General features: G+C 41.9%; 1 protein-coding gene and 1 pseudogene across 1 annotated transcript; both read right to left on the bottom strand.

The window, feature by feature from the left end:
• Positions 1–507: 507 nt before the first annotated feature.
• On the bottom strand, positions 508–23,393 carry Efcab3 (EF-hand calcium binding domain 3). The gene is given in 9 exon segments (XM_038329070.1): positions 508–834; positions 3,266–3,388; positions 9,688–9,872; positions 10,191–10,372; positions 12,976–13,096; positions 14,269–14,340; positions 16,637–16,780; positions 19,934–20,004; positions 23,305–23,393. Coding segments are annotated over 9 exon segments (1,305 nt in total). The 5' UTR covers positions 23,385–23,393.
• A 13,014-nt stretch (positions 23,394–36,407) lies between these two features.
• Positions 36,408–36,508, bottom strand: LOC119813804 (annotated as a pseudogene).
• Between the last annotated feature and the right edge of the window lie 35,581 nt (positions 36,509–72,089).

The following is a 72,089-nucleotide window of genomic DNA, read 5'->3' on the forward strand; positions in this document are numbered from 1 at the left end:
TCAGTTATTTGCAGGAGCAATCCAAGTGAATGGTGTGCCTTAGGAATTCCTAAATGTCACGGGGGTTCTTTTGTTGGGGGCAGAGGGTGTGCTGGTTCTATACCCCACAGTTGCGGTCCTCTGAATCTGGAGTCTTTCACAAACATTCAGAAACCCCATCTCCTTTACAGTCAGCCCAAACTCAGATGCTTATTGCATGGAGGGCCCTTAGGAACCCAGGCCACTTTCCCCCTTCCTGATGCTGTCTTGGCTGTTTTGAGCCCAGTGGGAGTAGCCGAGGGCAAACTGGCCCTAATAATAGAGTAATACTTTTAAGTAGCAAAGATTTGGGGCAGAGAAACCATGGGGAGAGAAGCCATCCTATGATTTAAAGGTTTTTACTGGCCGGAATCCAAAAGATGTCAAAATTTCCACCTGCTAAGCATGTAGTCGATAAAAGCAAGAAACCATAATTTTGATAAGTATGGAAAGCAGTTTTCTAAGCGTTGTTTAGAAAATGTAGACATTTCATTGCCGAAACCCTCTGAAACCTTTCCGTTTCCTTTTCCGTCCTGTCTCCAGGTCATACTCGCTGAGGTCTGATGGGGAAGACAACCCAGAACTGCTGGAGGAGTTTCTGTTCAGGTAGCTGTCGTGCAGCCGCAAGTCCTTAGCGGTAAGCAGCTCCTGGCAGACGTTCCAGGACCATGTGTACGTGGAGAAGGTGTTGTAGAAGGACTCATTGTTGGTCTCAATCCCAATCAAATCCCCTCGGATCTTTCTCCAAAGATTCAGCATTTCTTTCCGGTGCTCGAGGGCAATTCCTAAGTTATAGGCATCTGTGGCTCTCTTTACCTGCATCGAGAGGGCGGACATTAACTGAGTGGAGTTACTTTAACTATGTTTGATTTAAAAACCATATTTATTGGTGGCTTGAGAATTACACATGTAAAAATCAGAGACTACAGATGGGGCAGCATGGGACCCAGGAGCTAGGAGTTGGTGGGAATCAAAATGTGTCACTTGAAAGCCAGGAGGTGGTTGCACACACTTTTAATCCCAGCGCTCAGGAGGCAGAGGCAGGAGGATCTCTGAATTTGATGCCAGCCTGGTCTACACAGTGAGTTCTCAGAAGAGAAGCATGGGGTTAACTTAGGTGACATAAGTACCAGATTCAGCCTAAGACAGGGAGAGTCAGCTGGGAGAAGATGCTGAGCTGAGCAAATCCTTAAGGATTTTAAGATTGAGGCATCGAGAGGTGATGGGAAGAAGTCCCAGGATGAAGAGGCCACATCAACAAATGCTTGAAGACAATAAGCACCCTGGACTTGGTAGGAGAGCTGGACATCGTGGTGTTGACAGAGTGTTGGGGTGAATGTCAGAGCAGAGATGGTTAGAGGATGGAGCAGAGCCCTTCATGGGGTGGGGGCCATTTCTGAGGGAAGTGGGATGAGCCCCTCAGTTGTGTAAACAGAAGACTCTGCCATTACTGAAGGAGAGGTCTCAGTAGGCCAGGCTGGCCTGGGACTTCCTATATAGCACAGGCTGCTCTTCCATTGTAATTCTCTTGTTTTCTTCCCCGGGATACTACCCGGAAGAATGTCCTGCATGCATCCTTCCTAGCTCCCAGAATTGGGAGTGAAGCCTAGGGCTTTGTCCGTGCTAGGCAGGGGCTACCACTGAGGTCCACCTTCAGCTCAAGCATTCACCTCTCAGCAGGATGACGGTGTGTTTGCTTCTTCATGTTCGATCGTTAGTAGCTGTGTGGAAAGTGGTTGAGGGCAGGGAAAGCTGCAGAACTGAGGATTCCAGGTTAGCCTGTTGTCCAGGCAAGTCTTACGGAAGGACTCAACTCAGGCTGAGAGAACAGGAAGAGAGAGAGAGAGAGAGAGAGAGAGAGAGAGAGAGAGAGAGAGAGAGAGAGAGAGAGAGAGAGAGAGAGACAGAGAGAGAGAGAGAGAGAGAGAGAGAGAGAGAGAGAGAGAGAGAGGGGAACAGACTTGGAAAGCACCCCAGAGTGAGTTGGACTGTATTTGGTGACTGGTGGAGGTAAGGAGTAAGAAAAAACCAAAGCAAACAAACAAAGCAATGTTAAGGGTGCCCCCTTGGCTTCTGACTTCAATGACTGAGGAAATGGTGGCATCAACAGCTGAGATACAGCATCCTCAGGGGAGAGCCAGGCTGATGAAGGAGATATGAGTGAGCATGGGGCATGTTGAGCGTGTGTTATGAGACCTAGCATATGGGGGCAGGGGAGGGTTGTCAGATGGTGAATGAGGTAAGGTCAGTATACAAGAAAGAAGTCTAGGCTGGGGCAAATTAGTTATTAGTGCATAGGAGGCTACTGCTGAACAAAGAAGGTAGATTGAAACAGCCCACATGGTCACCCTAGCTTCCTTCCTCTGACACAGAGGTCCTTGCTGTTCTCTTATGACTGAATTATAGGGAGGCTAAACTCATCATCTTTTCAAGCTTCTTGGCCTATGGAGCAGCTGGTGTTGGTGCTGGAGGTCTCTGGCCACAGGCAGCCTCCATTTGTTTGTGTGTTGATGTATTAGTGGCGAGACAGGAGTCAGCTGGTCACGGCTTTGTGTTCTGAGGTTCCACACATCCCAGCGCACTGCTATGGAACCCTCCTTCTCTGCGACCTTAACCTCACCCCAGCTTTCTCAGAGTAGGAACTGTGCTTTTTCTCTCTGTGGTGTCTCCGAATCTCAGAACTCACGGATGCACAGGGATGAATGAGTGTACGAGTGGGCGCTGCGAGAAGATACACTGTGTGGGTGGAAACCTGGGTGGAGGGGCACTGGGAGCATGACAATTGTTGTCAAAAGAAGAAGAAAAAGCAAAAGATACCCAAGGAATAGAACAGCTGAGGCTGATCTCCGGCACATGCGTGCTCATACGCTTGCACACACATTAAGGCATAGGCGGAGGCTCCAGAACACACCCTTCCACCTGGTTAGCAGCTAACAACTCCACAGAGAAGAACAGATGTATTTACTCCACACCATCCCTGCTTCTGCACTGGACACTAATCAGCATGCTCTCGATGCTTCCATTCCCTTACAGAAATCACACCTTCAGCCCTTGTATTCTGTGTCTTCTCCTCTCCTCTTTCCTGAAACCCTCAAAGAACAGAACGCTAGCTCCCAGGAGTTCCGGGAGTGGCGCAGCTCGTCTTGTCTCACCACAAAGGGGAGATTTTCGTTTATTTCTAGAGGCCAAGTCTTCCCAGCAGGAAACACCTTTGACAGCACAGTCTGGGAAGGCACCTGATACTCACATGCTGTTTGAGGGCCACTGCATCGGACACGGTCCAGTGCTGCTTCTTCTTGAAGAGGTGGTCGATGGCTAGGATGTCATCTGAGTAGCCTGAGGCGGACCTGACAGGCTTCACAGCTGCGGCCTTTATACGTGCAAGAAAGATCAGTGAAACATTTTAGCTTGAATTCGATAACAAAGACATAAATGTTAAAAATGTCATAGTGAAACCCATTACTTGGTATACTAACTTTAGACATTAATTATAAAAGGACATAATAATTAGGGGGAAAGTATTAGTATGAAGTTGGGCATAATGGTTCATACTTGTAATGCCAGTCCTTGGGAAAGTACAGCAAGAAAGCAAGAAAATTGAAAAGAGTTCCGGGCTAGCCTGGGCTACAGTGTGAGTGTTTCACAAAAACAAAACCAGATTTTTTTTTCTAGTTTCTCAAGACAGAGTTTCTCTGTGTAACCACGCTGGCTGTCCTGGAACTTGCTCTGTAGACCAGACAGGGCTGGAACTCATAGAGATCCGTCTGCCTCTGCCTCTCCAGAGCTGGGATTAAAGGCGTGCGCCACCACCACTGGGTCAGAAATTTGTTACAAGAGGATTTGTGTATGATTTGTAAGGTTGTCGCTCAACTGTTGGCTGCACTGGAGAACCTAGCATGGTGCATGTGTCAACAGGCATTTGGCAAATCCACTGTAATAATAACAAAGAAATCTGCTTATAAAACAAACACTGAGGGGAGGAGTGGATGAGGGGGTGGAGAGAAGCCAACTCCATCCTGACCTAGAATCCCCAAGCTATTCGGGTAAGGTGCCCTCCAAAGAGTGTAACCTTTCTTGTTTCCAGACTTCCTGAAGGAAGCAGCATTTGTTCCTCCGGTTGCTGGGCTGTTGAACAATGCTTGCGGAAGTCTGGTAAACATACTGCTTGCTTGGGCATGCTTATTGCGTGATCTCCAGACCCTCACTGCTACTTGGCATTCTGTCTCTTCGGCTCTTTCTTCACTGTTAACACTCCAAGTGGCACTTTTGTTATTTGCAGATGATATGATAGTTTACATAAGTAACCCCAAAACTCTACTAGGGAACGCCTACAGTGGAAAATACCTTCAGTGATGTGGCAGGATACAAGATCAACTAAAAAAAAAATCAGTAGCCCTCCTATATACAAATGATAAAGAAGTTGAGAAAGAAATCAGAGAAACATCACCCTTTACATTAGCCACAAATAACATAAAATATCTTGGGGTAACACTAACCAAAGAAGTGAAAGACCTATTCAACAAGAACATTAAGCCCTGGAGAAAGAAATTGAAGAAAATACCAGAAAATGGAAAGATCCCCTATGCTCTTGGAGAGGTAGGATCAACATAATAAAAATGGCAATCAATCCTGCCAAAAGAAATCTATAGATTCAATGCAATACCCATCAAAATCCCAACACAATTCTTTATAGACCTTTGAAAGAAGAATAATCAACTTTATATGGAAAAACAAAAAAACCTAGGATAGCCAAAACAATCCAGCACAATAAAGGAACTTCCAGAGGCATCACCATCCCTGACATGAAATTCTATTATAGAGCTGCAGTATATCTTGCTCAGCATAGATGTAGTAGGGAGGGCCTTGGACTTTCCACAGGGCAGGGTCCTTGCCCCCTCTTAGAATTGGAGGGGGTAGGGGGAAGGTATGTGGAGGGAGTGGGAATTTGGATTGGTATTTTTTAAAGTAATAAAATAAAATAAAATAGGGCTGGAGAGATGGCCCAGTGGTTAAGAGCACTGACTGCTCTTCCAGAGGACCAGCGTTCAATTCCCAGCACCCACATGGTAGCTCACAACTGTCTGAAGATCCAGTTGCAGGAGATCTGACACCTTCACACCAATGCACATAAAATAAAGTTAAATAAACCATAAAATATTTAAAAAAATAAAATATAATAACAATAATAATAATAAATAAAACAGTTTGGTATTGGCATAAAAACAGAGAGGTTGACCAATGGAATTGAATCAAAAACTCAAATATTAATCCACGCACCTATAAACACCTGATTTTGACAAAGAAGCTAAAATTATATAACGGACAAAAAGAAAGCATCTTCAACTATCTATCTCCATGCACAAAATTCAAGTCCAAAAGGATTAAAGACTTCAATATAAATCCAACCACACTGAACCTGATAGAAGAGAAAGTGGAAAGTAGCCTTCAATGCACTGGCACAGGAGACCACTTCCTAAATATAACCCCAGTAGCACAGATGCTGAGAGCAATAAATAAATAAATGGGACCTCTTGAAACTGAGAAGCTTCTGTAAAGCAAAGGACATAGTTAATAAGACAAAAAGGCAGCCTACTGAATGGGAAAAGATCTTCACCAACCCCACAATAGAAAAAATATATACCCAAATATATAAAGAACTCAAGAAATTAGACATCAAAATTCCAAATAACCCAATTAAAAATGGAACTAAACAGAGAATTCTCAACAGAAGACTCTCAAATGGCCAAAAGACACTTAAGGTAATGTTCAACATCCTTAGCCATCAGAGAAATGCAAATCAAAACAACTCTGAGACAGCATCTTACACCTGTCAGAATGGCCAAGTTAAAAAACACTGATAACAGCTTATGGTAGAGAGGATGTTGGGTAAAGGGAACACTAATGTATTGCTAGTGGGAATGCAAACTTGTAAAACTATTTTGGAAATCAATATGGCGGTTTCTCAGAAAATTGGGAATCAACCTAGCTCAGGACCCAGCAATACCACTCGGGCATATATCCAAAAGATGCTCAATAATACTACAAGGACATTTGTTCAACTATGTTCATAGCAGCATTAAGCATTGTTTGTAATAGCCAGGGCCTGGAAACAACCTAGATGCTGGTCAACCGAAGAATGGATAAAGAAAATGTGGCACATTTAGACAATGGAGTACTACTCAGTGGTAAAAAACAATGACATCTTGAAATTTGCATGCAAATGGATGGAATCAGAAAAAAAAAAAAACAATCCTGAGTGGGGTAACCCAGACCCAGAAAAATGAACATGGTATATACTCACTCATAAGTGGATACTAGTTGTAAAGTAAAGGATATTGAACCTTATAGATGATCCTAGAGAAGCTAAGTAACAAGGTGAACCCTAAGAAAAACATACATAGATCCAGCTGGAAAGGGGAAATAGACAAGATCACCTGACAAAATTGGGAGCATGGGGGTGGGGGGAGTAGGGAGGGTGGAAGGGGAAGATGAGGGGAGAAGAGGAGGGGGAGGAGAACTTGAAGAAACAGGATAGTTGAGATGGAGGAAAACCAGAGATGAGAACAAGGAAAGAGATATTTCGATTGAGGGAGCCATTATGGGGCTAGCAAGAAACCTGGCACTAGAGAAATTCCCAGGAATCCACAAGGATGACCCCAGTTAAGACCCTAAGCAATAGAGGCCAGGGGGCCTGAACTGGCCTTGCCCTGTAGTCAGACTGATGAATATCTTAAATGTTACCATAGAACCTTCACCCAGCAACTGATGGAAAGAGGCAGAGACCTTCATCGGAGCACTGGACTGAGCTCCCAAAGTCCAGTTGAAGAGTGGAGTAGTGAGAACATGAGCAAAGAGGTCAAGACCATGATGGGTTCACCCACTGAAACAGTTTACCTGAGATAATGGGAGCTGACCAACTCCAGTCGGACAGGGAAGGAAACAGCGTAAGTCCAAGCTAGTTCCTCTGAATGGGTGATAGTTGTGTGGCTGGGGCGGATTGTGAGGCCACTGGCAGTGACACCAGGATTTATCTCTACTGCTTGTACTGGCTTTTTGGGAACCTATTCTCTTTGGATGGATACCATGCTCAGTCTGAATATAGTAGGAAGGGTATTGGACCTTCCCCAAAGCAATGTGTCTTACCCTCTCTATAGAGTGGATGCTGGGGGGGGGGGCATGAGAGGTAGGTAGAGGAAATGGGAGGATGGGAGGGAGTGGGAACTGGGATTGGTGTGTAAAATGAAAAAAGATAGTTTGTTTTCTTTTTAAAAAATAATAAAGTAAAAAAAATTAAAAACACAACAAACAAACAAACAAACAAACAAACCCATTCCAAGTGGTTGCTGAAAAGTCAGACTCCAAACTTTGTCAGCTACTGATCTGGCCTCTCTAAAGCTATCTAGTATGAATTTTCTTAACTCTTTCCCCCCATTTTGAGATTTCTCCATCCCTTATTTCCCCTCCATCTTTCAACCCATCCTTTTTTTTTTTCCTGTGTGAGTCTTTTCTGAATACAGGCCAAAAGTCTCCTTGTATTCTTTATATAGTCTGTTCTGGGATCTCTCTGTATTAATTAATATTAATTGACTGATTGTGTGATGTCTGTATGTTGTGGACTAATCCTTCTGTACACTGTGTGAATATATGTCACTATGATTGGTTTAATAAACAAGTTGAACAGGATAAAGTTAGGAGAAAAAGCTAAATAAGAATGACAGGATGAGGAAGAGCAGAGTCTGAGGAAGAACAAGTCAGACACACAAAATGGGATAGAGGTAAAAGCCACGAGCCTCAGGGCAGTACATAGATGAATAGAAATGGATTAAATTGTAAGAGCCAGTTATTAATAAGCCTGAGCTATAGACTGAGCATTTGTAATTAATATTAAGTCTCTGTATTGGTTACTCAGGAGCTGTGGACAGGACAGAAACTTCCACCAACATTTGTATGTCTGTGTGTCTGTGCATGGCACTCAAGCAGAGGCAGAGGACTCTATATTGTTAGTTCTCTCCATTTTTACATAGGTTCTAGGAACCAAGCTCAGGATGGCAAGCTTGTGCAAGTTTGAGAGGCTGTCTTGCCAGCTCTCAAAAGGGTTTTGTTTTTATGGTGTGAAATGAGTGGCTCAGGATTTGGATATGTTTATATTTGTGTCTTGTAGACTTTTCTAAGCTTGAAACTGATTTTTAGTGTAAGTGCACAGTTTGGAGATTGTATCCAGTATAGGAACTGTGAGTCCCAGCTGTGTATCCAGGTTTTCTCAAATCTCAGGTTTCACATTCCCAAGGGAGAACTTCTTCTCCACTGAGGGCTCCCAGCAGGTGAACTTGGGCCTTGTACCATCAGTACCTGTCCTCTCACAGATTCTGATTTTTTACAGAGGTTTTAAATTTAAAATTAAATCTAAATCTTATTATTTTAGATTTAGTTCTAGGCATCCACATCTCATCCTGAATTGTCAGGCTAAACCCTGTCCCTAGCCGTCAGGTCTAAGTACCTCCATGTGACCTTCCTGTTTCTCTATCATTTTATAAGCTTGGTGTTATGGCAAGTTCTCTCTCTTGCTTTTTTTTTTTTTTTTTAAAAAAAAAAAGAGAGGGTCTCACTAGGTAGACCAGATTGGTCTTGATCTTGTAAAGATCTGTCTGGTTGTCTTGCTTTTTGAAGTATGGGCATTTTGCTTGCTTTTGAGGACATTTTTGAATATCACTGTTTTAAAACAGGCTCTCTCACTAGAGTTTTCAGCTAGATAGGCTGGTTCCAGGGTCTGCTTGTCTCAGCACGTGATTATAGGAATGTGCCCCAGGACAGCTTTCATACGGGTGTCGGGATCTGGACTCAGGTCCTCATGCTTGTGCGGCACTTGGCTCACTGAGCAATCTCCACAGCTATATATACATTATATATTAATATAGATCAACATTAAATATGGTACATTATCATATTTATAAATGTACATATGATGTCATATGTATAAATGATAATGTAATATATCTTTCTTTATATATAATAAATGTAATTATGATACCTGAAGTATAAAAATAGATACCAATATATGTTATGGAAAAATTAGGGAGGGGGACAGAGTATTGGTTGGTATGTTATTAAGATATAGTTTTAAAATTAGTTTAATTGTGTGTGTGTGGTTATGTACACTGAGTGCAGATGTCTGTGGAGTTCAGAGGCAGCAGATTCTCTGGAGCTGGAATTACAGCTATAAGTCACTTGATGTATGTAGGAGCTGGGAACCAAAGTCAGGTCCTTTGTAAGAGTAGTATTAAGAAATGAGTATGACCTTTAATTATAGCACTCAGGAGGCAGAGGCAGGCTTATCTTTGTGAGTTCGAGGCCAGCCTGGTCTACAAGAGCTAGCTCCAGGACAGGCTCTAAAGCTGCAGAGAAACCCTGTCTCGAAAAACCAAAAAAAAAAAAAAAAGTATACATTCAATAGATAATTTACTGTTGGTTTCATAGAAATTTGAGTCAGTCAGGGTACAATGGACCTTGTCTCTAAAAATCCCAACCCAAAACCAAACAAACATTTCAAAACAATAGCTACAACCTTCCAAGGCACTGCACATTATCTGTAAAGAAAACATGCTTTTAGCCTTGAGTTAGGTTCTTAGAGATGGAGTGTTTAAATTAGCTAGTATGACAGATTAAACCCACCTGTGCTTTCCAGTCTCTTTTATGGAAAAAATAGTCCTCGAAGAAACTCAGAGGTTCCTTTTTCCTTAGCATCTCTAGCTTCTGTATGTCTCTGAATGGCTTTCCCATCACCACCCCGTCCACATCAGGGAACAACGGAAAGACAGGTATTTTTGAGTACGGGCTACCTGTAGGGAGATCACACCCTAAAAAGACAAAACCAAAAATGGCATTATACATGATGTAAAAAGTTCCCGGAATGACAAGCATGCAGAGCCCAGTGCACTTCCGTCTGCTCCCCTTGTGGCCCTGGCTCCTCTGCCTGAGTCTCATGTTCCCACCGCACACCCATCCTGCAGACTTCACTCAGGTGTCTGAGGGCTCAGGACTTCTGCTTCCAAGTCTGTGTGACAGAGAGCAGCTACTCCAAGAGCCCCGGGCCCTGTTCTTGGTCTCTGGTGTCCATTTCTGACCAGCTGCCTGGAAGTCGATCTATCACAGTGGAGAGGGAAAATGGCTCTTACGCTTGAGTGCTTCAAGAAACTTATACAAATCCTTTTCTTTCATTATCGAGATCTTGGCAGAATTGGCAAAGGCAGCAGTACTTGAGCGCGGAGGAGTGCATATATCTGGCCTAAAGCCCCTTCTCCCATACGGACTCCATGGCATTTCCGAGTGGCTTTCCTGGAATTTTTTTCGGAAATAGCTTAAAGAGAAAACACAGGTAATTCAGAAATGGAATAAAGAATTGTTAGGACAAAAAAAATCAAACTACAAGTTACAGATGTTGATTAATATTTATTTTAAATCTATTTAAGGCTTATTAGCACATGTTAATCATACATAATAGTAATGGTTTCATTATGGCATTTTTGTACATCATACATACTTCTCTTACACTCATTATCCTCTCCTGCCCCCCAGCTACTCTTTCTGTTTCCACTCCCGTATCTTGTCATGCTTTGTATTCTCATTCTTGCTCTCTCCCCACTCTTTCCCTTCCTCTCCATCTTCCTTTGTATTCTCATTTGTCTCTCTCCTCTCTTCCCTCCCCTCATTCTTACCTTCTTCCTTTCTGGCTTGAAAACTCAACGTGTATTTTGGGGCTGCTTACCAGGTCCTGGGTGGAGGATTATTTACAAGAGCATGGGCTCCTTCCTAGTAGCCACACCACTGAAGAAGGTGCCATATACTGTAGTACTTTGTGTTAGGTTTTATTTTTTAAAGATTTATTTACTTATTATGAATACAGTGTTCTGCCTGTACATATGCCTGCAGGCAAGAAGAGGGCACCAGATCTCATCATAGATAGTTGTGGTTGCTGGGAACTGAACTCAGGACCTCTGGAAGGGCAGCCAGTGCTCTTAACCTCTGAGCCATCTCTCCAGCTCTGTATTGGGTTTTGAAATGCAGTTTTCTTCTTTTTTGAGGCAGGATCTCACTTTGTAGCCCAGGCTGGCATTGAACTCGTGGTGTCCCTTCTGCTTCAGATTCCAGTGTGATGGGATCACAGCATGAGCACTATGCCTGCCTATGGTCTGGGATCAAACCCAGGTCGCTGTGCACGTTAGGTTAGCATTCTACTTCTCAGCTTCACAGCTATCTCTATTCTTATAAGTTTTTTTTAGAATGTTAATGACCAGCTTTCCAATGCGGGGACTGAACTTGTGACCTTCCACATGCCAGCCAAGTACTCTATACGACGAGCTTCAGCCTCAGCTGTTATTTCCTTTGGCTAAACTGACTCCTTCATCATTTCTACAAGGACCATCTTGGTCTCTTTTCATAATTTTTGACATTGCTACATTTGTTAATTTTTTGTTTTTCGAGACAGGGTTTCTCTGTGTAACAGTACTGGCTGTCCTGGAACACTCTATAGATTAGGCTGGCCTCGAACTTAAGAGATCTGCTGGCCTCTACCTTCCAAGTGCTGGGATTAAAGGTGTGTACCACCACTACCCAGCACATTTATTAATTTAATGTGTGTGTGTGCATGCATTTGTATACATGTGTATTCATGTACTCTAGTGTTCTTATGTGTGTAGGTCAGAGGTCAACTTGCAGGAGCTATTTCCTTCTACCATGTGGGTCCCAGGGATTGGACACAGTTGCCAGGCTGGGTGGCAATGCATTTTTGCAGTGTTTGTCTTGGGAAGCCTTTCTTTCTGTTTAATTTCTGAAGGGCAGCTTTGCTAGGTGTAGAATTCCTGATTACTGAGTATTTTCTTTCAACGTTTTGAACAAATCATTCCATTCTCTCTTGGCTTGTAAGATTTCTGGAGAGAAGTCTGCCACTATTATAATAGGACTTTCTTCATAGCTTGATTCTTTTGTTTTTGTTTTTCTTTATAATTTTCCTTTGTCTTATACTTCTTTTTTGATATGTTTATTTATTTATTTTGGAGACAGGGTCTCACTGTGTCGGCCTGGAACTTGCTATATAGACCAGGCTAGTTTTGAACTCTGAGATCTACCTGCCTTTGCCTCCTGTGTGCTGGGCTAAAGACACCTTGCCTAATCATCTTGTATTTTCATGCCCTGGAGATTACCCCCCCCCCCCACTGTATCTAGGAAGGGTCTTAACAGCTTCCTGGATCTTGGGTCTCTATTTCCCAGAATTTGGAAATTTTTCAGCAGGTAAAGAGCAACCTCAAAAGATAACCAAATAAACAAAAACCACAATTCACTTTCAATAACAACAGCAGTGAAGCGAAGGTGTCCTGTCCACTTAGTAGGAGTGAGACACAGTGCAGGAGGCCATGAGTTACACGTCACTGTGCTAACATCAGCACACCACTCTCGGACAAGCATTTGATCTGCTTTCCGGATTTTTTGTTTGCAAAATGCGGGTGATTGTGTGCATCTTTTAGTGAGGACTCTATTAAGTAATATGCATGTCCTCTTTATTCTACTTGTTCTGCAGTGTAAGGAGCAACGCTGTGCTGGATGACGCACTGAGCACTGCGCCTGTGCCACTCTGCGTCCCACAGGTGCCCTTCGGCGGGTGTTGTTAGCCCCCGCACTTTGTAGGCGAGGAGAGGAAGGAGCAGGAAAGACAAAGGCCTGCTTGTGTACCAGCAGCTCTGTCTTGTGTCTTGGGCGGCTGAAGCTGACTTTCGGATGTTTTGTGCCCACGGGGAGCTTCAGGATAGTGTAAGCGCAGTCTTATGATTTTAGAACCAGGAGAGAGTGTTGTGACATTAGCCTTTTGCCCAGACCCTTTCTTCAGTTTCAGATTGAGCTCTGTGGAGTAGGACGCTGGTGACGAATCCTTGGTAAGCTGCCTTCACCTGTCCTGTGGCCACTTACCTTACTAGCTCTATTACATCCTTTCTGTGCAGGGATGAAGTCTCTACAAGTTTTGATAGGATTTCAAATAATAAGATCCCGGGGTTGTTAGCGAAATCTAAACACAGTTTCTTTTCGGGAACTATAGAGGAAACAGAAAAGAGAAATTTCAAAATGTCTTCTGAGAAAACCATCTATTAAAAATTTACTGAGAATTTGTAGCAATATTAAATCAGAGACTAGAAATATGGCAAAACATTAAAAATGTTCTATTTAGAGAAAGGTCATTTTGATTACTGAGTAGACAGAACAATCATAGTTCAATGATGTAAATACGTCTAAGTAAATACGGTAGTACTTTTAACATCTGCATGTGTAATATGTTAAATAGAATTGTCTTGTTCTTCTATGAAAGGGAATTAATAAATATCTCTAGTTTGCAGAGGAACTCTCACTTGTCACATTTTTGAGAGCACCAATTTTTCTTTATCTTAGGGACAGGTTGTGGCTTAAGTTTGGGTATGTTTTCAAAGCTACTTGTGGGGTTTGGAATCTGGAATCCTAAGCATGCGATATGAAGAGTGGCTGGATTTTCCAAGGCAGGCTGTTAGGTTGGGAAACAGAGCACGAGAGACTGAGGGCCGCTTCCAGTTTGAGCAGATGGGGGGCCACAGGTGAGCACACGCTCCCCAACCCCGGCCTCTTGCTGAGAGCAGAGGCTTCATCAGGGTGTAGAGACAGTAAGCAACCCAAGCTCTAAAAAATTACTATTTTTTTTTTAAAAAAGGAATGCTTTTGGAAGTAGTGCATGTGCTTGTGTAAGAACTAAAATACTATAAAGGGAAAATAAGGGGCTGGAGAGATGGCTCAGTGGTTAAGAACACTGACTACTCTTCCAAAGGACCTGGGTTCGATTCCTAGCACCCACCTGGCTGCTAACAACCGTCTGCAATTCTAGTTCCAGGCGATCTGATACAGACAAACAAGGCAAGATACCCACTCACATAAAAATAAAAATAAATTAAAATAAAAGGAAGGCTAAACTTTCTGCACCTGCTGTTTCCTTAGTGTTCTCATTAGAGACAAAAGCAATGTCTCTCCTGCAGGAGACCAGTAGCTGCTTGGTGTATGTAAGTTGCAATTCTAATGGTATTAGTCTGTTTGACATTAATTTGTAGGGAAAAGAAGAATCACATCCTAGACTCTTCCTAGATCCTAGATCCTAGAATGGCATCCTAGATGTCTCCTAACTGGAGGCCTAAGGGGTCGTGTTTTCTGTGCAGTGGGTGGGGCTGCCCAGAGACATCTACTCACCCACAGCCTTGAGGAAGAGTTTCTTATCTGTCAGCACCCCTAAAAAGTCTGAGAAGTTGATCTTACCGTCTCCTGCAACAGGAATCTCAGCTCAGAACATATTGCTAAAAGCTTATATAAACGCACAATTTGTATATAAAGGAGAGAGAAAGAGCGAGAGAGAGAGAGAGCACACACTTGTTTTACCTAGGACTGGCTTCACATTTGCAATCCTTCGGCCTCAGCCTCCAGTTTGCTGAGATTACAGGTGTCTGCTACCACACCCAGCTGGGATGTATTTTAATTATTTATTGAATGTGAAGTATAAAAGCTAAAGTAGTCCGAGCCACTTTACACTTAAAATCGCATATTCAGGGCTGAAAAGAGGCTCAGGTAAACCTTGGTTTCCTTTCCCTCCTCCTTAAAGAGTAGTGCCTCCCTATGTAGCCCATGCTGGTCTTGAACTTAAAACACTTGTATTTACATCAGTCTTTATGACCTGATCTATATTTACAATAGTCTGCTCTAGCCAACAGAAACAATGGCAAGGTGTAAGCATCCAGTTAAAGCTGTTAGCTACTGTTGTCCTTTGCCAGAGAGTGTCATTTCATGAGGAATTTCTCTACATGTCCCTCTCATACCCCATTGTCTCTAAAGTTAAGACAGTTGCCAAGCAGTGACAGAGCATGCCTTTAGTCCCAGCACCCAGGAGGCAGAGGCAGGCGGATCTCTGTTAGTTTAAGGCCAGCCTGGTCTACAGAGTAAGTTCCAGGACAGTCAGGGCTACACAGAGAAACCCTATCTCGAAGAAACAAAAAGCAAAAACGAAAACCAAACCAAACACAAACAAAAAGATGGGAAGTTCGATTAGAGGATGCGCAGGCACGTGAAGGACTAGAACAGCAGGGCAGAGTTAGTGGAAAGAAGGGATCGCTCTAATATCTGGTGACCTTGATTCCTTGGCCCCTGGCTGATGAGGGGCCAGAGAAAACAATACGCTGCAAACATTTTCCACACAATATGTTAGGCTGGACTCCAGGCACAGGCCGTAGCACTTGAGAGGGAGAGACAGAAGTATCAGTGGTTCAAAGCCACCCTCAGCTACATAGCAAGTTAGAGGTCAGCTTGGAATGTATAAAGACCCTGCTTCGAAAAACCAAACCAAATACTAACAATAAAAAGTCCCAAAGAAGAAAACAAGTTCCATGACTTGTATACTTTAAAATACTATCAAAATTTCTCTGGCATTTAAACGTCAGTGAACTCTCAGGATAGAAGAGAGATTCATATCGTTATGGTACAGATAGAAATGGTGGGCTTGGATTTTATGACTTCGCATCTCTCAGTTACTTCAAGACATTCCCTAAAGTGAGCATCATGACAAAGACTTCAATTTGGGAAAGAGAAGGCTAAGGGACAGTCACTCTTAGATTCCACACAGGCATTTTTCAATTTTTTTTTTAGCTCATACATGTGCCCCACTGATATCCTTAAAGAGAAACACATACAAATATAGTAGTAGTTCCTTGTCCATGGGGGATAGAAGTTACATTTCAAAGCCTCCAAGTCTTAAAACCTTGGTTAGACCTGAGTGTGGCGGCTCATGCCTACAATCCTAACCTTTGGCAGGACAATAGGCAGTAAGTTTGTGTTTCTCTTTAAATATATCAATGGGGTGTATGTACGAGCTAGGAAAAACCCTAATTTTTAAAGAAAATTCCTGTGTGGAAACTGAGTGACCATCCCATCTCAATACCAAGTCCAAGTCCTTGTTATGAGACTCACTTTAGAGGGTGTCTTGATGTAACAGAGAGAGCTTTTTGGTTTTGTTTTGGTTGATTTGTGGACCATTCTGATCCCTGCATATCCTATGCTTTATCACATATACATATTTGCAATAAACTTTATCAGATAGATTAGAAATTAGCAATAATAAAATAATTAAAACAATATACTCTGTGTGTGTGTGTGTGCATGCGTGTTTGAGACGGTCTCTTTATGTAGTCCTGGCTGTCCTGGGACTCACTATGTAGAACAGGCTGGCCTGGAACTCACAGGGATCATCCTGTCTCTGCCTTCTGAGTGCTAGGGTTAAAAGTGTGCGCCACCATGTCTAGGCTCCACAGTATACTATTGTAAAAAGTTACATTACTATCATTTTTTCTCTTGAAAGCGTTTAGACAAATACTAATATTTTTGGACTACAGTTGACCCAGTTAATTGAAACCACGGGAAGTGAGTCGCAGGTCATGGAAGATAACCTTACCTTTGTTTAAAGGTATACTTTCGGTAGATAAGGAAGAGGTATTCCTTGCACTTATAGGATAAATGATAACACAGATATACACAAAAAGTATATTATGGGAAAATAATAGGTCAAAATACTCACTGTCAAGATCAGCACATTTTAATTCATTGTAGATATCATATGTGTTTAGACTCATCCCGAGCTTAGCTAAGGTGCTCATCAATCCATGTGAATCAATACAGCCAGTCTTATCCTTGGTGAAGAAGTTGTAAGCATTTCGGAAGGCTGAGGAAATGGGTATATGTTAGGACAATTATTTAAGAAGAGACACAGTCAGGTATGGTAACTTCTGTCTCTAATCCCAGCACTTGGAAGCTGTGGTGGGAAGTTGATGATTCAAGGCCCGCTTAGGCTACACAGTGACGTTCCAGGTCAACCCGGGCTATAGGAGTTGGGAAGGGGAGGGAGAAATGTGTGTGCTAACAGGAAAGGAGATGTTGTATAGCCAGGTGAAGATTGTGTTCTGTAACATGTGGAGAAAGAAAGGAAGATGAATAATAGATTTTTAAAGAGACAGAATGCTGTCTTTTCTTGGGATTTGAGTGAGCATCAAGCAGAAATGGTAGAACCAAGTGGAATGAGTAGTAATTGGTAGAAAAAACAAATGTAGAGTGCCTAGTGGTGCCTGCCTATAACCCAAGCACTCAAGGGCAGAGCCAGGCATAGTGGTGCCTGCCTATAACCCAAGCACTCAAGGGCAGAGCCAGGCATAGTGGTGCCTGCCTATAACCCAAACACTCAAGGGCAGGGGCAGGAAGATTAGGTGTTCAAGGCTAGTCTTGACTGCACAGTGAGTTTGAGACTAGACTGTGCTATGTCAGACCCTGTACATCAAGAAAACAAAGCAAGACAAATATATACTTATATTTATATATAAAAATATATTTATATATAAACATATAATCTATTTTCCCTTTTATTGCCATTTCTTGGTCATTTGTCTCTACCTTGTGTTAAATAATTGTTTTTAAATTTCCACTCTTTCTATCATACTGGGGGTTGAACCTAGGCCCTCTCACATGCCAGGCAACTGCTCTACCACTGACCTAGATTCCTACTTTCATTATTTATTTCTATCAGTATAGACTCATAGATGTTTATTTTAGATTTTGGGTAAACATATCACGATATGTTTACTTTTGTTTCTCAAATTGCTCAAAGAAGTAGTGGAAGAGAGGGAGAATGTGTGCATGCATGTGTGTGTATGTATGTATGTGACATTGCATGCACACGGAGGCCCCGGGGACAACTTGCAGGAGTCAGTTCTTTCCTTCTACTGTGTGAGACCTGGAGATGGAACTCAGGTCTTCCGTAGGCAAAGGTGCTTCTCCTCTCCTCTTCTCTCCTCTCCTCTCCTCTCCTCTCCTCTCCTCTCCTCTCCTCTCCTCTCTTCTCTTCTCTCCGTTTCCTCTTCCTCCTCCTTGTGTGTGTGTGTGAGTGTGTGTGGTGTATGCACACGTGTATGTGGGTACGCTCACCTCTGAGCGTGGAGCCCAGGCGTCCTGCCTATCACATTCCACCTTATCCTTTGAAACAGGCTATAGCAGGCTTTCCTGGACCTCCAGCCTCCAAATCATGACCTGGGGACTTATTAATTATGAATGCTCAGCCTTAGCTTGGCTTGTTTCTAACTATTTTTCCTTTAACTTAGTTAGCCGTTTCTAGTGATGTGTGTTGCCGTGTTTGTTGTCCACCCTACTTTCCTGCTCCTCCGTGGCTGGCGCCCCCTGGGGGGCTGGCCGGCTCCTTACACTCTCACCTTCTGATCCTTTCCTAACTTATTCGTCATTCCGAGCTCTCTAGGCTCCCTTCTTCACCTCAGAAGACCAAATCTGGATGCAATGTTACGCTCCCGTAGCACTCTGTACTTCTCTCACGCCTTGAGTCACGGGGCAGGGACATGTCTAATGTTCTTAGCCTGGAACACTGCTGGCTTAAATATCTGTCTGCTGTTTGGACCAATGGCCTATAGACAGTATATCAAACTTCATCATTATTTTTTCTGCCTCAAAGAAATCCTGGTATTTTACTTTCATTTTAATTTAATTTGGTCCTTTGAGAACAAATCTGGCTTGTACACTATGTAGACCAGGCTGTCCTTAAACTTGTGGTCCTCTTGCCTCTAGAGGCCTCCCTAATGCTGGGATCACAGACACTTGTCACCACACTGGCCAGTCTGGGCACGTATTTATACTCTTCAAGTAACTGACTAATATGTGACCTTGAATTTGCTGTTTACCATACTTCCAAGTTATCTGGATAAGAATATTTGACATAGCTGAATGGTGGTGGCCCATGCCTTTGATCCCAGCATTCAGGAGACAGAGGCAGGTGGATCTCTGTGAGTGCAAGGCCAGCCTGGTCTATAGAGTGAGTTCCAGGCTGGCCAGAACAATACACAGAGAAACCCTGTCTTGAAAAACCAAAAAATAAAAAAATTAAAGAATATTTGACCAAGCCTGTTTCTGATGGAGGACTCTCATTGGTTAATAAAGAAACTGCCTTGGCTTTTTGATAGGGCAGGATTTAGGTGGGTGGAGTAGACAGAACAGGATGCTGGGAGTGAGGCAGGCGCCTAGGGCAATCCTCATGCCTCTCCTCTCTGGGTCAGATGCCATGAAGCCAGCCACCAGGTCAGACATGCTGAATCTTTCCCGGTAAGACACCACTCGTGGTGTTACACAGATTATTAGATATGGGTTAGTCAAGATGTGAGTAAGAGGCTGAAACTAATGGGCCAGGCAGTGTTTAAATGAATACTATTTGTGTTGTTATTTTGGGGCATAAGCTAGCCAGGTAGCCGGGAGCAGGGAGGCGGGAACGTGGCCCACAGCTCCCCACTACATGTTTCAATTCTTGAAAGATGTCAATTTGAAAGTTATCCTTCAATCTAGCAAATAGTTTATTTTTTTATTTTTAGATAGGGCCTTGGTAGGTAGAGTAGGCTGACTTTGAACTAAGTACCAGCTTCCTAAGTTATAGGTGTGCATCATCATGCCTGGCTAAAATTTTGTTTCTCCCCTCTACTTCCCCTTTCTTGAATGATAGGGATACAGATTCTCCTTGAAATCTCACATGTGCATTAGAGAAAGATCACTATGGGAGCTAGCTGGATGCAATGGCACTTCCCTTCTATCCTAGCACTTGGGAGGCTGAGGCAGGACTGCTATGAGTTCTAGACCAGCCATGGCTACACATTGAGCAGGCTAGTCTTAGCTATTAGAGTAAGATCCTCTGTCCTGGAACTCACTCTGTAGACCAGGCTAGCCTTACGCTCACAGAAATCCTCCTGTCTCTGACTCTTGAGTGCTGGGATTAAAGGCGCCTCCACTGCCCTGGCTGTTGTTAGGTGTTAACATTTAGGATGACTTTCATTACCTTCCAGTTGTGAAGAGTTCAGCCTCACATCTTTATGTTGTAAATGACAGGGAAGAGATGCTCGTAAATCTCTGAAAAGAAACATGAAAAACAGCAGGTTTAACACAGGTGTGAAGCCTTTGAGTTTTGCTGATGCTAATGGTGACAAGCATTACAGTTTGCCCAGCCTCAAAGTGCTGAAGCAGACTGTCAATGGCTAATCTGTCAGAAAGGCCGGAAAGCTGGGGACACCTGCAGCCCACCTGAGCTTCCCAGTTGCCCTTACCTCTCTTAAAAACAAAACAAAGCTACTTGATTTCCCTCATTGTACAAAACAGGCATCTGGCTGATTAAATGGCTTGTCCAAAGTCACACAGGTAAGAGAGATGAGATTCTGATGGCAAAGTCCAAGGCTGTAACCTTAAGCTATCACCATTGCTAGAAACTTGTTTCAAAGGTTAATTTGGAAAATAATGTGCTGACCACCTTTGTAGAGAAGGTTCTATATCTACCATTATAACTTTTTAAAAAGATTTATTTATTTATTATGTATACAACATTCCTTCCTTCCATGTATGCTTGCATGCCAAAAGAGGGCACCAGATCTCATTATAGATGGTTGTGAGCCACCATGTGGTCGCTGGGAATTGAACTCAGGACCTCTGGAAGAGCAGTCGGTGCTCTTAACCTCTGAGCCATCTCTCCAGCCCCTACCATTATAACTTTAATTGCCAACATGTATGTTTAGTATTTATGAGAGACATTAAGGAATGATAAAGCAGAGACAGGACGCTTCTGGAAAGTTTGGAACTCTGGGTAACATTTTACATTCTCAGGAAAGTAGAATCTGAAAAGGAGGGAAAATACTAATATTCCAAATGCTTTGTGTAAATCAGCAATCATTTATGAATACACACACAGCTTTGCTTATACTATGACAAGTGAAATGTAATTATTTTTAATTAAGTATAATTTAATAGCAAATTAAATAATCATAGACTTTTTGAGACAGGATCCCATGTACCCTAGGAGGATCTCAAACTCACTATGTAGCCAAGGATGCCTTTGAACTCCCGACTCTCCTGCCTCCATCTTTTGCCAATGCTGGAATTATAGGCTTGTGCCGTTACACCTAGCTCCTATAAATTTACTTTAGAATAATTTTAGAATTATTTTAGAATTCACCTGCCTCTGCCTCCTGAGTGCTAGGATTAAAGGCATGCGCCACCACCGCCCAGCTAACAAAGGTTTTAAGAATATGGAATCTCTTACTTTTGTGGTTTTATTTTTTTTAAACCATTGACAAAGATTTATTCTACAAATCTTTTATGGATGAGTGTCTTGCTTGCTTGCAGGTATGTATTGCACCATATGCATGCCTGAAACCCAAAGAGGTCAGAAGGGGCATCAAGCCTCCACATGGTTGCTGGGAATTGAACCCAGGTCCTCAGGAAGAGCAGCCGGTCCCAGTTTTTGTGGTTTACTTTTCTCCCTTCCAGGGCACTAGATCCCACTTATGTCAGAGCAGCCTGGGATAGAAGGATGTGATGGGGTCTTAAGATGTCCTGTTCTCAACCTTTAGGCATGAAATTGTATCTAACTTGTTTCATTTTCCCAGCTTTTACTAACATGATTTCTTCCTTTTGTGTTCCCTGTTTATCAACTAGCGACCTTCTGCAGACTAAGGTCTTCTCCCACTCTGGTTACTATGTATGTGTTGCATTCCCAAATAAAAATAGCTTATTTTTGTATGAAGTAAAAGTTGTAAGCAGACACAGAAGTATGATGTCCTCAAAACCCCAAGTAAAGCAGAAGGCAAGGTAGACAAAGGCTTTTGTTAGTTACAAGTAAAAATTACCCATGGACCCAGGTGGTAGTGTCACATGGCTTTAATCCCAGCACTCAGGAGGCAGATGCAGGCAGATCTCTGTGAGTTCAAGACCAGCCTGGTCTACAGAGAAACCTTGTCTCAAAAACCAGGAAGAAAAATGGGGAAAAAAAAAAAAAGAAAAAGCAAAAAACCACAAAGAAACCATTTCAAATAGTCTATTTTATAATGTTTCAAAGGATCATGGTAACTTCATATTTGAAAAAACCCACCCCTGGGTTTGTGGGGATTCCCATGGTCTTAGTGAAGATAGGTGTTTGACTGCTATGAGGTTGCTTTCCTACTTCTTTCTTTAAAAATGTCAGAAGTAGGCCGGGCGATGGTGGCGCACGCCTTTAATCCCAGCACTCGGGAGGCAGAGGCAGGCGGATCTCTGTGAGTTCGAGACCAGCCTGGTCTACAAGAGCTAGTTCCAGGACAGGCTCTAAAGCCACAGAGAAACCCTGTCTCGAAAAAACCAAAAAAAAAAAAAAAAAAATGTCAGAAGTATATTGCTTTAGCAGTGGTAAAGCTGAGAACACCCTCACACTGGTCGAGAGTCAGAGAGGGGTGTTTCTGCTTCTACTGTGTGACTGGCTCTCACCTTCAGCCATCAGAGGTTGTTGGCTAGAATCTGGTGGCAGCTGACTGAGAAAAAACATTGCTACTGGCAGGAGAACCTCCCTCGTATCCTAGTGGGGCTGTGCATGGCTAATTCACTGGACTTCCTTTGGGAGAACGGGAAGGAGAATTCTGCTTTTCTAGACAAAAGGAATGTTCATTTTTTTTCTTTTTATTAAAAAAAATCTTCCCATAAACCGACAGAATGGTTCAGCGGGAAGGTGCTTGCTGCCAAGTCCGAGGATCTGAGTTCGATTCCTGGGACCCATGGAATGGACAGGGAGAACAGGCTCCTGCAAGCTGCCTTCTGACTTCTGTATGCATGCTGTGGTGTGTGCATGTTAGCACACACAATGGAGGAGGGTCATCTGTCTATGTGTTACTTTCATTGGTTAATAAAGAAATTGCCTTGGCCCTTCAATAGGACAGAAAATTAGGCAGGCGGAGTAGACAGAACAGAATTGTGGGAGAAAGAAAGCAGAGTCAGGCAGACGCCTCAGGCAGACGCCTCAGGCAAACGCCATAGCTCTCCTCTCCAGAGATGGACGCAGGTTAAGAATCTTCCCGGTAAGACACCACCTCGTGGTGCTACACAGATTACTAAATATGGGTTAAAATAAGATGTAAGAGTTAGCCAATAAGAGGCTAGAGCTAATGGGCCAAGCAGTGTTTAAAAGAATACAGTTTCCGTGTAATTATTTTGGGTAAAGCTATCTGGGTGGCGGGACGCAGCCTGCTGCTCCTTCTACACACACATACAAATAAATACAATAGAAACATCTCCTTAATTTAGATGTTTTAAGGAACTTCACCACAGAATAGAATATTCTCATTTTTCTCAGAGTAGTCTCTGTATGTGATCTGTATAGTCATTACCTGAAGACTTGGCGTAATCTCCTCATACTTTATTACCTACCTTTTGTGAAAGATGGGTGCTTTGAGGGGCTTCAGCTTCAATGTTGATTTAATTCCTGAAACTGCCATGGGGCCAGAGACTCTTTCTGGAATTCAGAAGATACAGAAAAGGATCAATCACAGAATCATCCATCCACCCATCCATCCATCCATCCATCCATCCACTCACCCATCCATCCATCCATCCACATCCATCCATCCATCCATCCATCCATCCATCCATCCATTCATTTATTCATTTTCCCCCTTCCTGCCTGAACCTTCCCAGCACTAGAACTGCAGGCAGGCTCCACCATCTCTATTAATACAATTGTTTCTTTGTATTCTTTCCCAGCTTTCCTGAGCAAAGCCTGGGGTTAAAAAGTCTAGGATTTCAAAGCATGGCATCGTATGCAAATCCAAGCTAGCACTGCATGTGAAATTGGAGGGCTGTGTGGGGAGCTATAAGCAAAATTTGTCACAGTTCTTCTTTTCAAATAATGTCTCTTTGATCTTATATAAAAATAAACGCTGGGGCTGGAGAGATGTCTCAGTGGTTAAGAGCTTTTACTGCTCTTGCCAGAGGACCCAGATTCCCTGCACCCACAGGGCTGCTCACAACCCTCACAACCATCTGTATAGTCCAGTCCCAAAGGCTTCAGCACCCTCTTCTGGCCTGCACGGACATCTGTATGTATGTATACACAAAAGTAAAAATTGTAAGTCTTAAAAAAAACCTAAATAAATGCTAAACAAAATAAGCCAGGCACACAAAGAGAAATATTTTCTCACATACACGTAGAATCCAAAATAGTCAAACCCACAGAAGCAGAGAATGATGGGAAGGGGCGTGTAGGAAGAGGCTGGGTAAGGAGCACAAATCCTTAGTGGTGTCAGATGAGTAGTTTGCAAAGACCTAATGGCTAACTGCTGGGCGGTATTATTTTCAGGTGTGTAACTTTTTTTTTGAGACAAGGTTTCTCTATAGTTTTGGTACCTGTCCCGGAACTAGCTCTTGTAGACCAGGCTGGCCTTGAACTCCCAGAGATCCGCCTGCCTCTGCCTCCTAAGTGCTGGGATTAAAGGTGTGCACCACCACTGCCTGGCATGACTTTTGTTAACACTGCATTTGCTTAACTCTGTGAAGCTGTGATTTGTTTTTTGCCCGTCTAAAACACTTGATGGTCTAATAAAAATATGAATGGCCAATAGTGAGGCAGGAGCAAGGATAGGCAGGACTGGCAGGCAGAGTATAAATAGAAGGAGAACTGAGAACGAGAATGAGGAGCAATGAGAGAATAAGGAGAGGAGGACATTAGAGGTCAGTCCCCCAGCCCCCCAGGCAGTCGGCCACCCAGACAGTCACGGAATAAGAAGTAAAGAATTAAAGTACACAGAAATAAAGATAAAAGCCCAGAGGCAAAGGTAGTAAGGACAATTAGATAAGAAAAGCTGGCTAGAAACGAGCCACGCTAAGGCAGAGCATTCAAAAGTAAGAATATGCCTCCATGTGTGATTTATTTGGGAGCTGGGTGGCGGGCTCTCCAAAAAGCCCAAAAAGCAAAAACAACCCCAACAGATAACACCGTGACTAGGTAGAACCAGTTTACAGAGTTTCGAAATTTGCCTGGGTGCTTCTGCTCCATAATAACAATGGTGACGCGTATGTTCATTTGATTGTAGAAATTATTTTACATTGTATACACATAACAAATCATCAAATTATATATCTTAACTAATTAAAAAATAGTATATGATACAAAGCACGTAGAAATATATAGGAAAAATTAAGGACAAAATTTATTCTGAAATATTTCCTGCCACAACTGGCAAAGAAGAAAGTGTTAAAGTCTTCCTGCTTATTTCAGTCTTAGAATACCTACCATGTAGTAAATACATTTTCTGAGGCTTTCCTTCTGAGACCCACATCCCTGTCCACTGCTTTCTTATAAAAGCAGAGCGGATAGCCTCTTGCACAGACTCTTTGGATACTACGGCTCTCCTAGTCCTCCCTTTCTTCTGCATCGCCGGAGAAACGGCCTGCAGACCAGGGGCCGGGAGGTAGTCTTCCCCTGTGGGTTTTTATCACTCCAGTTAGCTTTCCCAACTCTAGTGAATATCAGGAAGCTCGCTGACAAGCAGACAGGGCTGCTTGCTAGCTTGGGAATGATGAATCAGCAAGTACTGTTAAATCAGGAAAAAAAGTTTCAGAATGTTTGGTTAGAATTCATTCCTCCCAGGTCACTGCCTCAGAACCCAGAGGCAGCTGTTTCTAAACAACACCATTCCACGGTGTTCAGGATCTAGAACCTACCAGGAAGCTGGGAGCCTCAGAGACGCTCAACAATTTAGGCTCTTGAAAGGTGCTGGGAAATTGTCCCCACGGCGCAAAATAATAATTACTTAAAAATACTTCCAATCTCTTATATAGTTGATAGATATATATTTTAAAGAACTCAGCCTAGAATCAGACAAAATTCCGACATTTACCTACTTTTGAGCTGTGCTACTAACCAACCATTAGCAACCAACCATCTGAGCCTTCAAATCAAGAATCCAATAAAGGGTTTGTTCCCTCATACAGCTGTGACCTCATTCACTGCTCAGGCTGGCTCAGGGAGAAGATGGCCTGGGGCTCCTCCCAGGGTTAGAGCAAATGTGTATTCAGTGGGGTTCACTTGGTACCCCAGTGGCTCATGAGGAAACAAATTACAGAATTATAGCAATTTAAGCCTGTTGAGACTTTAGAGAAGAGATTTTTTTTGGCCTCAAATTATATGGTATATTTTCTTTAGTGTGTTGAAATTATTTAAGAAAAGTATTTTACCCATGTCCCTTGATTGAAGAGTAATTAAAAATAATTTCATTAATTTTTTAAGTCTAGAAAGGGAGAAAAAATTCTCGTGCTTATAATTTTAAAATTAATTATTTAGATCTATGTGTATATGTATGTGTCTATGCATACGAGTCCTGGTACCCACAGAGGCCAGAGGCATGGGGTCATCTGGAGCTGGAGTTACAGGCAGTTGAGAACCATCTGATATGGATGTTGGGACTTGAACTTGGGTTCTCTGGAAGAGCACTGAGTGCTCTAAACTTCTAAACCATCTCTCCAGCCCACTTGCATTCTTTAACAGTGGGAAAAGCGAACTAAATAGAACAATTACCATGGCCAGGTATGGTGATGTATGCCTAAAATGTTAGTACTTGGAAGGCTGAAGCAGTAGGACTGTAAGTTTCAGATTCTGTCTCAAAAGCAAAAAGGAAAACCACTGACAATTAGGCAGAAATCATAACATTCATGCTCTGACTTTTCTCCAGCTTTTAAACCCTCAGAGTCAGTGGTGGTGCACGCCTTTAATTCCAGCACTTGGGAGGCGGAGTCAGGAAGATCTCTTTGAGTTCAAAGCCTGTCTGGTTTACCTAGAAAGTTTGAGGCCAGCTAGGGCTACAAAGTAAGACCTCCTCTCCAAAAACCAAAACCAAACCAAACAAACCAAACCAAAAACTCCCCCTAAACAAGCCAACAACAACAACCGCTCCAGCACAGGGCCAGGAGGACCTGTGATCCACGGTGGATAAACACAGGCTCTGACTGCTCCAAAGGTTTTAGGTTTACTCAGTGGTAGTGTTTCTAATTCCCTGTTCTAGGTCTGAATGCTTCAGTATGAGGATAACAGCTTCATCAAGTTTCTCAAACTTGTCTCCTATTCTGGTCAGGAACACAGAGAAAGAGGAGGAAGGTTTAATTTCTAAATTAATTCAAATATATATTGAGGGCTTCCTACTTTAAAATGGGGGTTAATGTCAGTTCCTATTGGGTGGAGCTGGCGAGAAGTAAAACTTTGGTATTTATTTATTTATTTATTTATTTATTTATTTATTTCGAGACAGGGTTTTTCTGTAGTTTTGGAGCCTGTCCTGGAACTCGCTCTATAGACCAGGTTGGCTTTGAACTCACAGAGATCCGCCTGCCTCTGCCTCCCGAGTGCTGGGATTAAAAGCATATGCCACCATCACCTGGCCTGGTTTATTTTATTAACTTTTTAGATTTTTTTTATTACTTTATGTGAATGAGTGTTTTGTCTGCATGTATATCTGTGTACTACATATAATGTGGGTTTTCCTCTCTGCATTCTATGGATATGTTTTATTACCATTGGCTAATAAAGAAGCTGCTTCAGCCTATGCCATGGCAGAATATAGCCAGGCTGGAAGAGATATATATAGAGAGTAGATGGAGTCAAGGAGATGCCATGTAGCTGCCGAAGGAGAAGGACACACTGGATCCTTACCAGTAGGCCACAGCCTCGTGGTAATACACAGATTAATAGAAATGGGTTAATTTAAGATGTAAAAGTTAGTTAATAACAAGCCTGAGCTAATAGGCTGAGCAGTGTTGTAATTAATAAAGTTTCTGTGTGATTATTCAGGTCTGGATGGCTGGGATATGCGTGAGCAGTCTCCAGTTACACACATACTTGGTATCTAAGGAGGTGGTGGGCCTCCATGTAGGTGCTGGGAATCGAACCTGGGTCCTTTGCAACAAATGAGTGCTCCTAATGGAGTCAACTCTCCATCCCCTATTTTATTAATTTAAAAATAACTTAAGAAATTATTTTATGTGTCTAGGTGTTTTGCCTGCCTGTGTGTCTGTACACATGTGTGTGTGCTTAGTGCTCAGAGAGGCCAGAAGGGGGCATCGGACTCCCTGGAACTGGATTTATAGATGGCTGTGGGCCACCATGTGGGTTCTGGGAATCAAACAGTACCTTCCAGAAGAACAGCATGAGCTTTTACCCGCTGAGCCATCACTCCAGCCCTAAACTGTGGTTTCTTTAGAGAGACAACGCCATTATGTTTTCCTAGGCTGGCTTCAAATTCCTGAGCTCAAATTTCTCCTGCCCCAGCCTCACAAGCGTGTAGGACTGCAGGGGTGGGCCAGGTGCCTAATAGAAGTAAAAGCTCCCCATTGTTATTTATTAATAGTGGTAAGATCTGTATTATATAGAAGCAACTCCCTCACTTCTACTTTTGTGTGTGCTGGGGACCAACACCAGGGTCTCATGCAGGCTGGTAAGTGCTCTGTCTACCACAGAGCCACACCCCTGCTCCAGATCAACAGTTCTTAAGTGTATGGTTCAGTGCTGTTAACTATACCAGCTACTGAATGTTTTCATCTTACACAGCCAATACTCTGTGTTTATTACATAACATCTCTCTCTCCCTTCCTTCCAACTCCTCATGACCGCCCTACATTCTACATCTGTGAACCTGACCACTCTAGACATCTCCTATATGTAGAATAATATAGTAGTTTGTGTGTGTGTGTGTGTGTGTGTGTGTGTGTGTGTGTGTATGTGAGTGATTGGCTTATTTCATTCATAATATTCTGTTTTTAAAAAGATTTATTTATTATGTATACAAAATTCTGTCTTGATGTATGCCCACATGCCAGAGGAGGGCGTCAGATCTCAGTACAGATGGTTGTGAGCCACCATGTGGTTGCTGGGAACTGAACTCAGGACCTCTGGAAGAGCAGCCAGTGCTCTTAACCTCTGAGCCATCTCTCCAGCCCCATTCATAATATTTTTGAGGTTCATCTGTGTCGTAGTGTGGCTTACAATTTCCTTCTTCTAAAGAGCTGAATGGTAACCCCTGCGAGCATCACGGTTCATTTCCCCATTCACCCACTGATGGACATGTGCACTGCCTTCCCTTCTGACTGCTATGGATGCATTGATCACCACTCACTCCTCACACATCAACTTTTACTCACTGATTTTTAATAGGGTCCTATCTAAATTTAACCCTGGCTGCCCTGGAACTCACTCTGTAGACCAGGCTGATCTCAAAGAGGGCTTTGCCTGTCTCTGCCTCTCAAGTGCTTGATTTATTCTTGAAAAATGATCAAAAAAAATGCCAGGGGGCTGGAGAGATGGCTCAGTGGTTAAGAGCGCTGGCTGCTCTCCCAGATGATCCAGGTTTGATTCCCAGCACCCACATGTTGGCTTACAATCGTCTTTAACTCCAGTCCTATGGGAGCTCCAACACCCTCTTCTGGCCTCTGGGAGCATTGCACACTCACGGTGCACACGCAGGAAAACATCTTTACACACGAAATAATTCTTTTAAACAAAGAAAATGTTTCTAGCATCAATTTTATAGCAAATTATAATATTAAATAATCTAGCCTATGTTCTACAACCTACTAAATATTGTGATTTTTGGTAATTTTTTTTATTTTTGAGAGTATAATATAATCACACCATTTCCCCCTCCTTGTTCTCTTTTAAATTCATGGCCTCCTTTTCCATCCATTACTGTTATATGAATATATGCATGTTATTTTAATATTTTTCTTTTGGTAATATTTGAGCATGTATACTTCGTTTAGTTCAGCAAAGGTAACAATCCAGCTGCCCAGTTTCTCAGTTACCTCACCAGTTTAGCGAGGGCCTCATTCTCTTTAGTCTGCATCTTCACCATTTGTTATCATTTAAAAAGCTTTAAAATTTTGTTACATTTGTTGTGTGTGTATATGTGCTTGCATGAGCCACAGCAGGTGTGTGGAAGGTAGAGGACAAACTTCATTTGTTTGTTTAATTTAAAGTAGATGGGTGTTTTGAGTGCGTGTATGTCTGCGCACCACATGCATGCCCTCGGAGGCCAGAAGAGGCTTCAGAGCCCCTTCACTGGAGTTACAGACAGTTGTGCCACGAGGGTGCTGGGAGTGAACCCGGCCCTGCGGAAGAGCAGCCAGTGCTCCAGCCCACATTGCTCCAGCTCGTGGGTCCTAGGGATAAACACAGGCTTGGTGGCCAGTGCCTTTACCCACGGAACCATCTTGCTGCTCATGTCTTTCTTTCTTTCTCTTTTTTTCTCTCATGATAGGGTTTCTCTGTGTAGCCCTGGCCATACTGGACCTCATTTTGTAGACCAGGTTAGCCTCTAACTTAGAGCTCCTCCTGCTGCTGTCCCCTGAGTGCTGGGGTTAAAGGTGTGTGCTTCCCTGACCAGCTTTCTTCTTTTTATTAAATGCATCTACATTAGAGGGTGTAAAGTTATAATTCATTGTTGTTTTGTGTTTCCTCAGTGAATAAGAATGTTTAACATCTTTCCACCTGTTTCTTTGTCATTTTAATATAATCTTTGAAGCATGGTCTAGTCATATACTTTGGCCATTCAAAAACACTGGGTACAGCAGTCTCATCTTCAGGATATATATTTAAAGATCCACAGCAGATGCCTAAAACCATGAAGGATACTGAACTTCATACAGTATCTTTTTTTTCTACGCATACATGGCAATGGCAAAATACTACTTTGTAAAGTAAGCACAGTAAAAGGTTAAAATGAGGAGCTAATGTTTCCTTGCTCTGAGATGAATGAAGTCTTTTATCTTCTCATTTGCCGGAAGTACTTTCTGGTTTCTCTTGGCAAAACCGGATGGTTCCCATCACTATTCTTGTGTTTTGGAGTCATTATTAAGAAAATTGAAGACTACACAAGAAGAACAATGCAGTAGTTATAACTGCGATGGTTTATTAGCAATGGGGTGACGTGTATAAAGTCCATATTCTGGACAAAGGATTGGTTCTTGTCCTTAGCACGGTGGGGGCAGGGGTGGCGCTAAATGTTATCACATTACTAAGAATAGCATACAGTTTAAACTGTATGAACTGTTTGTTTCTGGGACTTTCCATTGAATGTATTTGGCCAGCAGGTGACTGTAAGCAGAACGAGAGAAACTGTCTACCAGAGAGAATGACTGTATCTGCTTTTCCTGCCTGCAAACTGAGAAGTGAACCTAGGGTCTCACCTGCCAGACAAGAGCTCTACCACTAAGCTACAGTCCAAGCTCTATATTTTCACATTTCACTATTGAATTATAAGGTTTCTTTATATATTTTAGATATTCAACCCTTATTAGTATGTAATTTACAAATATTTTCTCTTATTCTGGACCCTTCTTTTCCACCTTAATAGTGTCCTCTTGCTCTTACCAGTTAAAACTAGAATTTGGAAGCCAAAAGAGAACAAAAAGATCATTATCTAAATTCACCTCTTTAGCTCTACTGGTACGGACACAAAAGCCCAACAAACAACTGAATTGCTTCCCTTAAGACTAGAGTCAGAACCAGCTACATTATAAATTATATGGTGATACCGAAGATGTCATAATATAATTAAAATATCACTGAATACATGAGAAAACAATTTGAGATGTCTGACACGCAGTGTGATTCAGTGTAATATGGACTACCATGGCCAAATGAACTTAGAGAAATAGTTGGAGGGATAATGCAGAGGCATCTTACTGACTAGCGGATGGAAAGAAATTAACAAGACAGGAACAGAAAATCTGGCAGAGCTGAAGCTGTAACCTACCGTTGATGCTGCCGGCAGTTCTTAACAGCTTGTGCAAACTCATCATCCCTTTGGCTGGAAGACAAGGTTAAGAGTCAAAGCTGTGTATAGCCCTGAAGGTGACTAGGAGAGGGGAACTTTTACAACCAAGAAAACAATACAAATTAATATATGCCATCAAATTATCAATTTTAAACTGTGCTTAAGTAAGTTTTCACTCACGTTTAAACTTCTTCAGGCCCTCCATTATGGATCGGACAGTAACCTTCCCGCTCCCTGTAAAACATTTGATTCAGACACAGAGACAGCCACATAAAAACTTAGTAAGGTTAATCAAAATTTGTGAAATTATTTAAAACAACCTATTACATGATTTCCTGTCACCTCAAGCACCCCCGGCCTCCCACAGAAAGTACTAGGCTGAACTTGTATGCATTTGCTTTGGAATCTGGGTTAGCCTTTCTCTCAGCTGAGGCTGGTGAGACGGATAATGACTTCTGCAGGAGACGCTTAGTTCTCCATCCCCTTGTGGCTCCTCTTTCACAGTCAAAGGAATGGGGTTCAAAATTACAGGTCATAAGTGGGGAAGTGGCACTGCCCACAGAGTCTGGCCTCAAATCTACAAGTATCTTTTCCCAACAGATGATAGTAGATATATATTTAATTTTTATAAGATTAGTGTGTGTGCGTGCATGCACGTGTGCACATGCACGCATTCATGCACGCCCGTACACATGCACGAGTACCATAGCATGCATGTGGATATCAGAGGACTACTTGTAGGAGTTGGTTCTCTCCTTCTACCATGTGTGTTTTGGGGATCAAACTCAGGTTGTCAGGCTTGGCAGCAAGCACCCTTATGACTGAGCCATCTCACTGGAATGCATAGATATAATATGTATAATATATATATTATATATGTTACCTATGAGATAGGTAAAATTTAAGATATAAAGAAAAATATGTTGGCATATGCTCAAATGTTAGAATAGGGAGGGAAGGACCTGCTCTTTGTTCTGACAAGTCTTTTTAAAAAGACCAGGCTGGTCTCGAACTCAGAGAGATCCACCTGCCTCTGCTTCCTGAGGGCTGGGATTAAAGATGTGCGCCACCCCCACCCAACTTACTAGCATATATTAGTTACATATATTAGAACCTGACAGTGGGTTCCATCATATCATCGTCTTCCATGTATGGCTCTGTTTGATCATATTCACCCTTATAATCTTTTCTCCCCTTCTGACTCCTTCTAATCCTTTCCTTTTCCCAACTAGCTCTCCTACCTCCACATCTTATTCAGTTTTGGTGACCTGGACGTCTTTTTTGAGAACCATCACAAATGTGCTTTGCAATACTGAGGACACAGTCTGTCTCTGACTGGAAAGGTGCCCTGCAACTTGGTAAGCCAGTCTTTCCCCCAGAAAACTTCAATCTTGGCCATATGTTCCTCTGCATATATTTATCACATTATATATCACATTATTTTATGTGCTTCCTCCTCTACTGGACCCAAAGCTCTTTGAGGACAAGTCTGTGATTCATTCCTTTTTGTGTTCTGAGCATTCAACATTGGACTTTTTCTTTTAAGAACTTTAAAATCTGTTGGGAGACGCCAGAAGTGTATAAAAAGTATAAAAAGGGATATATTCTGTCTCTAACAAAATCCTATCAGAATTTAGAGAAGAAACAGTGCTGTTTGGTTGAGGGTTGAATGGTGAACTAGGAATCAGAGAACACAAAAGGGAGCATGGGTCAGTCAAGCAGGATTTCGTGAGTGCATCGTGGGTGGGGATGGAGTAGGGGGAACATTCCAGACAAAGTGGTGGCTAAAGGACAAAAGCAGGAACAAAGCGGCTTTAAGGAATCATGGTTCAGTGGTTTTCAGCATAACAGGACGGAAGCCGTGGAGGAGAAGGCTGAGGAGTACACGTTGGCTTTGCTGTAGCTTTATATAAATATAAATATATATAGTCATTTTGTTTTTCTGAGACAGGGTTTTCTGTGTAGCCCTGGGTGTCCTGGAGCTCATTCTCTAGTCAGGCTAGCCTTGAACTCACAGAAATCCACCTGCCTCTGCTTCCTGAGTACTAGGATTAAAGATGCCCACCACCACACCTGGCTTTTATTTGTTTATTTTGATGGTGCTAGAATTCAAACCCAGGGCCTTACGCATGATGCTAGGCGAGTGCCCCATCACTGACCTGCATCTCAGAAAGTAAATCATCAATCAGCCCAAACCCTGCTTCTCCTGAGCCTCTGCCTCCTGCTCACTTTTATTTCCTAATTTCAATTACTCATATTTTTGTACTTCCCTGCTTCCCTTTTGGGTTAGAATTGTCCCCCTGCCCCCCGGACTTATTGGTTTTTCTTGGGGATTTCAAAAGGAAAGCACAGGCATAGTCTCTTCTCTTTCCTTTTTAGATCTTCGTCAGTCAAGATGTGGCCCATGGACCAGGAACACTGGTGCCACATTGGAGCTTGTTAGATATGCAAGGCTTCACCCTAGACCTGAAACCAAGCCTGCATTTCAACAAGATGTGCTGGCTGGTCTCATGTCAACTTGACACACAAGCTAGAGTTATCTGAAAAGAGGGAATCTTAACTGAGAAAATGCCTCCATAAGATCTGGCTGTAGAGCATTTTCTTAATTTGTGATGATGAGGGAGGGCCCAGACCACTGGGTGATGCCATCCCTGGGCTCCTGGTCCTGCTAACAGAAAGCAGACTGAGAAATCACAGGAGCAAGCCAGGAAGCAGCACGCCTCCATGGCTGCTGTATCAGTTCCTGCCTCCAGGTTCCCACCCTGTTTGAGCTCCTGTCCTGACTTCCTTCACCGATGCACAGGGCTGTGGGAGTGTGAGCTGAATAAACCCTTTCCTCCCAACTTGCCTTTTGGTCACGGTGTTTTGTTACAGCAATAGAATCCTAACTAAGACAGAAGGTCATTCACAGACACACTCAAGTGCTTTAGGTGATACAGAAAAGATCACTTCTGAGGATTATCTATACTGGCCGTGAACATGCACCTTCAGGGAGACACCACCTCCCAGGCAGAAACCTCACCATTAAATTCCAGGTAAGGCATCAGGTCTTTCATCTCGTCCTCGGTGAGCTCGATCCCCTCGTTTGCCAGGAACTTTTCCAAGTTCTGGATGTCAATTGTTTCTCCTTAGGAAGGATGAGAGATGGGGTGCAGTTATAGAAACAATTCTTACAGAGGACGGTAAGTGCTCTCCGTGTGTACGTAGACCGTCGCCCTGCACACTTGGAGTGACAAGGAGCACTGGGGAACCCTGCATCTATAGTTCTGCTTTGTAGGAGGAGACGAAGGATGGACTCCAGGATTTGAAACCCTGAGGACTGTGCAGAACCTGCACCAGACCAGCCATAAGCAAGGTTTTAGTAACATTTCCTTTCTCTTCTGCCTCACTCGAATATGGTTTTCTCTATACACCAGCCTCCCTTCTTCTTGACAAGGCCTCCCTTGTTGCTCATGCTGCCTATGTTGTCCAGGCTGGCGTCAAACATGCAGTTTTCCTGCCTCAGTTAACTAAGTAGATTGAGACTAGAGGTATATATCATTGTACCTGGGAATACCCACCAGTGGAAGCTTTAATTTTTATTTAGTAATTATATTTGCCTGTTGTTTACTTCTTTGGTTGCTATGCGTTCCAAAAACTCATCTCATTTCAGCAGAAAGAATAAAGCCTTTCTTATTAACTGTAAGAGATTTCACCACACTAAAGGCTATTATAAAGGGGTGAGAGGGGCAAAAATCCCATTACCCTACCAGAAAACATTTCTCAGTTTTTCTTTCTAGTCTTTGATAATGACTATTTATTTGATGTGAAAATCTAATGTGAATATAATTTTGTACTTTATCTTACTATGAAGACCAGGCTGATCTCAAATTTGTGATTTTCCTGCTTCAGTTTCCTGAGTGCTGAAATTATAGATGTGTGTCTCCATGCTTGGCTTGTGTTTGCTTTTTCAACCTAAAATAATTTCCTTATAAATATTTTTTAATATACTGTTGTAATCTGCTGGCCTGGTCTTTCACCTTGGTATCCTGTCCCTTTAAGAGACAAGCCCCACTCCCAACTCCCCCTTCCACAGCCCTACCTCCTTTTAGGTCCTTTCTCTCTCTCTCTCTCTCTCTCTCTCTCTCTCTCTCTCTCTCTCTCTCTCTCTCTCTCTCTCTCTCTCTCCCCCTCCTGTGTACCCTGTCCCTTTAAAAGACAAGCCTCACTCCCAATTCACCCTTCCACCGTTCCACCTCCTCTCCAGTCCCCCCTTTCTCTCTCTCCCCTTCTTTTGGAGAGGAAGCTTCTGCCCCTCTCTCTTCTCCCTCCCTCCTCTTCCCCCCTTCTCCCCCTCCTTTCCTTCTCCATAACCCACTAAATAAACTTTATACCCAAACTCTCTGCATAGCTATCCTAGTTAAGGATGCTGAGGACCTTTTAAAGCATGTATTGGCTATTTGCATTTCCTTTTTGAGAACTGTTTATTCAATGTATTATTTATTAACTGGGTAAATTATATTTTAGGTGTTTATTTACTGTTTTGGTTTTTTGAGCGGGGTTTCTCTGTGTGGCTCTGGTTGTCCTGGAACTCGCTCTGTAGACCAGGCTGGCCTTGAACTCAGAGATCCACCTGTTTTGGCCTCCCCTGTGCTGGGGCCCAAAGGCATGCATCACCATATCTAGCTTATGTGGGTTTTTTGCAGTTCTTTATATATCTTGAAAAGTATGGACTACTTCATGAATCTGTGTATCATCATTGTGTAGGGGCCACACTAACCTGTGTAGTCTTCCAGTTTTAGTATAAATACAGTAAAGAGAATACTCTATATAATCTTTATAGTTAGTGTTTTAATTCATGCTATCCCACTTAACTAATGTTGTATTTTTTTAGACAAAGTCTTGATGAAGCTCAGGCTGATCTCAAGTTTGTGGTTCTCTTACTACATAATGGTTTGTATAGTGGTTCTCTTATATACACTTAGATATTTCTAACTTATTATAGTTTCCTTATTACTTAGTATGAGAACAGAAATCTTGAAATAGGATTTTAAATTTTATCCAGTAAAGTACTCCTATAGGATACTCTTCTAGGAGGGGCTCTCTGGGGTAAAGGGTGTGGCTGGTTCTTTGGGTTTTGATATCTGAGTTGCCTAGTCTTATGTCAACATGACACACAACTAGAGTTATCTGAAGAAAGGGAATATAAATTGAGAAAATACATCCATAAGGTCCAGCTGCAAGGCATTTTTTACATTAGTGATTGATAGGGGGAGGGGCCAGCCCATTGTGGGTGGTGCCATCCCTGGGGTGGTGGTCTTGGGTTCTATAAGGAAACAGGCTGAGCAAGTCATGAGGAGCAAGCCAGTAAGCAGCACCCCTCCATGGCATCTGCATCAGTTCCTGCCTCCAGGTTCCTGATCTGACTTCCTTTGATGATGAACATCTGATTCTACATTGGGGATTTTCCGTGAAAATTTCACACAATACTGTAAGTATCAGTATAAATACATGTTATGGTCTACCTGAGTTCAGTGAATCCACAGAAATGAAAAGATGCCATATAAAAGACTGTAAACTTGCCAGGCGATGGTGCAGCAACCTTTGCAAATGGGAAAGATACTTGCCCAGCATTAATTGCTAAGTATTTAACATGTTATTTATAAGTGTTTCCTATCATAGCTTGAAACTTACCCTTGATGTAACTGACGACATCTATCAGTTCATTTAGATCCACTGTTCTGTTACCTGTAAATTAAGGGAAGATGATTCCATGTTTCTAATATTCATCAAAGTTACACTCCATTACCTTCTGAAATTATGAAGAACCTAAGAATTCAGTGACTTTTTTTTTCTAGTTTTCCTTAGAATTTTATGGATCTATCCAAGATAATGCTATCTTGGAAACACAGTTTATACTGTGAAATGAATAATTATAGTATCTTATTTTTTCCTTTACTTTAGAGACCACCAGAAAAATCTCAGCTAAGAAATGACTTAGCATAGTTATGTATAGGGAGAATATGACCTTAACAGATTTTCATTTTGTCAGTCAATCAGCAAATACAGAGTACCTTCCTTGTGCTGGGTACTTTGTGAGGACTTGTGGGTGCTAAAGGAAGCATCCTCTAGGAAGAGGATGAGTTCCGAGTGTACAATCTAGTGAGGAAGACAAACAGTGAACATACAAACAAAAGGGATAATTTTCACTATCAACAATGAAACAGGACCCTGCAATAAAAATTTATGGAAGCTAGGAATGCTTCAGGCAAGGAGGGCAGGAGAGTCTGTTGGGTTTGGACTGCAGGATGATTTTTCCTAATTAACTGTCACTCTCCAGCTCAGAGCTCTGTTTTCATCTACATCATTTCAGGGAAGCAGGCAGATTTTTATCTCATTGCATATGGGCCTGCATGTGTATACAGGTTTTGATTGTGTGTGCTGTGTCTCTGTGTGGATATGTGCACGTGAGCAGGTGTCCACAGACATCAGAGGTGTTTGGTGTCCTTGGAGTTGGGATTATGGACAGTCGTGAGCTGCCCTACATGGGTGCTGGGAAACAAACTCGGATCCTCTGCAAGAGCAGCAGGCATCAACAGCTGACCCACCTCTCCAGCCACTGAGCTATTTCTCTGTTTAACTTGCTCCACACAGTCTCCGTTGTTGCTCTGTTAGAGCTCTGCTTACAGAGAAGTCAGGGAACAGGAGGGCAGGATGGCTCTCAGGGGTTCTTGGCTTGGTGTTCATGTACTGATAGAATTCAGGGATTTCTTGAACGTGAATGAGAAAAAATATATACGTATTTCCACTACCTACTAACTGAAACAGCATTTGATTGTTACCTTGCGCAACAAACCACAGAGCACAGAATCTGTAACTTTGTCACTAATGTAAGTTACCCAGGCCTCACGTCAGTGTTACTGTTGCAAATATGTTGAAATGTTGTTTATGCTCAACTCTATCCTAAAGTGACAATAATTTGACCTGCTAGAAGAACTTATGTGCTTTAAAAAGTATTAACCATTTGTAATTTGAATGTTTTGATAGACTGTATTTTAGTATGACTTGTTTCTTTGTAATCCCCTGCTTCAAAAAGTTTACTTAGAAGGGTACTGTTATAGCAGATGTAGAAACAGGTCCATGGCACAGTAAGGTTAAAACCCCTGATCTATATGAAGACACTGAAATGGCCAAGAGGAGGAGCAGGAGCAGAGGATCAGTGTTCACCGAAGGGCTGTATTTCTCTGACGAACAGGGTGACGTCTGCAATACTCACCAACAGATGTTAGCTGGGCCATTAGTTCTTCAAGTTCCTCATCTTTGATCTTAATTCCCAGGTTTTCCAAGAAAGATTCCACTTTTTTTATTTTGACCCGTGTCTCTTAGGAAAGAAGGGTATGGGATGAGATAGTGGGAATTGATTCTTATGGGTGAAAAAGAACTGATCGTGCTCATGCATCAAAAACTCCTACGGGGAAGTTAAACACTAGAGCCCAAGGAAACTGTTACTGCATACATGTCCAAGAGTCAGATACACCTGTTAACAGTAGAAAAAGCAGGGAAACAAGCATTCACATGTACACAGATTTGTCTTTAATAGAAGGCTCCATTTGTGGAAGATAAGGAGACTTTTGCCTTTTTTTTTTAGTGTGAGTGCTGGGAATCAAACAGGCACTGCCTGACATTTTACAAACTTTAAGAATATTAAAAAATTAAAATATAGTTATATAAATTCCTCTATCCTCTTTCTCCTTACAACCTCTTCCATGTTCCCCTCTCAAATTCATGGTCACGTATTCTTTAACCATCTTCTACATATATATGAATAAATATATAAATACAAACTACTGAGTTCATTTAGTATCACACACACACACATACACACACACACACACAGTTTTGAGGGGCTGACCACTTGGTATTGGGTAACTAGTTAGGGGACTCATTCCTCGGAAAGACAAAGTCTCTTCCAGTAGTCATTAATTGTATGTAGCTTTTCACCTCAGGTTAGGACCCCATTGGATTTCCCTCAACCACACTGGCATGTCAACTAGATTGATTTATTTTAGGTATATGAGAACTTTTCCTGCTTGTATTTACGTACACCATGTGCATGCATAGTGCCCACAGAGGTCAGAAGAGGACATCAGATCCCCTGGAACTGGAGGTAAGGATGGTTGTGACCACCATGTGGGTGCTGGGAACTGAACATAGGTCCTCTGCAAGGGCAGTAAGTGCTCTTTAGTCACTGATCCGTGTCTCCAGCCCCTGTCCTTATTTCCCAAGTAGTTATTTTTTCTTGAGAAGTGGTCACTTCTAAAGTTGGAGAATTTTCTAGTAGTTTTTCTTTTTCTTTCAGAATTGAATCTGAGACTTGTATATGCTAGGCAAGCACTCTACCACTAAATTACATCCCCATCATGTCCTTAAAACCTTTTTTTTTTCAGATAGAGTATGGCTAAGTTGTACAGGATGGCTTCAAACTTGAAATCCTCCTACTTCAGCCTCTGGCAGTACTTTAAATATAGTCTCCTAATTAAAAGAAAAAGAGCACTGGGTGTGGTGGGATATACTTGTACCCCATTACTTAACTGTCTGACATAAGAGGATTGCTGCAAATGGAGGCCAGCCTGGACTACAAAATGAATTTCAGGCCAGCCCCGGCTACAGAATAAGGTCCTATCCCCCAAAAACAAAAAGAAAAAACAAACAACACCACACACAAAATTAAAAGGACAGTGGTTTACATAGTGTATATAAAATAGAAACAGGATATTCCCTTTCAACCGATACAGGGGTCTCCAGTCTCCCTGAGTAATCAACAGAGGAGAAGGCCAGTCTAATGTCTTATGGTTGAAACTGCCAGCCTACACAAACCTAACGAGAAAACTGGTAGGATTTTCTACAGTAGTAGGATACTTAACCCACATCTCTCAAAGTTCAAGCATTTGAACATGAGCAACAAGTTACAAGTCATATTGATGGATCAATAAATTGGCAGGAAGCACAGCTGGGTCATTTGAAGAGCTAATACTACCCATGAACTTTCCTCCCCTTGACATAGGGACTTGCTACATAGTACTCTCAGGATTTGAATCACAATTCTTCTGCCTTAGCTTCCCATGGAGGATTAGGAGGATTATAGGCATGCACCACTACCCCCCTGCCAAGGACTTATTACTTGCTTTTCCACCCTGCGTCTCACTAACCTTTGAGACTCTTTACATACTTGAGCAGTCGTCTCTTATATATATTCCCACCATCTGGAAGGTAAGATAGCATTCAGAATATAACAGGATATAATTATAGGATAACTATATAATAGAGTTAATTGCTGGGAAGACTGACAAAGACAGCACAAACACAGACGACATCCTATATTCTAGGAAACCTCCCCAACTAACCTTCCGATCTGTTTGGAGGTTTACTCATACCATAATGTAAGAATGAACCCAGATATGAAAACGTGAGTTATAAGTATATACGCTGGTTGAGGAAGTCTTAACTTCTTCTTTCTCCCCTTTCCTTTCTCTTATTTTCCTCTTTGTTTTGGAAACTGTGTGAATGTTTTGTGCACTACATGTGTGCAGAGCCTGCAGAGTCCGGAAGAGGGCATCGGATCCACTGGAATTGGAATTACAGATGGGTTTGAACTGTTTTGTGGGTGCTGAGAACCAAACCCTGGTCCTCTGCAAGAGCAACAAGTGCTCAGAATCACTGAGCCATCTCTCCATTCCTCTTCTTGGTCATCATTTAGAGTTGGCAGTGTGCCCAGGGCAGCAGGAACATTTAAGTTTGGTGGTAGAGGCTTGTGAGAGATATCATCAGCCTTCAAGAACAGGCAACAAGATTTCCCCTGCCATCAGCATTGTGTTTTGTTAAAGGGTTTTCCTGGAGAGCAATGTATAATTCCAGCTGAGCTCACCCTCTACGCCCCTAAGCCAAGTCTGCAGGAGTGACTTCAGTACGTACCATAAACTGCCAGGAATCTCTGCAGATCCTTGTGTGCTTTGTCAGTGAGCATCAGCCCCGCTTTCTTCAGCACATGCTTTAGATTACCGACTCCAACCTTCTTCCCTTTAAGAAAGATGCAGACTGTTAACAGGTTAAGAATTTTAGCAATGAATGAACGATTTTACTTACTTACTGTGCGTATGGCTATGCAAGCACTTCTGCGCACATGTGCGTGTGGAGGCCAGAGGTCAGCCTTTGACCCTCAGGAGGTGTCCCTCCCTTTTTTTTTTTTGAGCCAGGGTTTCTCACTGGGAGGTGGGGCTTGCTTAGTAGGCAATGCTGACTGTCAGTGAACTCTAGGGATTTGCCTGGCTCTGCATTCTTAGCACTTGTATTACAAATTGATGCCACCATGTCTGTGGGTTCTGGGATTAACTCTCAGGTCCTCCTGTAAGTTCTCTCTGGACTAAGCTATGCCCCAAGCTTGGATGGTTTTAGATCATGGAAAAATTATTTAAATTACTTATGTGGCAAATCGTGTTATAGGAATGAAATTACAAGAGAAGTTGTTAAGCTACATAAATTCAAGGGTCATGTGAATGTGTCGTTTATTAAGAAGAAGAACTTATCCTTTAATTCAAGAGAAGGGAAAGCTCACATTCTAGATATAAATCAAGCCCCACCTTGAGACTGAATAGTACTCATTTATGTTTTGGCTGTTTAGACAGCAGGTCTAATTTCCCAGTAATTTTTCCCAAATCACTACAACCCTTCAGAGAGAGAGAGAGAGAGAGAGAGAGAGAGAGAGAGAGAGAGAGAGAGAGAGAGAGAGACAGAGAGACTCACATCTTATACAAACAAAGCCCAAATCAAATATAAATATTCAACTCTTAATTTTGTAGGAGAGTTAATTTAACATGTCAGTAGTAGCCTCAAAAGAAAACTAATGTTTGAAGACAGCATTTTTCTATAAAATATTAAGGCCTTAGTTAATAACGAATGCCTTTTAACTAGAACTACTTACCAGTAAAAGTTTTTGCTTCATCTATTAACACATTTAAATAAACCATTTCATTTTCTGTAAGAAAAGACAATCTGGTTTGAAAAATTACAATGCATATTTGTTGTAAAGAGTTGGATTCAGCCATCTTTCATGATTTCCATTATTAACTATTTTAGCTCAAGAAGAATCAAAAAGGAGAAGCTGGGCATTTAAGACATCAGCCATCACTGTACACCATTCTGAGCTAGGCTGCCATTCTGTCCCTCTAGCCACTGGTTCTGGGTCTGAATTACAGAACAGTCCCATGAAGACCCTGGGCTCATCTCTCATTTCCTTCCTAATGGATTACACTGGTTTTGCCTCTTTGACATTCCTGTCTAGCAGAATTGATCTTATAAAATCATTAATGAACTATTTCATTAGAAGTAAGTCTATAAGTTTAGGCCTGTAATCCCAGCATTCAGGAGGACTGCCATGCATTTAAAGCATGTGGGCTACAGCATAAGACAAAACAAACAGAAATAGGTAAACATGAAAAGGAGAGAGGTGAAAGTGGGGTGAAGTGTGTTTGTTAACTGTCTGCATGACTACGTGAACACTGTGAATTTTCGGTAAACTTTCTAAAGAGACTGCCTTGTTTTCTCGAGAGATCAAAAAAATCCTAACAAGCACTCCCACCTACTCGCACACCTCAGAAATCATACTCCTCACTCACCTCCTACCTCCCTCCTTTCTTTCTTTCTTTCTTTCTTTCTTTCTTTCTTTCTTTCTTTCTTTCTTTCTTTCTTTCTTTCTTCCTTTTTAAAAATGCTTATAAGGCCTTACACAGAAGCCCTGGTGACAGTGGTGGTGTGGGAGGTCCTTCTGTCTGTGTGTTGCTTTTATTGGTTAATGAATAAAGAACTGCTTTGAGCCTATGGCAGGGAAGAATGGAACTAGGCGGGGAAAGCTAGGCTGTATGCTGGGAGAAAGAAGGGTGGTTAGAGAGAAGCCATGGAGCTGCCGCCAGAGTCAGACATGCCAGAACTTTGCCAGTAAGCCACTGCCATGTGGCGATACATAGATTAATAGAAATGGGTTAAATTAATATAAGTGTTAACCAATAAGAAGCTAGAGCTCATGGGCCAAGCAGTGATCTAATCAATACAGTTTCTGCGTGATTATTTCGGGTCTAAGCTAGCTGGGCGGCCGGGACCAACAAGCAACATTTCCTCCAACACAGTGGTATGTGAAATACTCACCATTGAAAGGCAGATGATTCATCAGGTCTGCATAGTCTTCCTTCTCAAGTTTAAATTCTGCAGCCTTCAAAATGAGTGGTACCTTAGAGTAGTGGACTTTTTTCCCTTAAGAAACAAGGAGAGGGAAGTTAATGCAAGGGATTCCGAGTGGAAGGTGACAGCTTTAAGGCTGTTGAGAGTGGAGCTCCGTGGTTAGTAGCACATTTTGCTCTCCCAGAAGACTGCAGTTTGGTTCCCAGCACACACATCATGCAGCTCACAGTCACTTGTAACTCCAATTCCAGGGGAGGTGACTCTCTTCTGGACTCGATGGGCTCCTGCATACATGTGCATATACCCACCTACACGTCACATAATTTAAAAAATTAAATCCTTAAAAAAGGCTATGGATCGTAAAGACCATGGATTCAATCCCGGGGGACAGTGAGATGCTGGCTATTTTACAACCCAGATTGGTCACCTCTGGAGCTGGGGAGAGAAAAGGATCCTCACTAAGGTCCAACTCTCAGTTGGAGTGATCACAGCTGAAGATAAACTGTAATAGAGAGAACCTTGTAATCGAAAGATCCTCAGGGCTGCTACAGTGACACAGGACTAACAACGCCTTCCTCAGCTACGGCAAACCAGAAGAGGGATGCCCTGCTGTAAGCCAAAGGAGAAGTGTCGTGCTGTAAGCCGTAGGTGAGTTCTGAGGCTGGAGTCAGAGTCAGCAAACTCGCAGGATCATGGAACAGCAAGACTCCAATCAGTGAGACCTTTAAACAAAGTAAATGCGAAGAGCAGGAGCTGCAGATCTGGTTCTCGGGACTCATACCTTTGATGGGCACCACACTGCTCAGTAATCTTTTCTTATAGATGGTTCCATCCTCTGTAAGACACGGTGAGACACAAGGAAAGGGATGAGTAACTGTAATATTCTCTCTCTGCCTTGTACAAGTGAGGAGAGCAGTTTACCTCTAAGCTACATCTCTAGCCATGAACATATTACTTACCTAGAAATCTGTTTCGCCCTCAAATAACAGCAGAAGGACTGCTCTCAACGTGCTAATTCTGAAACTTTACTTGGCACACAAGGCAACTGTAAGGCGTGTTATACACACATTTTTCTCTTTGGCTTTCTTCTTGTTTTCTTTTATTATTGCACTATAGCCTCCCCCTTTCTCTGCCCATGAGGTAGACCTATATGTTTAACCAAATGGCAGGCCATATAAAAGGATAATATTAAAAATAGTTACCAGCCAGGCATGTTACCACATGCCTCCTCTTGGCATTTGAGAAGCTGAGACAGGAGAATTACATTTGAGACAAGCTTGGGCTATATAGTGAGTTCAAGGCCAGTCTGAGCAATGTAATAAGTCTCTCTCAAAAAAAGTTGTCAATTTGAGCAGTAATAAAAACAAATATTTTAAATTACTTGCTAGATTAACTCCATAAGCGAAGGTGAAGGAAAACTGGGACAGACAGTATCTATTGGTACAACATATCCTCATGGGCTCTATCTGTCCCCAGAGAGCTCCAGACTGTGGACCCTCCACGTCTGACACGTGTCTGATGTGCTTTCCAGTAGAGCACTCTGAAGATCACCAGCAGATACCAAAGGGAAGGAGGGAGGCAGGGAAGGCAAGAAGGCAGGGCTTAAAGGGAGGGAAGGAGAAGGCAATTTTCAGATTGTTCCTTAAAAGAACAATAAGAAGGCGAGTGGGGGAGGCGGCCGACACAGGGAACGGGCAGCCTTAGGTGCTTGAAGCGAGAATTCAGAGGGGGGAAATGGCAGACAGCAAATAGGCAGTCTTAGGTGCATGCGGAATCCAGATGAGGGAGGTGGCAAACCCAGGGAACGGGCAGTCTAATGTGCCTGTGGCGAGAATTCAGATGGGCACTGAGCCTTGGCTGCTCAGGACGCTGCTGCTCCCTCCAGGGGGCACTAGTACCCAGCCAATGTGCAAGCTTGCCCTCCTTTGTGGGACAACTGGAATAGAAACAACGGGGGCAGGGAAGAATGGCTCTGTTGGGGTTCTTGGAAATGGGCGGGATGCAGAGGTAAAAGGTTAGCCTCTAGGTCTCCTCACTACCCACCCCATGAGCCTTGCAGGTGATCCAGAGGCAGAACTTTTGAGAGACTTGTGGGGTATCCACTGACAGAGGGGTGCTGTCTGCACAGGCGAGTGATGCTGAAGGGACCCTGCTCACAGGAATTTATCTTTTAGCTGGATTGTGGGGAGAGGGGAGTTTTCCCAGGGGACAGACAGACGTGAGGTACATGTGGGAGTTGAGGGTGGGGCTACAGAATTTACCCAGGGGTCACTGGCTGAATATAAGGGAGAAGTTTCTCACTGTCAAATTAAAACACAAACAAGACAAGGGCTTCTTATTCATGGTCATTCTCACCCAGGACGCCCACAGTACCCCATTCATCCCTCTGAACCCCAGTGGCATGCTAAAGACTCACTAGCGATGGGCAGAGATTTCAACAGCTTCAGCTCTTCTCTCTCAGTGAGTGTAATTCCCATGCTTCCAAGAAAGTTTCTTATGTCTTTGGCGTTAACTTTTTCTCCTTTAAGTAAATGGGAATTATTTCAGGTTAAGAGATAATAATTTAAAGTTAAGAACAATATAATGAAAGCCAGCATTCCCTTTAACAGCAAGGCAAGCCAGCACAAGGATGTGAGCCGACGTCACTAATTTGGAGTTATTTGAAAGCATTTTTTAAGTCGGGTAAGAGGATAGCACTTGTCTCCTGTGCTGGGGTCAGTACAGCATGGAGCAGCGCTGTGTAACAGCCGGTGACAGCGGCAGCACTACCGTTTGAATTCTCTCCAAAATTCCCATTAGAACTTCATCTTCAACAAGAGGCAGGAGGCCATGGCGCTCTTCCTGCATGGGATTATGGCGCTGTGAAGGGGCCTCAGGAGCAGGGGGCCCTTTGTTTTCCCTTTCCATCCTCCACAGTGTGAGGACACAGTGTCCAAGGCACCGCCTAAAGCAGCAAATGGCCCCAATCTCAGCAGACGCTAGGTAGGCATGCGTGTTGGTGTTGGATTTTCCAGTCCCCACAGTGATGAAAAACAAACATAAATTTATAAACTATAATTACTCAGACCATGGTGTTTTATTATATAAGCATGAGAACATTAAGATTAAGAACAGATGGCATAGGACTTACATAATTCTACTTGTATGCAAAATCTCTCATTTCTACTTAATGGCCCAAATTACGGTACTGACTGTTCATACTGATCATATTCCTGATGCAAAAATTTTGCATTCAAATTCATTATGGTAATCTATATTTTGTTTCTTCTAACACTAGTGAAATGAAAACTGTACTGGCACACATGTTGAAGTTAATATCTCTCTCTGGGGGGGTTCTATGTTTCTAAATTTCTAATGCTCAAAATTGTTGTCGAAGAGACAAAATTAATTATCTCTGCCTAGGTAAGAAGCTGAGTGATGTCAGTGAGCACTGGAGGGTAGACCCTCTAGAGAAAGGCAGTTCCTACCCAGACCAGGGTCTCAGGCTTCCAGGGACCACATCTCACATGAGTTCTCACCTGTGAAAGATTTTGCTGCATCCATCAACACATCCAAATCTACCTTTTCATGTTCTGCAAGAAAATTCAAAATTTAGATTCGAAGATGAAGCCAGATTTTTAAAAAATTATATAAAGTTCTTGCTTTTATTCAGAATTTTTATTTTATTGGCTTTTTGAGACAGGGTTTTTCTGTGTAACAGCTCTGGCTGTCCTAGAACTCTCTTTGCCAACCAGGCTGGCCTTGAACTCACAAAGATCTGCCTGCCTCTGCTGAGTGCTGGAATTAAAGGTGTGCGCCACCATACTGGCTCAGAATTTTTATCTTTTAAACCAATGAAAACATATAATAGGAAAGGACTCAGGCTGTGCGCATGTCCACTCAGTGACTACTCTTTCTCTTTTCTGCCTCACTGCATTCTGGGAGGGGGGTTTTGCTGGTGTCAGCAGAACTAGTCCTCTCATGCTGTGTGGATGACAAGGAGAACAGCACTTCTCAAAGAGTGGCCCACCCGCCTCCCGAGTCTCCTGCACCCTGGACCTTTCCCACAGCATCTCCGTTTGCACTGGCGACTGGGAAAACTACTTCCATCTTTGAAATAAGGACATCTGAAGGCACTAGCCGTCATTCTGTCCTGCACTATGTGTGCTTGTAGTAAGATGTCAGTTTCACTTAAGAATAGCCTTAACAAGGTTTTTGTATTTTTTGTGTGTGCATGCATGCGTGTGTGTGTAGGCCAGAGTTCAACCTTGGGTATCATTCCTCAGGAATCCTCTACCATATTTTTTGAGACAAGGTCTCTCACTGAGACCTGGGACCAAATATGTCAGGATTGCTGGCCAGCAATTCCCTTCCCCACTTCCTCCATGCTTACAAGTGTGTGTGCGATGTCCAGCTTTTTATGTGGGTCCTGGGATTGAATTCTGATCCTCACACTTGTGCAGAAAGTGCTTTACAGACTGAGCCATCCCCTGAGCCATAAATCTGATTTGAAAAAATACTGAATGTTATGAAGCCATGCATGGGTAAAAATGAAAGGCTCAGGCAGACTACTACACTTTGCTGTAACCAAGTACATAGAAGGTAGCTACATTTTAAGAAGCTGCTTGCTCAGTTTTGAGAGAATAGCCAGGAAGAAAGTATGGAAAGGCTACCAGATGCTTCTCCTGTCAAGGATTTGCATGTGTATGAAGTCAGGTTATCTTTATATATTTTTACCAAAACTAAATTAGTCCAACAAGGGCCGGGGCTGCAACTCAGTGGCTGAGTGCATACCTACCATGTGTGAGGCCCTCTGTTCAATCCCCAGTATTACTTCAAACCAGAATAAAATAAAACAACCAAAATATTCCAGCAGTTTGCATGAGAAAGTATATATGGGCATCTAGTTATGCATTAAAATGATTAATAAAAATGTTAAGACAATTATTCTCTGGGAAAATATTTCCATAAGATATATTTTATCAAGTAATAAATTTATTGTTTTTTTCAAAAAATGTAATGAGTCAGGCTTTGTGGCACACACTTGTAACCTCCCAGCACTGAGGACTGAGGTGGGAGAATCAGGAGTTTGAGGCCAGCCTGGGGCTTCATAGAAATTTCCTCATCAGGCTGTGCAATGAGACCCTGTCTCAAAAATAGGCAACAATAAGTTTAAAGAATCAATAGATAAACATTATTAAAACGTGTTTAAGTTTCTAACATAATAAATATTGATAACTAATAATTTACAAAACAGCATAAAGGAGTTCTGAGTCAAAAAAGAGCCCCTAGTGAGGCACTGACGTCTTTGCTGGTTGGTTTAATAGTTTTTAGATACATTTCTTGAAGGTTTAATAGCATTAATAATCAGGAAATGCATTTTCAATTTTTTTTAAAATTAGGGTCTCATCACGTAGTCCTTGCTAACCCAGATCTCATTATGGAGGCCATTATAAAACACATAGAGGCCCTCCCGAGTGCTGTGTCACTATGGCCCACACATTTCCGACTGCTGAACAGTATTTTTCCCCTTTGTTTTGTATCACTGCCCCCACTTCCCTCTGAAGTCTCCTCATTCTGCAGTTCCAATTAACCGGTCTCCTGCATTTGCTACCCGCATGGTTCTGCAGAAAAAGCCTGAAATCCAATCTGTCCTCAGTTTTTCTTTTCATCTTGTTTCTTTCCTTGCTGCTCTCAGGCTTGACAGGACAGGGTCTCTGGGCCAGCGATGTCGAGAGCGCTCACCAGTCACTGGCAAGTGGGCCTGCAGGTCCTTCAGTTCTTTCGCTTCCAGCTTGAAACCAGTGTTGTGAAGAACACTTTTCACATCATGGACATTAACCCTCCCTCCTTGAAGAAAACAAGAAACAGTAAAGTTGTTACAAAATGAAAAACTTGAACTGTTAACTCCTACCCAGAAGTGAAAGCACAAAGGTGCTAGTCATAGCAAGTCACATTGCAGGCAGGCAAGTCACATGGCAGGTAGGAACGCGCTTCCATAATTACACGTGAGGAAGAGCAGTGCACTTTGGCAATTCTGGTGAGCTAGGCGAAGAGAATAGTAGAATTCTGGGTAAAGAACAAGGTTTGAGACTTACTACGGTAACAAAAAATAGCCTCCCAAAGATACTTTTTCATAAAAGGAAAGCTACAGTTAATGAGAAATAATTATTTAAAACTACGGGCATGGTTTTTATTGATGTAATCTGAAAACTGATGTATTTATAAAGTGTCAATATGTATATTTTATAATATGTGATATATATTATATGTGTAATATATGTATAATAACATAATATCTTGTATTTTAGATGAGTTAAAAATTAAATGTTAAAAAACTGGAACCACAGGAAAATAAGGGGAAGCCAGAAAAGAAGTGGTTGAGTACACAAAATGAAAAATACCCATATATCAAAGTTGATCATAGTTCCCTAGGGCTGAAGGACTATGGGTATGTGAGTCACTGCTAATGGGTGGGCAGAGCTGCATTTCGGGGTGATAAAGTGTTGTCTAACTGATTGCGGTGATACTGTACAACTCTATTAGTCTACTAAAGTTGTAAACTTTAAGAGGATGAACTAGAGAGCATGTGAGCTGTCTTCCCCTTTCATTTCAATACAGTATATGAAAATAAAATGCAGGGCCGGGCGGTGGTGGCGCACGCCTTTAATCCCAGCACTCGGGAGGCAGAGGCAGGCGGATCTCTGAGTTCGAGGCCAGCCTGGTCTACAAGAGCTAGCTCCAGGACAGGCTCTAGAAACTACAGGGAAACCCTGTCTCGAAAAACCAAAAAAAAAAAAAAAAAAAAAAAAAAAAAGAAAATAAAATGCAAATAACCAACCAGGAAAATATTCACTATGTATATGACAATGTGCTTATAGTTGATATATATAGGGGTCATTTTAATTATGAGCAACACATGTTTATACTACAGTAGGATAATGGACAAATGGCCCTGATAAGAAACTCAAAATTTGGAAGCAATAATGATATATGTCTATTTTAGGGGTTCTATTGCTACGATGAAACACCATGACCAAAAGCAAGTTGGGGAGGACAGGGTTCATTTGGTTCATACTTCCCCATCACTGTGCATCCCTGAAGGAAGCAGGGCAGGAGCTGATGGAGAAGGCATGGATCAGTACTGCTCAATGGCTTGCTCCCCACGGCTTGCTCAACCTGTTTTCTTAGAGAACTCGGGACCACCAGCCCAGGGATGGCTCCTCCCACAATGGGCTGGGTTCTCCTCATCAATCATTAATTGAGAAAATGCCCCACAGGCTTGCCTCCAGTGATCTTATGGAGGCATTTTCTTAATTGAGGTCCCTTCTTTCAGATGATTTCAGTTTGTGTCAAGCTGACACAAAACTAGTCAGCACAATATAATAACCTTTCATTTTTCAGGATAAGAAAAAATAAAAATTACATTTTTATTTTTAATATGAATGAAAATATTCATTTTCATTGAATCAAATTAGCAAGAATCTAAAACTCTGAAAAGGATATCTGAGTACTAAATGTAAAATGAACAAAATACCAAGTAAGAGCTGAATTAAAAATAGACCTGTACAAGAAAAAAGTAGTGTAACAATGTATGTAAGTGTAGTAACCATGCATGAGTCCATTTTCCTATATATTATTTTATATTCCAGATGATTCTTGAATACCTAGTAGACAGCAAACAATTACTGAATGAAACTCATACTTTTGTTATTTTATGCTTTTAGGAAAGTTCTGAAATTTCATTGTTCTTGTCTTTTTCGCACTCACCTTTGAATGACTTCACCCCAGACACCAAGTCTTTCTTAAACAGAGTTTTGTCGGCTGTAGGATAAAACACAATGGTGCTTCTGAAGGGTGATGAAGTCTATGCTCAGACGGACAGACTTAGACACATCACATTTCATCCCCAATGAGATGAGAGCTCAGACCCCAGCTCTGCGAGAAGCCTCAGCACAGGGGACTCAATCCATGGGGGCTGAGTACAAAAGCAGTTAGCTGTACCCAGGTGCACTTGAAGCACAAAACGTCTTTTCTTTTTTAATTTGGCTTCATCTTTTTCTTTTATCTATCATTCGGTTCTTTCATTTTCTTTCTGATTCATAAGTCTTTTACGTCTCCCAGAGGAACAACAACAAGAACAGGTCTTAAGATAGGACTTCTGCCTTAGGGGACCTTTTCCTAAACCTAATCAAAATGAGCACAGGAGCTTTGGAAGTGTTAGCTGGAAGCTTGGCTAGGGTCCTGCCTGTAATCTCAACAGTCAGAGGAATTCAGAGTTCCAGATCGATTCTGGATACATAGTGAAAGACTTTTTTTTTAAAAAGGCTGTTTTCTCTCACATGTAGAATCTATTTTAAAATACATGTGTGCACACACATATTTACATATCATACATACATGAGGCATGAAAGCAGAGGGAATTACTGGGGAGAAAGAAGGGGGTCAGTGGGAAGGGGAAAATGGGATGAGGAGGCAAATATGAGCATGATAGCAAGATATATATATATATATATACATGAAAATGTCATAATGAAATTCAGCATCATATATTCCAACCAAAATAAGTAGTAAGTTATTAAAAAATAGGAGAAAAGCTTAGGTAGGGTTGGGTCTTTTTTGCCAGGAACTCACGTGTAGACCAGGATGGCTTTGAACTTGCAGTGATCATCCTACCTCTACCTCTGAAGAGTTGGCTCAGCAGGTCAATGAACTTGCCCCCACCCAGGACAAACACCGTGGAAGAGAACCCATCCCACACTAGCTTCCCTTTGACTTCCACATGTGTATGTGAGCACATGCTTGCCCACATATGCACACAGACACAACTAAATGTAAAACGAGCAAAGAAGTTCAGGAATTACATGTCTAGTACAGAATTGGGTCTTTTTCCAAAAAAATAATATTTAAACTAAAGTGGAATATTTCAAATATTAGAATTAATATGAAACCTTCAAAAATACCAAATTTAAACACAACCTTTCTTTTTGACAGCAGGAACCTGGGGCAACGGAAACAGTCCTCATTTCTTCTGTGTTTTGGGATAGAGTGTGCAGATATTGGTCAATGCTTGTTGAAGGAGCACATTTTTACATGTCATTATTAGATATGGGTAAAGCTTACTAGAGATGGGCAGAATTTTGAGCAGCTTTCTGTTTTCTTTATTTGTCATTTCTATCCCCATGTTCTCCAGAATACTTTTGACGTGTTTTGCATGAATCTTTTCTCCTTTAGGAAAAAGAAAACAGCTATAGGTGAGACTATAGAATTATGTATTTTCTAACATTATATAAATAAAATGTATACATGTAACAGACATGAAAGACGCATCCTTGTTGACTTTACAGGAAAGAACAAGTGACCCAGGGAGGGTGTGTCAGCCCTTCAGGGTCAAGGAGGAGAGGAAGGATGGGGTGGTGGTGGTGGTCGTGGCGGCACGTGCGGATCTCTGTGAGTTCGAGGCCAGCCTGCTCTACAAAGTGAGTTCCAGGACAGCCAGGGCTACACAGAGAAACCATGCCTCAAAAAACAAAACAAAACAAAAAGATGGGGATGAAGAGTTTTTCATTTAGCTGGGTGTGGTAGCACACGCCAGAAATTCCAGCACTTGGGAGGCTTCGGCAGGAGGATGGGAAGTCTGGTCAGTCTGGGATATATGTGTGTGTGTGTGTGTGTGTGTGTGTATGAAGATCTTTTTTTAATTTTTATTATTTTTATTATTTTTATTTATTTTTATTTTTTTAATTTTTTTTGTGTATGAAGATCTTGTCTCCAAATAAACATATATACATACAATAATAAAAAAACACAAGAAATTTTAATAAGTAAAAGGGACTCTCTTGACGACTACACTGTTATATAACAAGTACAACAGGGACCATATAACTTCTCAGTAATTTAGTAATGTTTGTCATGATTAATATAAGATGGGAGGCCTCGCCCTCCCTGAGGAATGGATTTGGTGGGGGGAAAGGAAGGAGGGGAGGGAAAGGGAACTGGGATTGGCATGTAAAATAAGATTGTTTTAAAAAATAAAATACAAGTAAAAAGAAAAAAAGAAATTCAGCCATTAAAATAACAATTCTATTCTTTTTTTAAAAAGATTTTATTTTTAATAAGATTTAAGAAGATGTAATTTTTAGCAGGGCGGTGGTGGCGCACACCTTTAATTCCAGCACTCAGGAGGCAGAGGCAGGTGGATCTCTGAGTTCGAGGCCAGCCTGGTCTACAAGAGCTAGTTCCAGGACAGGCTCTAGAAACTACAGGGAAACCCTGTCTCAAAAAAACCAAAAAAAAAAAAAAAAAAAAAGAAGATGTAATTTTAAAATTATGTGTGTGGTTTGTCCACCCGAATCCAAAGACGAAGGAGCCTACTGTTATGGTTTTGGTCCCTGTCCCTTTAAGAGACAAGCCACGCCCGCTCCCTCCCCCATCCGCTGAGGCAGGCTGATCTTCAGCTTCCGGCCTCTTCCTCGGCCTCTTCCTCTCGGAGAGGCAGCTTCGCTTCTGCCTCTCTCCTCACTTCTCAGCTGCTCCCCCACCTCTCCCTCTCTCCCTTTCCCCTTCATAACCCCCTTGAATAAATCTTCAACCTCACTCTGTAAGTCATGTCTACCCATGTCTCTGTCTTCTGCCCGCCCGCCATGTGTCTCCCTGCCTGGGACTGGCTGCTCCCAGAGCCCACTGCCTGCCACCACTGCTCAGGCCACTGCTCGGGGACGGCAGCCATCTCTGCCTGGGACTGGCTGCTCGCAGGGCCCGCTGTCTGCCGCCACATGGCCTGCTACCACCATTTGGGACTTTATAGCATTTGCTGCTTGCCTACAGCTGCCGCCTGGGCCTCCGTAGCATTTTTTAAAGAACAACGCTGAGGCCACCTGATCCCCGGAGCTGGAGTTGCTGTGGCTGTGAGCAGCCTTGCTGGGTGTTGGGAGCCAAACTTGGGTCATCTGCAACAGCACAGGCAGTGTTAGCTGCCGCGCCATCTCTGGGCTGTGACAGTTCTCTTCCTAGCTTCCTCTTGCTTGCTTGTTTTACACTCTTCTCCTCTAGCCTCTCTCCCGCCTTCACTCTTCTTCTGTCTCTGCTATGTCATGGTTGTAAAATGACAACATAAAAGAGTTTATACAGTTACGTTAAGTGTGAATGGACAAGAGTAGTAGGCTCCCCCAAATACAAATTTCAAATTTTTATGTTAGCATACAAAGCAATGGGTATCATTTCCTCCTTTCCCCCTTTCTCCTCCTCCATTTCCCCTTCCCTTATCTTCCTTTCTTTCTAAGTAGCCAAGCTGGCTTTAAACTTGCTGCATAGTGGAGGATGACCTTGAACTCCGCATCTTCCTGCTTCTACAGCCAAGTGCTGGGGTTTCAGGCCTGTGTCTCCTTCAGTCCCCTAAAGTCTTCAATGTGGAGGACTTTCGCCTCCTTGGTTAGGTTTGTCCCGTTTAAAAGCTGTTATGAATGAGCTCCCTCCACACCCCGGTTTCTTTCTTGGCAAGTTTGTTATTAGTATATGGAAAGGCTACTTATTTTGTCTGCTGATTTTGTATCATACTACCTTACTGAAAATGTCTTATCAGCTCTAAGGGCTTCTGGAGAGACTTTAATGTCCTTTAAGTATAGGATCAAGTGATCTGGGATGTTTTGAATTCTTGCTTTCTTATCACATTCATTTTCTCTCATCTTAATTACCAGACTCAAGCTCTATTTTGATTAAGAAATGTGAGCGTGGATGCCTTGTCTTGCTCCTGATTTTAGAGGAGTAGCTCTCAGTACTTGTTCTGTTTGGTGTAATGTCGAGTCCAGGTTTGCCATGCACAGCCTTCATTGTCTGAAGCATGCTCTGGCCATTCCTACTTTATTCAGGGCTTTTATCCTGAAGAACGAAAAGCTTCCTGTTAAAGGCTTTTATCTGCAGGTATTGAGCTGATCGCATGATTTCTGCTCTTCTGTGTAAAGTGGTGTAGTACACCTACTGATTTGCATATGCAGGACAAGTCTTGTATCTCTGAGCTTAGACCAAGTTGATAATGACTTATGATCTTAGTATGTTCAGTTTAAGTCTGAAATTTCTTTGATTTTTATGTTATGTTAAAACCCTCTTTAATAAAAATCTAAAGACCACACAATATAGTACTCATGTTAATAGCTCACTCACCTGTAGTCCTTTTAATTTCATTCATCAACACACAAAAATCAGCCTTCCCTTTACCTTTAGGACAAAAAAGCATAAAATAGATTTATATATATTTATAGGAAAATTATGTGAAATCATCAAATTGTGAATAATAAAACAGAAGCCTATATTCACTCACTTGAAAACATTTTATGAAATTTATATCTTTCATGTCTGGTCCTCATCAATTTAATTAATATAACTACTCCTATTTCCACTCCAAGCATCCACATAGCACAACGCAAGACAAAACACTCCCTTCAATTTAGCCTCAGACCTGTCGATAGTCTTTTCTGCTAACTGAGAGCATTGGTCTACACTGCCTGCTCTTGGAACTCCACCATAACTGCCGTACTGACATGTTCAGTATTGCTCACTTACAAGGACAGGTCTCTGTTTCACAATGATCATTCTCAGACACCATAGAGTTACTTGACTTAGTATTTCTCAAATTAAAGTGGAAAGCCACTGGATACATTTAAAGTGTTTGTAAAATTGCAAGTTTGAAAGTACTGGATGGGAGGTGTAGCTTCTGAGACAGCCAAGACAAGGCTGCCACGGACAGTCTTCCACTGGGTCAAGGGGACATAATTTGTTTGTACTGTTGTGTTACTTGTAATACTCCAACGCTGTATGTGACTCTGAGGGCTGAAGTCTATAGTCTTACTATTTATGGATAATCATTAGTGTAGTGGTTTGCATGACCAATGCTGCACAAATGTTTACTAAACAACAGTTATACCAAAATGCAAACACACTGCAGCTAATGAATTGACTTTAAAACCAATACATATATACCTTAGATGCAAAATCTATTTATTCTTGTTTTTAAAGATACTTTTTCAGTATGACAATTTTTTGTTAGCGTCTTATTAATGTGATCAGTGTAAGAATCTTTCTTAACTGTATGCCCCCCCCCCCGAGGCCCACTGGGCCCAGAATTATCATCCTTCTTAGATGATTAAACAGATGTATAAGTTATTACATGAATATCATATTTTAAATCACTGTGATGACCGTGTTCCTCAATACCAAGAAAACAGGGCAATGGTCAGGGTCTGTAGGACATTTATTGCAATGGTAGATTAAACAAGCTATCAAAGTGGTTTAAAAAATAAAATAGTTGCCGGGCGGTGGTGGCGCACGCCTTTAATCCCAGCACTCGGGAGGCAGAGGCAGGCGGATCTCTGTGAGTTCGAGACCAGCCTGGTCTACAAGAGCTAGCTCCAGGACAGGCTCTAAAGCCGCAGAGAAACCCTGTCTCGAAAAAACAAAAAAAAAAATAGTTTTTGGAAAAACAGCTTACCTCTTATTAAAAGGCCAGCTGCCTAATCCATTAGAAACGTTACAGCCAAATGAATGAAGGGCTGATATTTTTCACTGATTTATAAAAACACATTATCAGTGGACTTGAGTGAATCTTACTTTTTTTTACTATATCCTTTGGGTCTGGCATCCTCCTAGATTTACTGAATTTTCCTCAAGTCTATTAACATGAGACTACCGAATGTATGCCACAGCTAACTAATCCTATTTCCTTCTTTTTAAAAGTTATTTCTAATTGTCACGTGTCTGACGTGTGCATGTGTGGGGTGTATGTGTGACACAGCATGTGTGTGGAGGTGACATGACAACTCTGTGGAGTCCGTTACCTCTTCCCACCTCATGTGGGCTCTGGAGGTTGATTTAGGTCATCAGGCTTGAGTGACAAATGATTTCACCAGCTGAGACACCTTGTTGTCCCCTCTTTTCTTTTTTGAGATAAACCCTCATTATGTAGCTCAGATTGGTTTTGAACTTTCTGTCCTCTTGCCTCAGCCTCCCCAGTTCTGGGACAGCAGGCCTGTCACCACACCCAGCTCTGATTAATTTGGTTCTCACTGCTGCTCTATTATGTCAGCACTTTTTCTTTGGAAATTCTAACATCTCTCGGCAGCACAGCATAATGGTTAATTTCTAGAGGCCACGTGTGGTGGCTTACACCTATAATCTTTGCATGTGCGAAACCAAGGCAGGAGGATCATAAGTTTGAGGCGAGCCTGGGCTACATAAAGTTTAGATCTTGTCTCAAAAATCCAAAAAGAAAGAAAAAATTCTGGGATCAAGACAACCTGAGTTTTCTTGGCTCCACCACTTTTCCAGCTCCCTAATTTTTGACAAGCAACTAGTATTCTCTGCATCTTCGTCTCGCTGGAAAACAGAGGGACAGCTAGAACCTAACCTGTAGAATTGTAACTTGGAAGACACAATAAGCATCATCTACACAGCACTTAGCACAATTCCTCCCACCTGTCAGAATTAATTAGTGCTACTCAATGCTATTTCCTATTGGATTAGCACTATAAACCAAAAACATTCTCAGTACTTTTGTTTGAGCTTGGCATTGCCTATGATGTTAAGTAGAGACGAGATGCTTGTTGTCTGTGTTGGTGCTCTTGGTGTCTCTTCCCGAGTAGTGGCCACTGGGCTCACTTTCGAAGCTATGTGTGAAGACTACATTCTATCTCCCTTCTTTTCATATACATCCTCTCCTCATCCCAGATCCACCTCTAGGCTCATGTTGCAAGTTATATTAGGAGGCAAACTCACCATCAACTGGCAGACGATCCATCAGTTTCTGGATGTCTTCATCATCGAGATTAATTTCTGCATTTTTAATGAAATCTTTCACCTTATTTGAAAGTATCTTTATCCCTTAGAAAAGAAGGATTTGAGAAATACAATGAGGCCTCAGTGGGTTGTTCGAGGTCATGCCTACGTACCGGACAATGGGGACAAAGGGCATTTAAACTACTCCAGTAACAATGTGTTTGATGTTGTAATTGTGAACTCTTCACACTTGTTCTTGAGATTCTACTAGAGCTGTGTGTGAGTGTGTTGCATGTGCTGATGACTGAATTCAGGGCGTGTGCATGCTACTCAAACATTCCCCTTGAGTAATACCTCGATCCTAGCTTTTAGAAGAAATTTTAAGAGAAGGAAGTGAGGAGTTTGGAATTCCTATTAAAGACCCAAATCAGTGTTTGTCAATGTACCTGTATAATAGGATCCAAAACTTGAAATTAATGGAGAAAAATAAAGTCTATGGATTTATTACATCACAATTCCCTAGGAAATTTGTTTAAAAGTTAAATTTATTTATTTTAAATTAATTAGTGTGTGTGTGTGTGTGTGTGTGTGTGTGTGTGTGTGTGTGTGTAGAATGCCCCTGTGTTTCAGTGTGTATGTGGAGGCCAGAGGATGACTCCCAGGAGTCGGTTCTCTCCTTCCACTAGACTCCAGGAATCAAACACATACCCTCGGTCTAGGTGGCAAGCACCTTTATCCGATGAACCATTCTGCTGGCCCAAAGTAATACATGAAAACAAACAAAAATATCCATGTGGATGTGCTATTCCAACACATGCATACATATTCAAATCAGGTCGAAACTATTTTTCCAAACATTTGTCATTTCTTCATGGCTAAAACCTTCCAAATTCTTTTCTTTTTTCTAACTTTCTGAAATGGTGTATTGTCTGTAGCCACCTACTGTCCAGTAGCTAGCAGGGCTTCTTGATCTCAACTAAATGTCCCCTTCTGTTCTCTACTTTCTCTGAACCACCATTCTACTCTAAACTCCTATGAGATCATTGCTTTTAGATGACGTATGTGAGATCATCTGGTGTCTGTTTTGTGTGCGGGGTGTGCCAGGCTTATTTCACTTCATACAGTTGTCTCCACTTCCATTCATGTTGTTGCCACTGATGAGATTTTATTTAGTTTTTAAATGACTAATCATTATTCTGTTGTAGATAGGCAATAATTTTTCTTTATTCACTGTTTACATTTCTTATCTATTATAATATCATGGGAAACTTTTTAATAACTTTTTCCCCTAAACATTATCATCTGGAAATTCAAGATCAATATTGTTGGAAAAGTGCCTAGTGCTCTATGTGTTATTACTTCCTGATGTTTCTAATATTTGAGTTTATAGAGAAGCCACTGTTTCTAGGTCGACTACAGAGTAACTATTTTGGTGACCATCATCTGTCTAAAGAATCCAACAGTAGGGATGGCAAGATGAATAATCCGAAAAGTGCAAACAACAGCATGGTTCAAGGACCTCAGTGTCACCTTCAGAGGACTAAACCACCACACGTCTTACCTTCAATAGACTCCAATTCTTTCATCAACCTTTTCTTGTACAGTTTCCCACCAGCTGCAAGAGAGAAATTTCAAGTCTCAGGCAACAATGCAGTTATTCAGAAGTGGAATAAATGTCTATACCTGAAGAAACAGAAACTTTGAAAATGCTTTATTCTAGTAATTCATATTTTCACTCTAATAATAAAAGTCAGGAATGGGAACTAATCTGTTCAGTGATATGCTGGTGATGGGCAGCGCGGCATCTTTGCTCGTCGCACAGGTTCCTGTGCTCACTACTTCTCCAAGGCTACTGTGGTGTCTTGGCACACGCTCACCGTCAGCTGGCAGTTTGTCCAGCAGTATCATCATCTTGTCTTCTGGGAGCTTTATCCCTACGCTTTCCAGGTTATCATCCAGCTCAACAAGGTCAATCTTCTCACCTTTAAAAAAATCAAAAGTACTAACAGTTGAAAAGTTTAAGAATGGTGATTCTATTTTGTGGGAAAAAATGCTTATTCTTTGTTAAGTAAACATTAAGGGACTCAAGCTGGCAAGAATGTAAGAAATTACTAGGACAAAACTGTAGAGGCTTTGACCAAAACCATTATGATCAACATTAGGCTGAATAATTAGATGCAAACATTTACCCATAAATAGAATGAGGGCACGTGCCAACAAGGGAAACTGTATTGATTATAATATATCTTTAAGAAAAAATTAAAATCTGATTTTTCAAGTTTTTTTTGTGTGTGGTGTGTCTGTGTGCATGCAGTGTATGGATTGTGTGCATGTGTGCAGTGTATGGGTTTTATCTGTGTATGCAGTGTATAGATTTTGTATGTGTAGTGTACATGTATGCAGTGTATGGATTGTATGTATGTGGTGTGCACGTATGAGGTATATGGATTGTGTGTGTGTGCAGTGTATGGGTTGTATGCATGTGTACAGTGTGTGGATTGTGTAGTGTATGGACTGTGTGTGTGCAGTGTATGGGTTGTGTATGTGTGTGTGTGTGTAGCGTATAGATTGTGTGTGTGTGCAGTGAATGGGTTGCATACATGTGTGTAGTGTATGGGTTGTGTGTGTGTGTGCAGTGCATGGGTTGTTTGTGTGCAGTGTATGGGTTGTGTGCATATGTGTACACCTATGCAGGTATGCACAGAGGCAGTGGGAGAATGCTGGTTCCCTGCTCTATTCCTCTGCCTTATTTCCTTGACACAGGTCTTTCCCTGAACCTGCAGCTATGTTGGCAGCCAGAAAGCCCAGTAATCATCCTGTTTCCACCCTCGCAGCACTGGGGTTACGAGGGCCAGTGTGGCCATGCTGGTTTTTATGTGGATTCTGAGATTCAAACTCAGGTCCTCGTGTTTGCACAGCACATGCTCTCACCTACAGAGCCATCTTCCAAGCTCCCTGCAGTCTTCTCAATCATACGCCATGTCACTACAGAGCTTTTTAAAATCCTTAACTCAGCTGGCTCTCTGTCGTACCTTATAGATTTGGTGGCTTTCCTTTCTCTTTTCCCATCCAAAAATACTAGTTTAGAGAGCTTTTTTTTTTTTTGTCTAGAGACAAGGTTTCTCTGTGTAGCCCTGGCTGTCCCAGAACTCACTCTGTAGACCAGACTGGCCTCGAACTCACAGAGATCTGCCTGCTTCTGCCTCCCGAGTGCTGGGATTAAACGTGTGTGCTACCACCACCAGGCTTTTAAAAGTATTTTCAAGTCTTTAATGTAAATTGATGGGGGAGAAACATGCAAGATCACAAACGATCACAAACATGGTCAAGAAGCAAAGAGGAGAAATTGGCTTGGTAGCACACTTTCTCTTCATTCCCAGTTACTAGGTTGTAAAGAACCACATATCCTTCCCTCTTCCAACCTTCTCTGTGGCTGTGTGGAAATTTCCCTCGTGTTGGAATAAGCCAACTCCTGTTTTCAGTCCCTGCAGCCCCATGCAAAGCTTCTGTTTGGTGAAGAATGCCTGGGGGGTTGGCAGCTCATCTGCACAAAGGACTGGGGGAAAGAGGCACAAGCACTGTTTCCTCCAAGAACTTTCAAGACCTTTCCTGTGAAGCTGGATCACTGGGGTCCCTAAAGCTTGCCTGTCAGCAGCTCAAAGGATTACAGCCATAGCGAAACCACTTCCTTGTCTGCTGCTTTTGATGAGATTCGGACTTTCCAATGTGCCCCTGTCTTAATGGTTTGTGTTAAATTGTTTCAATTACTGTAGTTTCTACTAGCCCCAAATAATGACACAGAGACTCATTATTAGCTATGAAAGCTTGGCCTTAGCTTAGACTTGTTCCCGACTAGTTCTTATAACTGAAATTAACCTGTTTCTATTAATCTACATTCTGCCACGTAGCTTTTTAACCTCTCCTCCAATCTGCAAGGCTGACTTGCTCTGTGTTTTGCTGGCATCTCCCCACACCTAGATTCTAACCCCTGAGTTCCTCTCTCTCCCTGGAAGTCCTGCCTTCCTAGTCCTCTCCTGACTAGCTATTGGTCATTCAACTCTTTATTACACCAATCAGAAGGCACCTTTCAGCAGGTGTGATTGAACAGCCTGAAACAAATGACTTGTCTTACCCTATCTTCTTATGTCAGAGACACCCACTCTGTTGCAAATGGAAAACACTTTTAAGGGTCAGTTCCTATGTTCTCTTCCTTGAGAAACCCTTGGGATTTTTTCTTTTCATTTTTTTTTTTTTTTTTGAGACAAGATTTCTCTGCATAGCCCTGCCTGTCCTGGAACTCACTCTGAAGAACCAGGTTGACCTCGAACTCATAGAGATCCACGTGCAGGGATTAAAGGTGTGCACCGCCATTGCCTGGCAGATCCTTTTCTATTTATGAGGCTTTTAACATAACACCTATGATATTATTGCATTTGTTTATACATATTTTCCCTCAACTGCAGGAGATTCAACTACTTGCAGCTTCTGGATGGTTAATTTGTACAGATCATACTTAGGATCCTTAATAGACACTCAGGAATTATTAGTGACTCACCCGTAAAAAGACTCCCTTTGTCTATGACCTCATTCATATTAACCATCCCATCATCTGTAAAACAAGAGTTTATGTATAAAAATGATAATACACATAGAAGAAGAGATAAAGTAAAACACGGAGGTCTAGCCAATTTTTAATATTTGATTTAGAATTCTGCTCTGCTTTCATTCAATTGAAAATGGGACAGACAGAACTCTGATTATGAAAACGATTCCGGCTTCACATTGCGGATGTCACTGTTGGTTCTGTCAGGACAGCAGACCACAGCTAGGAGGCCCCTGGGCTGAGGCCAGCCTCTGGAGGAATTCCATGGTACTGCCTGCAAAGCTGACAAGCTACGCAATGGGTGAGTGCTAGAAAGACAAGATCCAACTTGAGACATGAGCAGTGCTCTGCTTCTGTTTCCATGCTCTGTCCTCAGGCCAGACTTGGCTCCCCCTGCCCTTCCTCTATTAGCCACGCTCAATGCGGGTGAAAGGGCTTTGTGAACTTAGCTGAGCTTTAACAACAGGCAAAACCCTCATTTCTTGAGACAGGGTGTCACTTATCACCGACTTGGAATTTACTGTGAGCTGAGGACAACCTTGCCCTTCTGACCCTCCTGCCTTTACCTCCTGAGAGCTGTTATAGACGCGTGCCAGTATGCCTAGCTCGAAAAGGGTGTTGTTATTTGATTTACTTTAAGTAGTTAAAAATTTTGAAATAGTGTTTGTCTATGTCGATTTGGTTAGTCTGGAACTTTATTTAACTTATCATGCTCCTCCTCCTACCTCCCCCTCCCATGTCCTGGGGTTTCAAGACTGATCTGCCATGCTGGTTGCTCAAGCTGGGCTGTTTAGAGCAGACAATGGGGTGAACTGGTACTTCACAGACCTATGTTTCCCTTCCCTTCTCCTCTCCCTCTGTTCCTTTCTTCTGGGACAGCGTCTTATCTGTCTCATTTACTGCAGCAGGCTACTGACAAGCTGGGGATGGGTTCTAATGCCTCTCGTATGGTACCACCAATCTGGAAAGTATGTCTCAGGGAGAGAATTGCTACTTCTAGAAGTAAAATACTTGTGATATCTCACTAACGTTTCCAGATAGCTGGAAAACAAGCTAAAAAAAAATTATGTCCTTCGTGACTAAATAAAAAAAAAGTCAAAACCAGAGAGACCATTGATACCAACTACAGAAATTAAAAGGAATATATAGGAATACAAGTGACTTTATACCAACACTCAGACAATTCAGATGAAATGGAAACATTTCCAGAAAGGCAAAAACTACCGAATCTAACCCACGAAGGAAGACTAAACTTTACCATTTGGGGTAAAGCCCTTCTGGAGACTTCCCTGTCTGTCCTCCCCATCCTGGACACTTGAAGCAGAAATCCTAGCCTTGCAGGTAGGTATACTTGCTATTTTCCCAGTGTTCCACGATCTTGTTGCACTTATACTTTGGTATTCACTTTTACTAATAATGCTTCTATTAGTAGAGAATTTCTGCGTATCTGACAGCTTTCTCTGACCTTTTCCCCTGCCACTTAGTTTTTGTTTTTTTTTCCAGAATCTCAGTGAAGGAATTTTTAGTAACAAACTACAATTGGATAACATTATGATGATGCCTTGGCCTCCAGGCCTCTTTACTAGTCTCTGGAGGGTTAGGTTGTTATATTCCTAATAGTTACATATATTGGCATTCAATGAACTAATAAATTCTTGAGGATTAGACTTAACTTTTTTCAAAGTTTTATTTTTATGTGCATGAGTGTTCTGCCTGCACGTGTGTATGGACAGTACATGCGTGCCTGGTGCCCACAGAATCCAGAAGAGGACATCATATTCCCTGGAGATGGGGTTATAGGTGGTTGTGAGCTGCTTGATGTGGGTGCTGGGAACTGAACCCAGGTCCTCTGCAATAGCAGCACCTGTTCTTAACCACTGGGCCATCTCTCCAGCCCCAGGCTTAAAAAAAGATTTGTTTTTATTTTAAATTGTGTGTGTGTGTGTGTGTGTGTGTGTGTGTGGTCCTGGAGTCCAGAAGAGATCCTCTGCAGCAGGAATTACACATGGTGGTAAGATGCCATCATGGGTGCTATGAACAAACGAGTGTGTTGGCAGAGGAATTAAGAATGTGCTTATAATTTAGCTAACTCTTCAGCCTTGAGGACAAGACTTTCTATCTTTTAGTGCTTTTTTTGTTGTTGCTGTTGTTTCTTCTTTTAAATATTTTGCACAAATCCAGATTTGCTTTCTGAAATCCAAAATTAGGAGCAACTTACCATTAATGGGCAGGTAATTTTTCAGGTCTTCGTATTCATCTTTCTCAAGATCATAACCCATATTTTCCATGAAATTCTTTAACTTTTTCAAATCAAGCCTAGGTTCTTAGGAAACAGCACAGGAAGGAGAAAAGCAATAAAATCTCTAGTCATGACCATGCATTTATTATTATTATTATTATTATTATTATTATTATTTTGAGACAGGGTTTCACTGTTTAGCTCTGGCTGTCCTGGAACTCACTTTGTAGACCAGGCTGGCCTTGAACTCACAAAGATCCGCCTGCTTCTGCCTCCTGAGTGCAGGGATTAAAGGTGCACACCACCACCACCCAGCTGGTTATACATTGATGTGGGATTTTTCTCTGTATATTGTGAATAGCATTGGTTAATAAAGAATCTGTTTTTCCCAGTGACCTAGCAGAGTAGAGCTAGGCAACAAAACTAAACTCAATGTTAAAAAAAAGAAAGTGGAGTCAGAGAGACGCCATGTAGCTGCCAAAGAAAAAACACACCAGCTGCCAACGAAAACCCTGCTGCTAGACCACAAGCCTTGTGGTAAAATATAAAATAATAAAAATGGGTTAATTCTAAATATAAGAGCTAGCTAACAATATACACTTCAGCTTTTGGCCAAACAATATTACAAGTAATATAGTTTTTATGTAATTATTTTGGGAGTCTGGGTGGCTAAAAAATGAACAAGCAGCCTCCAACAACAGATTGGTGCCTAGCGTGGTGCTGACTAAATCCACATAAAACCTGAGAGGACTTAAAAAAATTCTAGACACTAAAAAACAAAGTTTAACTACAATTTTTTAAAATAGACTCTACTTGCTGGCAGCATGCCACAGCTCTTTTAAGAGAGGTCTTTCTAATTCAGCGGTATTAACAACAACAATAAAACACACACACACACACACACACACACACACACACACACACACAGAGTTTCAAAACAGTGGCTTCCTGGGCTGTGCTAATAGCACAAACCCTGCCTCTTTCAAGAGGCAAACACTTAAATGGGGTTTGTGAGCAGAGTACTACAACTTGCTTAATGACAACATAGACCCACTGTGTGCCTGAAAATGGGGCTATGAGCATAGCTCACACTAAACAGACCTCTGCCCCACCATGTTGGACATGGCAGAGCCAAAAGACAAAATAGGCTCAGTCTTAGTAATGACACTTAACTGCTTATTCCCAAATATTGTTTACAAATTTTTGTTTACTTATATGGCATTTAAAATTCTTTAAAAACTTAAAACTTTTTATGACAATGAGGCACATCTGCTTCTGGCAGCACCAATAACTTCAAGAGGAATAGATGGGCATCAAAGAGGCTCCTCATAGAGTTTGTTAGCCATTTGGGCAAGAGACTGCTCTTGCCTGGACTGCTTGATTTTATGCTATTTGACATACAGGAGGATCCACAGAAAAATGATTGCTGAAGTTGCCTAAAGAAGGTGAGACAGTCCTTTGGGGTTCCTGCTTTGTGAAAGAGACTGCCAGACATTCTGCATGACACAGAAGAAAGTGACTGACAAACTGACAATACAGGCAGAACTGTTTTTGAAATTTCCTGCTTCATGGAAAAGTCTGCCAGATACTACGGTCCTGTAGGCTGAAGATGGATGCTCCAATGATACAGAAGAACTTTGGGTGCCTATCCAGGCAGTGAGATGTCTCTGTCAATTCTAGAGTTTTGGAAGTTTCTTACAATGTATTTCTTGTTTACTTAGGTAATACTATATCCTCCTGGAGTCTTTGATGGAGTTGAAGAATAGATAGTTATAAGTATAGTTTTCCTTAGTTATAATAAAAGACAAAGTAGATTAAATGTTGTACCTATAATTCTTGCTTGACATCTTTTTTGTTATATGTAATTTTACTAATTTAAAGTTAAAACCTTCCTTTTTATTTAGACATAAAAGGGAAGGTGATATGGGATTCCTCTCTGTATGCTGTGAATATCATTAGCTAATAAAGAATATGTTTTGCCCAGTGACTTAGCAGAGTAGAGCTAGGCAAAAAAACTAAACTCAATGTTAAAAAAAAAGAAGGCAGAGCCATTTTTTTTTCAGAGAGATTCCAGCTGCCAACTAAAACCTTGCCGGTAGACCACGAGCCTCTAAATGTAAGAGCTAGCTAACAACATACTTAAGCTACTGTCGAAGCAATATTACAAATAATAGAGCTTCTGTATAATTATTTTGGGAGTCTGGGCAGCCAAAAACCGAACAAGCGTCCTCCAACAACAGTGCATTAATTAAAGGGTGTGCAGCCAAAGGGGTGAAGTTGATGAGGAAAGGGTTGTCACAGGACTTGATACCTCTCCTTGTTCTGCCCATAACCCCTGTAGAGACATTCATAAGGAGTAAGTCTGCCAAATTATAGTCAGAAACCACTCAGACTTAGAACTCTCAGCAAACAGACTCCAAGTGCCGTGAGAGTGGAATGTTGCGTCTTCACAGGGCGTGGTGGTTAACGCAGCAAACGATGTAGCAAAGCAAGGCACGAGAAGTCCAGTTCTACCCAGTTTCTCACTTACCATTGAGGGACAAGATGCTGTCCATCAGTTTGTGCTTATACACCCTCCCGGCAGCTGTGAAGCAAAGCACACAACCGCAGAGTTAGAACCCAGGACACCCACAACACAGCGCAAAGTCTGAAGTCTCAGGGAACAGCTCTAGGGATTTCCCTTGTACGTATAAGTTTTTAAGAGAGTAAATCTATCCACTTGAAAAACAGTGACTAGATGGATCTCCCTGCCTCCTCCCGCCCTCAGCATTCAGTAGGGATGCCTAAACACGCTTGTTTATTGTGGTACCAGTCCTACTAGTTGGTGCTGGAGTCAGCCTGGGTGCTCATCAGCAGATGTATGGAGGAAGAAAAATGTTTGTATTCTTTAGCCATAACGAAGAACAAAATCTTAAGTTTCTGACATTTGCAGAAAATGAACCTTGTTGCATGTCATGACGCTAAGTGATAAATGAGCCATATTTGTAAGGACAAATACCAAGTTTTTTCTTTTTTGCAGAATCGTGTGTGTGTGTGTGTGTGTGTGTGTGGTGTGTGTGTTACAGGGGATCAAACTTAGGGCCTTGGCTATCCTAGGCAAACACAATACCACTGATTAATGGTACAGAATCTAGATTAAAAATAAAAAGAAGACATGAAAATAAAGGATCCTATTTGTTGTGGGGGAATAGCAGAGGATGAAGGAGGACTGAGGATCAAATACAATAAATGTATGTTTAAATATAAGATGAAACCTTATATGCTTATATTCTAATAAGAAAACAAATTATTTAATAGTCATAATCAAATGCTTATTATCAACACATAGTATATAACATTTTAAAATTTATATTAATATTTTATGCTTAAAACATGTATTTTTCATGTTCATTGTTTTGTTTAATCCTCACTGTTATCCATAAACTATACATTATAGACTTTTTTTAATTCATTTTTGTGACACTAGTACCTAATGGTAACTATCAGTTTTCACTGGGCCAGTAAATAGCTCACTGGTAAATTACATACTTGCTGAGTTAGTCCTTACCATCAATTGGCAAGCCTTTCATCAATACATTGTTTTCCTTTAAGTGGAGTCTTAACCCAATGTTTTTAAGAACATTATCCATGTTATTAAAGTTAATTTCTTCCCCTACAGAAAGAAAATAATAGTAAAATTGTAATTACAAATTTAAGTAATAACAAAATCACAATGTCTAGTGTTATAAAATATAAAATTTAAAAAGCAATAACAAGGGCTGGAGAGAAGGCTCAGCAGTTAAGAGTACTGGCTGCTCTTCCAGAGGACCCATGTTCAAGTCCCAGTACCTACATGGCAGTTCACAAACACCTGTAACTCCAGTCCCAAGGGAGCCAACACTCTCCTCTGGCCTTCACTGGGACACACACATGGTGCACAGATATACATACAGACAGAATACCCACATGCATAAAATAAAATAAAAAAAATATAAAAAATGTTTTCAAAACCAACAACACAAACATGGAAGGGCTATTTCAGGAAGGTGACAGAAATTTAATTTCTTTCTGGTCAAGGGAACTCTTCAGTTTGGGAACTAAGAAACAAACACACAAGAAGTTGGTGCTTCTGTCACAGACCACTAAATGAGCTGGCGGCAGTCATTCTGCCTGTACCTAATATTTAATATTTACTTTATCCTCATTTGTGCCTTGTTCACAGAAGTCAGAGGTATAGATCTGTCATGCCATTTTACTCTTAAAACAGGATAAAAAGAGGGCATGTTGCTAGTCACATGTGGTGGCTTAGACCTTTAACCCTTGCATGCAGGAGGCTGAGGTAGGAAGCAGACTATGAGCTGTAGGCTAGCTTGGGCTGTCTAGTGAGTTAGATGCTAGCCTAGGTTGTGTAGTGAGTTTGATCCTAGCCTGGGCTATGTAGTGAGTTTGATGCTAGCCTGGGCTGTGTAGTGAGTTTGAGGCTAGCCTGGGTTATGTAGTGAGTTTGAGGTTAGCCTAGACAGTGTAGTGTGTTTGAGACTAGTTTGGGCTATGTAGTGAGTTTGAGGCTAGCCTGGGTTATGTAGTGAGTCTGAGGTTAGCCTAGACAGTGTAGTGTGATTGAGACTAGTTTGGGCTATGTAGTGAGTTTGAGGCTAGCCTGGGTTGTATTAGTGAGTTTGAGGCTAGCCTGGGCTATGTAGTGAGTTTGAGGCTAGCCTGGGGTGTGTAGTGAGTTGAGGTTAGCCTGGGTTGTATAGTGAGTTTGATGTTAGCTTGGACTGTGTAATAAGTTTGAGACTGCTTAGGTCCCAGTAAGACTCTATCTTATAAAACAAAGAGTCAAACAAAATATTTTGTTTTACTTAAACACATACACATAAAAATAAAGAAAAATTATGTTACCGAGAAACTTCAAAGAATATGGGCTTGCTGTTGGGGAATTCTTCTGTTGGCTTAAAAATAAAATATAGGTCAGGCCTGATGGCTTTTAATTCCAGCACTAGGGAGACAGAAGCAGGTGGATTTCTACAATCTTGAGAACTGCCAGCTTGGTCTACATAGTGAGTTTCTGGCCAGCTACAGCTATAGAGTAAGAATCTATCTCAAAATAAAACAAAACCAAGTTGTTATAAATAAATGACTCTAGCAAAGATGTCAGTTTATAAAGCAGGCTACTTGTGATTACCGGCACAAATACTTAGAATTATACAATTACTTTGACATGGACAAGATAACAGAAAATACTTTAAAAAACTTGTTTTATATATAGCTGGGTGTGGTATCTATGTATACTTTAATCCCAGCATTTGGGAGACAGAGGCAGGCAGATCTCTATGAATTTGAGACAAGCCTGGCCTACAAAAATGAGTTCCAGGACAGCCAGGGCTGTTACACAGAGAAACCCTGTCCTGAAAAACAAAAACAAAAAAAAAAGACTTGTTAAGAGACCCGTTTTAGATTAGTTTTTTTTTCTTATTAGTTATGGTGTGCACATGCGCTCATGGCACAGCATGGGTGTGGAGGTCAGAGGACACCAAGGCCGCACACTGTCAGGCTTGTGTGGCAGCTGTTACTTGATAAACCATCTCACTGCCATGTTTGTTTTTAATAGTTTTTCACTGTACAGCTCAGGTTGGTCTCAAAGTCACAAGGATCCTCCTTCCTGAGCCCCGGAATTATTGGCATGTGCTACCACACCAGACGAGAGATCATTTGGACCTTGTTTTCCCATCTTCTCAACTCACCTAACACCTGACCGACCTCTTCCAGAAGCCGGTCCATGTGGATTGTCCTCTTATCTGTAATACAAGACAGCCCTTAGACGAACTTTGATCTCTCAAAACGTGTACACTAGAGCCCTAGTCCCTCAAGTGGCAGTATTTGAAAATGTGGACTTTAGAAGAGAATGAAAGTTTGAATAAAATCATAAGGTGAAGCTTGGTCAGAGGAAGCCATGGCTCGTGAGGAGTGAGAGCCGACCTCTTTCTGGCTCTCTTGGTTAAGTGGGAACACTGTGGGACGGCAAGCACCTGCAGGCTAGGAACATGGCCCTCCCAGCAAGCACACATTCCAGCCTTAGTCTTGGCGTTTCCAGACAATGACAAAATAAGTTTTGTTCTTTAAGCTCCCCAATCCCCCCACCATCTTGTTATGGCAGCTGGAACAGACTCATACGGGCTCCAGTTATATAAAATTCTTAGCTGTGAAGGTTCAGTGATTTAACAATGGCCTAGAATTTTTTTCCAACTAGACATTTATTTTTATTGTCTATATAAGCATAATGTTGAGGAAAAGCAAAAGAATTTAAATATGTTAAACACTTTCATTACATTCAGTCATGTTTCCTGATTTCTGTTTCTCACTCATTAGTGAGGACAATGGGGGAAAATTATATTTTTAAATTTTTAATGCATCGGTATTTGTTGGGTGTCTACTGTATCTAGGCCCCCTTTTCAGCGCTGAGGGTACATCAGTCAACAAAATGTCTGTTCCCATGGTGGCAGGAACTAATGCCCAGAACCATTTTTAACTCCAGTCCCAAGGGATCCGACCCCTCTTCTGGCCTCTGCAGGTACCATGATGTGCATGCTCCACAAAGCAGCCA

The sequence above is a fragment of the Arvicola amphibius genome, chromosome 4 (assembly GCF_903992535.2).
Source record: "Arvicola amphibius chromosome 4, mArvAmp1.2, whole genome shotgun sequence".
In the NCBI taxonomy this organism is placed as follows: domain Eukaryota; kingdom Metazoa; phylum Chordata; class Mammalia; order Rodentia; family Cricetidae; genus Arvicola; species Arvicola amphibius.